The following is a 71889-nucleotide window of genomic DNA, read 5'->3' as shown; positions in this document are numbered from 1 at the left end:
TGCAAATGAGATCGGGGCTAGAGGATCAGGCCGCAACAGTTGCTATTGTCGAGGGATCAAAGGAGACTATCGCCATGCATGTTGTGTAGGCTACGAATTCTACGGCATGGATCATGCCACCGCGCGAGGGAAGGTCCCGCTGCCGCCGACGTTGGTCATGCATTGCCCACCGATGCTTTCCGGCTGCGTCAAGAGGTGGTGCGCGAGAACTTGGCGATGCGGCGGCGAGGTCTCGATCCGGGCCCCGACGAGAGCGACGTGGGGTCAGTTTTCCTGCAGTGTATGTGCTCTGAAAGTTCTTAAAAGTGCATCCCCTAAAAAAGGTTCATAGAAGTTCAACCCATGCATAGTTTCTAGATATTTTTTTTTTGCAAATCATACGTGGCTACAGTTAGGTTTCTTCCTCTAAGATCCATGAGCCACTTTGGTACGTGAAAGACCTGGGTATTATTTTGTTCGTAGCCAAGCTAAGAACAACTTCACAACTAAGGACAGGTGCCCGCTCCAGACAATTACGGGTAGGCACTAGACGAAAGTGGGTGGGTGTTCCAACTACGAAATGAAACATTTGGAAAATCAAGTGCTCGCTAGCTTGCTGACGCCTGTCGATTGCATGCCAGGTGTTCCATATAATCTCCCGTACAAAAGCCACGCCTCCTTTTCTCATGAATGAGTGAGTTCATCATGGGCCTCAATCATTGACGTGGCGAGTGGTTCATGAATGGGAAAGGATTACAAAAATGTGTCCCGTTTATGTCGTCTCCTCTGAGTCATGATCGTCTTCCTGGACGGGGGGCCAGGTGTCCTGCTTCTCCAGATCGCTCGTGCCCCTGTCTGACTTGAATATAAGAGCCGTGCGGTGCGTGGATCAGGTCAGGTGGACCGATCCCATTGAAACGCGAAGCCCCATTGACAGCATGGAGTTACGAGTATTATGGAGCATCTGCTACATGGGGCCGAAATGTCTAAGCTCGCCAAAACAATATTCTGAAACTCGAAGCAACATTTAATTTGTAGCTCAAAATGATCATTTCTCTCTCTCTCTCTCTCTCTCTCTCTCTCTCTCTCTCTCTCTCTCTCTCTCTCTCTCTCTCTCTCTCTCTCTCTCTCTCTCTCTCTCTCTCTCTCTCTCTGCAGCAGCAATGCGCATCTGAGATGAATTTATTTTATTTTTTAAAATTAGAGTTGAAGATTTTTAGCATCCATGGAAGGAAGGAAGAAAGAAAGAACGAGAGTTAAAAAAAAAACTGCTTCCTGTTACTGCTGTGCTGGACAAGCTGGGGCCCAAGCAAAGCACAGCCGACCCCCTCGTCGGGTCTGCAATAAAGCTGCCAGCAAACGGAAGATGCTGCCGTCCGTCTCGTTAAATCTGCCTACGCATCAGATCTCGTCTGCCTCCCTCGCGGCACGGTGGAGAGATGTAAAAATAAGGGCAGTGTTGCACGTGACGGTGGACGCAGCTACGTACGTCAAAGTGTAAATTTCTTACGTGCACCCTGACAGACAGAATGAAGGGGGCAAATGAATTCTTCTTCCGCACTCGGAATTTGAGTCCACAGTGATAAGTTGTGTTCGGCAGGTAGGGAAGTATATAGTTGGAAATGACGGGGAGAGGGGGTGTTTGCGGAGCTAGGGGTGTTGGATGGTGTAGTAGTGCGTTGTGAGAAAGGAAAAATGTGCTCAGCAAACGTGACATGACGAGAGACATGAACGTGTCCAGTGTGAAGGTCGAGACAGCGATAGCCTTTGTGCTCGTCAGAGAAGCCGAGAAAAGCACATGGGATAGAGCGTGGTGACAATTATTTGCAGAAGTGGCGTAGGCATTGGGAAAACAGAGACAGCCGAAAACACGAACCGCGGAGTAGTCGGGGTGGGAAAGAAAGAGGGAATAATAGGGAGTAGTGTTGGGTTTAGTTTTAGAAGGTCGAATATTTAGAAGGAAGGTGGCCATGTGTAGGGCTTCAGCCCAAAACTTGGGAGGCATAGATGATTGAATGAGGAGAGTGCGAACTATATCATTGAGGGTGCGAAGAGAGCGTTCTGCTTTACCATTTTGAGGGGATGTGTAGGGACATGAGAACCTAAGCAGGATGCCATGTTGTAAGAAGAAAGTACGATTTTTAATGTTATCAAACTCGCGACCATTGTCACATTGGGTAAAGCGAATTGGGAGGAAGAAGTGAACAGACACATAGCGTTGAAAATTAAGGAAAAGAGAATGGACCTCGGATTTGTTGCGTAGAGGAAAAGTCCAGACAAAGTGGGTGAAATCATCTAGGATAACAAGGTAGTATTTAAAACCCGAAACACTTGCAATGGGAGAGGTCCATAAATCACAATGTATTAATTCAAAGGGATAAGTGCTACAAGAATTAGAGGAACTAAAGGGAAGACGCACATGTTTGCCTAATTGACAAGACTCGCAAAACACAGAATTATGAGAGTCCCTATTACATGGTATGGTAAATTCACTAAGCATAGAAGCTAAGACGGCGGGGTTGGGATGGCCCAAGCGACGATGCCAGAGATCGACGGAGGCCAGCATGGATGTTGGAGGGGTGGCGGCAGGAACTCCATTAAGAGAATAAAGATCACCGGAGCTATTGAAGCGAGCGATCTCGGCCTTGGTCAGGTAATCCTTCACAGATAAACCAAAAGGGTCAAATTCAGCCGAAACTAGATTGTCGCAAGTAAATTGGCGAACAGAGATAAGATTTTTAATGAGGGCGGGTGCAACTAGAACATCGCGAAGTAAAAGAGGTTTGGTGGAAGAGGGAAGTTGAGCCTGACCAACACAATATATAGAAATAGAGGATCCATCTCCAAGGATAATGGAAGGGAAAGGAGATTTAGTGCAAGAAGATAACCAATTACTAGATGCAGACATATGACTAGAGGCCCCTGAATCAAAGATCCAATCCGTACCTGAGTTTCCTTGTGCAGCAAAGTTATTCATGGCCTGGAGAAAGGCAGCTTGATCCCAGCTCGGCGTCGCAGGTGAGGGTGGCGTCGGAAGCAGTGCCGGCGGATACGATTGTGAAGGCAGTAGGGCCGGCTGGGGAGTGTAGTAGGCATTGGCCGGCTGTGGTGGGGGTGGCGTCGGGAGCAGGGCCGGCTGAGGTGTGTAGTAGGCGCCGCCGTCGCTGGTGTAATGACCATAAGGAGCATACGTCGGGGCGGCGTGATAGGCATTGGCCGGCTGTCGGGGGTTGAGAACCCCGGGAGCACCAGTAGGCGGCCGAAGGCCGGGTTGCCAGGCATCTGAGTATGCCGGCGGAGCACCGAGGGTGGACGGAGCGGACCAGGGCATGGGCCATGCTTGAACAAGCCCCGTCCAAGGATCATGAGGAGGCCGCCATGCAACCGCAGATGGAGTACTGGTGGGTGGTGCAGGACTCGGTGCTGGTGATGTCGTAGGCGGAACCGAACGAGTCGACGGCGGCCTGTAGATAGGGTTTTTGCCGCGGTAGTTCGGACTAGGACGCCAGCCTGGGGGCGGTTGAACAGATGACGATGCGGACGGCCCGGCGGCAGGAGCCGGCCTGGAAGGCGGCGCTGGTGTAGACGACAGAGGAGGACGAGCCGCAGCATGAAAGACCTTGGGGCGAGAGTCCTTGCGAGCTTGTGTTTCCGCCGCGAGTTGTAGCAAGGAACGAACTTCAGCGAAGGTAGGAGGGGGCCGTATCATCGGTATGAACGAGGCTTGCTTGTCAAAGTCTTCGCTGAGGCCGACGACGACGATATTGATTAGTTGTGAGTCGCTAACTGTATCGCCGAGTTCGTGGAGCTCATCACCAATGGTCTTAACGCGCTGGCAGAACAGGTTCACCGGGGCGTCTCCTTGCACCATATTGCGAAGCTCGGTGTGGAGAGCGTTTTTCCGAGCGTCGGTGTTGCTTTGGAAGAGCTGACGGAGGGCGTGCCAGATGTTGGCAGCGGTGGCGCCGTCGTGATCGAGCATGTTGAAGATCTCGGTGGTGGTGGGGGTGTAGAACCACTGGACGATCGCGAGATCGTCTTTCAACCATTGCGGATCGTTGGGGCGGGGAAGACAGTTGGCGGCGACATGCGAGCGCAGGTTGCAGCGGCCGAGGTGGAGATCGAAGAGATGTCTCCAATGGTAGTAGTTGTGGGCGGCGAGATCAAGAACTATGGGGATGTAGGGGCTGACGTCGGAGATTGTGTCAGCAAGAGATATTGGTGCGGCGAGGATGGGTGTAGGGTAGTTTTGTGGAGCTATGGTGAGGGCCGAGAGAGAAGCGGCCGCGGCGTTGGCAGCCTTGGCGATGAGTGCGGCCCGGCGCTCAAAGTAGCCGGGCGGCGGCGGTGGCGGTGGCGTTGGCGGAGCCATACCCTAAACCCTGGGACCGGTATCTGATACCATGAAAGCTGAATAAAACTGTTGCTTATTGATGATTTGGTGCGGCATACAAGAGTATATAAGAGGGTACAAACCGACTTGGGGTAGGGGTACAAAACTGACTTGGACTAGAAGTCGTATACCATAATGACTACTCTAACAATCGCCACGCTGCCGGGTTTCGGACCGGATGGCCGGAGATTCACCGGCGGGTTGGTGCCGCGGCTTGCTGTCCCGGTGGCCTATGGCGCCGAGCTGCTTCTTCCACCAACCAATGTTGCGTGCACTGTGTCTTACTGGACATGGCCGCGTTGCTAGCCGGTTATTGGGTTGGGATGGAGCGGAAGGTGGGAATCCGGATTGGGATAATTTCCAGGTCGTCTCATGCCGGCCGTGACGGCGACGACACCCGAGGGTGCCGTTTTTCTTCTTGGAGATGTTGTTCGGATCCACCCTACCTTTTCCCACCTCACAGTCGCTCGGGTGAAAACCCTAAGGCAATGACGGCGCTCTTGGCATCGTGTCCTTCTTGAAGGCATCGTCGCGAGAGCTACGTGGCGGTGGGCACCGCTTGGGTACGTCGGCAGTTGCAGATGGCGTGCCCCTCTTCCTCCAGGTGGTAGTTGTTACGGGGGAAACCCTAGGTCTGAGTCTCCCAGATCGGATGATGACGGAGACTTTGATTCCGCTCATCCTCCTGGGGGCATCGCCTTAGAGCAGTGATTCACTAGAGAGGCCAACAGGTGGAGCGGTGTTACATCGATCACATTGAAGACGGTGGGTCTCGGCGGCGTGGAGCAGTGGAGTCTCAGAGTTGGATCGACGCGCGCAGGCTGGTGACGTTGTTTGGTGTCGTGGTGACGTCGACGGCAGAAGAGACTGGCAAGATCTATGCAGTGATTCCTCCTGAAGACGGGATGGCGGAAGATGGCGGTGGCGTATCCTTCAGCGTGTGCATGCGGTGCATGTTATAGGACGCCTAGACCGGGTGGTATTAAGACATCTGGATTAGATTGTGTCTGTTATGCGGATAAGGCACATTTGTATTGGTGTAGGTGTAGTTGTTGGGTAACGTAGCAATAATTCAAAATTTTCCTACGTGTCACCAAGATCAATCTAGGAGATGCTAGCAACGAGAGAGAGGGAGTGCATCTTCATACCCTTGAAGATCGCTAAGCGGAAGCGTTACAAGAACGCGGTTGATGGAGTCGTACTCGCGGCGATTCAAATCGCGGAAGATCCGATCTAGCGCCGAACGGACGGCGCCTCCGCGTTCAACACACGTACAGCCCGGGGACGTCTCCTCCTTCTTGATCCAGCAAGGGGAGAGGAGAAGTTGAGGGAGAACTCCAGCAGCACGACGGCGTGGTGGCAATGGAGCTCGTGGTTCTCCGGCAGGGCTTCGCCAAGCACTACGGAGGAGGAGTTGGAGGAGGAGAGGGCTGCGCCTTGGGAAAGGTATGGCTGCCCTCCCACCCCTCCACTATATATAGGGGCAAGGGAGAGGGGGGCCGGCCCCCTCAGATCCCATCTGGTGGGAGGGGCGGCGGCCAGGGAGGGTGGCTTGCCCCCCAAGTCAAGGGGGGCGCCCCCTCCAGGGTTTCCCCCAACCCTAGGCGCATGGGCCCTAGGGGGAGGTTGGTGCCCAGCCCACTTAGGGGCTGGTTCCCTTCCACCTACAGCCCATAAGGCCCTCTGGGGCAGGTGGACCCACCCGGTGGACCCCCGGAACCCCTTCGGTGGCCCCGGTACAATACCGGCATACCCCCGAACACTTCCGGTGACCGTATGATGACTTCCCATATATAAATCTTTACCTCCGGACCATTCCGGAACTCCTCGTGACGTCCGGGATCTCATCCAGGACTCCGAATAACCTTCGGTAACCACATACTAATTCCCATAACAACTCTAGCGTCACTGAACCTTAAGTGTGTAGACCCTACGGGTTCGAGAACCATGCAGACATGACCGAGACGTTCTCCGGCCAATAACCAACAGCGGGATCTGGATACCCATGTTGGCTCCCACATGTTCCACGATGATCTCATCGGATGAACCACGATGTCGGGGATTCAATCAATCCCGTATACAATTCCCTTTGTCAATCGGTATGTTACTTGCCCGAGATTCGATCATCGGTATCCCAATACCTCGTTCAATCTCGTTACCGGCAAGTCACTTTACTCGTTCCGTAACGCATGATCCCGTGGCTAACTCATTAGTCACATTGAGCTCATTATGATGATGCATCACCGAGTGGGCCCAGAGATACCTCCGTCATACGGAGTGACAAATCCCAGTCTCGATTCGTGCCAACCCAACAGACACTTTCGGAGATACCTGTAGTGCACCTTTATAGCCACCCAGTTACGTTGTGACGTTTGGTACACCCAAAGCATTCCTACGGTATCCGGGAGTTGCACAATCTCATGGTCTAAGGAAACGATACTTGACATTAGAAAAGCTCTTAGCAAACGAACTACACGATCTTGTGCTATGCTTAGGATTGGGTCTTGTCCATCACATCATTCTCCTAATGATGTGATCCCGTTATCAATGACATCCAATGTCCATGGTCAGGAAACCATAACCATCTATTGATCAACGAGCTAGTCAACTAGAGGCTTACTAGGGACATGTTGTGGTCTATGTATTCACACATGTATTACGGTTTCCAGTTAATACAATTATAGCATGAACAATAGACAATTATCATGAACAAGGAAATACAATAATAACCATTTTATTATTGCCTCTAGGGCATATTTCCAACAGTCTCCCACTTGCACTAGAGTCAATAATCTAGTTCACATCACTATGTGATAATGAATCCAACACCCATGGGGTTTGTTCATATCTCGCTTGTGAGAGAGGTTATTAGTCAACGGGTCTGAACCTTTCAGATCCGTGTGTGCTTTACAAATCTCTATGTCATCTTGTAGATGCAGCTACCACGCGCTACTTGGAGCTATTCCAAATAACTACTTTACTATACGAATCCGGTTTACTACTCAGAGTCATCCGGATTAGTGTCAAAGTTTGCATCGACGTAACCCTTTACGACGAACTCTTTTACCACCTCCATAATCGAGAAAATTCCTTAGTCCACTAGATACTAAGGATAAGTTCGACCGCTGTCATGTGATCCATTCCTGGATCACTCTTGTACCCCTTGACTAATTCATGGCAAGCCACACTTCAGGTGCGGTACACAGCATAGCATATTGTAGAGCCTACGTCTAAAGCATAGGGGACAACCTTCGTCCTTTCTCTCTCTTCTGCCGTGGTCAGGTCTTGAGTCTTACTCAATACTCACACCTTGTAACACAACCAAGAACTCCTTCTTTGCTGATCTATTTTGAACTCCTTCAAAATCTTGTCACGGTATGTATTCATTTGAAAGTACTATTAAGCGCTTTTGATCTATCCTTACAGATCTTGATGCTCAATGTTCAAGTAGCTTAATCTAGGTTTTTTCCATTGAAAAACACTTTTCAAATAACCCTATATGCTTTCCAGAAATTCTACATCATTTCTGATCAACAATATGTTAACAACATATACTCATCAAAAATTCTATAGTGCTCCCACTCACTTCTTTGGAAATACAAGTTTCTCATAAACTTTGTATAAACCCAAAATCTTTGATCATCTCATCAAAGCGTACATTCCAACTCCGAGATGCTTACTCCAGTCCTTAGAAGGATAGCTGGAGCTTTGCATACTTGTTAGCATCTTTCAGGATTGACAAAACCTTCTGGTTGTATCACATACAACCTTTCCTCAAGAAAATCGTCGAGGAAACAATGTTTTGACATCCTATCTGCAAGATTTCATAAATAATGCAGTAACCGCTAATATAATTCCAACAGACTCTTAGCATCGCTACGAGTGAGAAAATCTCATCGCAATCAACTCCTTGAACTTGTCGGAAAACATCTTAACGACAAGTCGAGCTTTCTTAATGGTGACACTTACCATCATTGTCTGTCTTCCCTTTTAAAATCCATCTGCACCCAACAGCCTTACGACCATCAAGTAGTTCTTCCAAAGTCTATACTTTGTTTTCATACATGGATCCTCTCGGATTTTATGGCCTCGAGCCATTCGTCGGAATCCGGGCCCACCATCGCTTCTCCATAGCTCGTAGGTTCATTGTTGTCTAGCAACATGACTTCCAAGACAGGATTACGTACCACTCTGAAGTAGTACGCATCCTTGTCGTCCTACGAGGTTTGGTAGTGACTTGATCCGAAGTTTCATGATCACTATCATAAGCTTCCACTTCAATTGGTGTAGGTGCCACAGGAACAACTTCTTGTGCCCTGCTACACACTAGTTGAAGTGACGGTTCAATAACCTCATCAAGTCTCCACCATCCTCCCACTCAATTCTTTCGAGAGAAACTTTTCCTCGAGAAAGGACCCGTTTCTAGAAACAATCACTTTGCTTCCGGATCTGAAATAGGAGGTATACCCAACTGTTTTGGGTATTCTATGAAGATGCATTTATCCGCTTTGGGTTCGAGCTTATCAGCCTGAAACTTTTTCACATAAGCGTCGCAGCCCCAAACTTTTAAGAAACGACAGCTTAGGTTTCTCTAAACCATAGTTCATACGGTGTCGTCTCAACGGAATTATGTGGTGCCCTCTTTAAAGTGAATGCGGTTGTCTCTAATGCCTAACCCATAAACGATAGTGGTAATTCGATAAGAGACATCATGGTATGCACCATATCCAATAGGGTGCAGTTATGATGTTCGGACACACCATCACACTATGGTGTTCCAGGCGGTATTAGTTGTGAAACAATTTCCACAATGTCTTAATTGTGTGCCAAACTCGTAACTCAGATATTCATCTCTATGATCATATCATAGACATTTTATCCTCTTGTCACGACGATCTTCAACTTCACTCTGAAATTACTTGAACCTTTCAATAATTCAGACTTGTGTTTCATCAAGTAAATATTCTTAGCATCTACTCAAATCATCTATGAAGTAAGAACATAACGATATCCACTGCGTGCCTCAGCACTCATTGGACTGCACACATCAAAATGTATTACTTCCAACAAGTTGCTTTCTTGTTCCATCTTACTGAAAACGAGGCCTTTCAGTCATCTTGCCCATGTGGTATGATTTGCATGTCTCAAGTGATTCAAAATCAAGTGAGTCCAAACGATCCATCTGTATGGACTTTTTTCATGCATATATACTAATAGACATGGTTCGCATGTCTCAATCTTTTCAAAAACGAGTGAGTCCAAAGATCCATCAACATGGAGCTTCTTCATGCGTTTTATACCAATATGACTCAAGTGGCAGTGCCACAAGTATGTGGTACTATCTTATATCTTTTGGCATGAACATGTGTATCACTACGATCGAGATTCAATGAACCATTCATTTTAGGTGCAAGACCATTGAAGGTATTATTCAAATAGACAGAGTAACCATTATTCTCCTTAAATGAATAACCGTATTGCGATAAACATAATCCAATCATGTCTATGCTCAACGCAAACACCAAATAACAATTATTTAGGTTTAACACCAATCTCGATGGTAGAGGGAGCATGTGATGCTTGATCACATCAACCTTGGAAACACTTCCAACACATATCGTCATCTCACCTTTAGCTAGTCTCCGTTTATTCCGTAGCCTTTTATTTCGAGTTACCAACACTTAGCAACCGAACCGGTATCTAATACCCTGGCGCTACTAGGAGTACTAGTAAAGTACACATTAATATAATGAATATCCAATATACTTCTGTCGACCTTGCCAGCCTTCTCATCTACCAAGTATCTAGGGTAGTTCTGCTTCAGTGACCGTTCCCCTCATTACAGAAGCACTTAGTCTCGGGTTTGGGTTCAACCTTGGGTTTCTTCACTAGAGCAGCAACTGATTTTTCGTTTCATGAAGTATCCCTTCTTTCCCTTGCCCTTCTTGAAACTAGTGGTTTTACTAACCATCAACAATTGATGCTCCTACTTGATTTCTACTTTCACGGTGTCAAACATCGTGAGTTGCTCAAGGATTATCATGTCTATCCCTGATATGTTATAGTTCATCACGAAGCTCTAATAGCTTGGTGGCAGTGACTATGAAGAACCATCACTATCTCATCTGGAAGATTAACTCCCACTCGATTCAAGCGATTGTAGTACTCAGACAATCTGAGCACATGCTCAACGATTGAGCTTTTCTCCCTTAGTTTGCAGGCTTAAGAAACTTGTTAGAGGTCTCATACCTCTTGACGTGGGCACTAGTCTGAAATCCCAATTTCAGTCTTTGGAACATCTCATATGTTCTGCGACGTTTCAAAAACGTCTTTGGAGCCTCAATTCTAAACCGTTAGCATTACGCACTGAACTATCACGTAGTCATCAAAACGTGTATGTCAGATGTTCGCAACATCCACAAACCACACTCGAGGTTCAGCACACCGAGCGGTGCATTAAGGACATAAGCCTTCTGTGTAGCAATGAGGACAATCCTCAGTTTACAGACCCATCCGCATAATGGCTACTATCAACTTTCAACTAAATTTTCTCTAGGAACATATCTTAGTATAACTAAAGCGTAAGCTACGACATAATTTGCAAAGACCTTTTGACTATGTTCATGATAATTAAGTTCATCTGATTATTTAATGAACTCCCACTCAGATAGACATCCCTCTAGTCATCTAAGTGATTCATGATCTGAGTCAACTAGGCCGTGTCCGATCATCACGTGAGACGAACTAGTCATCATCGGTGAACATCTCCATGTTGATCGCATCTACTATACGACTCATGTTCGACCTTTCGGTCTCTTGTGTTCCGAGGCCATGTCTGTACATGCTAGGCTCGTCAAGTCAACCTAAGTGTTTCGCATGTGTAAATCTGGCTTACACCCGTTGTATGCGAACGTTAGAATCTATCACACCCGATCATCACGTGGTGCTTCGAAACAACGAACCTTCGCAACGGTGCACAGTTAGGGGGAACACATCTCTTGAAATTTTAGTGAGGGATCATCTTATTTATGCTACCGTCGTTCTAAGCAAATAAGATGTAAACATGACAAACATCACATGCAAATCATAAAGTGACATGATATGGCCAATATCATCTTGCGCCTTTGATCTCCATCTTCGAGGCGCGGCATGATCACCTTCGTCACCTGCATGACACCATGATCTCCATCATCATGATCTCCATCATCGTGTCTTCATGAAGTTGTCTTGCCAACTATTACTTCTACTACTATGGCTAATGGTTAGCAATAAAGTAAAGTAATTACATGGCGTTATTCATTGACACGCAGGTCATACAATAAATTAAGACAACTCCTATGGCTCCTGCCGGTTGTCATACTCATCGACATCAAGTCGTGATTCCTATTACAAGCACATGATCAATCTCATACATCACATATATATAATTCATCACATCCTTTTGGCCATATCACATCACATAGCATACCCTGCAAAAACAAGTTAGACGTCCTCTAATTGTTGTTGCATGTTTTACGTGGCTGCTATGGGTTTCTAGCAAGAACGTTTCTTACCTACGCAAAAGCCACAACGGTGATATGCCAATTGCTATTTACCCTTCATAAGGACCCTCTTCATCGAATCCGATCCGACTAAAGTGGGAGAGACAGACACCCGCTAGCCACCTTATGCATCAAGTGCATGTCAGTCGGTGGAACCTGTCTCACGTAAGAGTACGTGTAAGGTCGGTCCGGGCTGCTTCATCCCACAATGCCGCCGAATCAAGATAATACTAGTAACGGCAAGCAAATTGAACAAATCATCGCCCACAACTACTTTGTGTTCTACTCGTGCATAGAATCTATGCATAGACCTAGCTCATGATGCCACTGTTGGGTAACGTAGCAATAATTCAAAATTTTCCTACGTGTCACCAAGATCAATCTAGGAGATGCTAGCAACGAGAGAGAGGGAGTGCATCTTCATACCCTTGAAGATCGCTAAGCGGAAGCGTTACAAGAACGCGGTTGATGGAGTCGTACTCGCGGCGATTCAAATCGCGGAAGATCCGATCTAGCGCCGAACGGACGGTGCCTCCGCGTTCAACACACGTACAGCCCGGGGACGTCTCCTCCTTCTTGATCCAGCAAGGGGAGAGGAGAAGTTGAGGGAGAACTCCAGCAGCACGACGGCGTGGTGGCAATGGAGCTCGTGGTTCTCCGGCAGGGCTTCGCCAAGCACTACGGAGGAGGAGGAGTAGTTGGAGGAGTAGAGGGCTGCGCCTTGGGAAAGGTATGGCTGCCGTCCCATCCCTCCACTATATATGGGGGCAAGGGAGAGGGGGGCCGGCCCCCTCAGATCCCATCTGGTGGGAGGGGCGGCGGCCAGGGAGGGTGGCTTGCCCCCCAAGTCAAGGGGGGCGCCCCCTCCAGGGTTTCCCCCAACCCTAGGCGCATGGGCCCTAGGGGGAGGTTGGTGCCCAGCCCACTTAGGGGCTGGTTCCCTTCCACCTACAGCCCATAAGGCCCTCCAGGGCAGGTGGACCCTCCCGGTGGACCCTCGGAACCCCTTCGGTGGCCCCGGTACAATACCGGCATACCCCCGAACACTTCCGGTGACCGTATGATGACTTCCCATATATAAATCTTTACCTCCGGACCATTTCGGAACTCCTCGTGACGTCCGGGATCTCATCCGGGACTCCGAACAACCTTCGGTAACCACATACTAATTCCCATAACAACTCTAGCGTCACTGAACCTTAAGTGTGTAGACCCTACGGGTTCGGGAACCATGCAGACATGACCGAGACGTTCTCCGGCCAATAACCAACAGAGGGATCTGGATACCCATGTTGGCTCCCACATGTTCCACGATGATCTCATCGGATGAACCACGATGTCGGGGATTCAATCAATCCCATATACAATTCCCTTTGTCAATCGGTATGTTACTTGCCCGAGATTCGATCGTCGGTATCCCAATACCTCGTTCAATCTCGTTACCGGCAAGTCACTTTACTCGTTCCGTAACGCATGATCCCGTGGCTAACTCATTAGTCACATTGAGCTCATTGTGATGATGCATTACCGAGTGGGCCCAGAGATACCTCTCCGTCATACGGAGTGACAAATCCCAGTCTCGATTCGTGCCAACCCAACAGAAACTTTCGGAGATACCTGTAGTGCACCTTTATAGCCACCCAGTTACGTTGTGACGTTTGGTACACCCAAAGCATTCCTACGGTATCCGGGAGTTGCACAATCTCATGGTCTAAGGAAACGATACTTGACATTAGAAAAGCTCTTAGCAAACGAACTACACGATCTTGTGCTATGCTTAGGATTGGGTCTTGTCCATCACATCATTCTCCTAATGATGTGATCCCGTTATCAATGACATCCAATGTCCATGGTCAGGAAACCGTAACCATCTATTGATCAACGAGCTAGTCAACTAGAGGCTTACTAGGGACATGTTGTGGTCTATGTATTCACACATGTATTACGGTTTCCAGTTAATACAATTATAGCATGAACAATAGACAATTATCATGAACAAGGAAATACAATAATAACCATTTTATTATTGCCTCTAGGGCATATTTCCAATAGTAGCGACTTTGTTCGCCTAGAAGAAGGCCTCGGGTTGATCCTTGTATTAGTTTTGTCAGACTCTGGTGAATATTTAATAAAGATGGTTGTGTGCATCATGGTGATGCAGAGGCGGGGGGTAATCCTCCTTTTCGAAAAAAGGAGCGTCTCAATAAATAGAGTGAAGACTGTTTTGAATCCTAGGAGGGGATCAGCGGACATGGCACCATGGGATGGTAGGATTGCTAACTTGAAATGCTGCATCGGTTGGGCCACATATTTTCAAACGCGAGATGGGAACCAAATTAAGGTTCACGCGAGGGGAAGAGAGCGACAATTGGCAGGCACTTGGCAGCGAAAGCAACATTGTCGTCGGTGTTGTTTGTTTCATCCGTGTTTCCACGGCGGAGGGATTCGTCGGAGATGCGAAGCAGCAAGGTCGTCGGTGCCCTATCGGGAGAAGCCAGCAATTTACTGCCCCCGCTGTGGGAAGAAGACATTGCGTTGGATTTCCTGGAGTCCGACGAACCCTCGAAGGAGGTACTATGCATGCGTTGAAGCTCAGGTATGCTCTGATTTTTTCTTACGCTCTGCCTTGTTCCTCTGATGTGCTTTGTTTCTTGTTATTCCGTTTGAGAAAAATTGCATGAATTGAACGGCATGGCTTCATTGACTAGCATGATGGGCCTACAACTCCATTTGTGCGTGGATTGTTGGGAGATCTTTGAGATAGACTGTGGAAGCTGGAGGCAGATGTTGTTGCATTTTTAAGTGAAGGAGCTTCTGGTGTTGCAGCTTTCGGTGATGTAGTGATGATGAAAGTAAATGAAGAAATTGCATCGGTTAGTGAGAGACGTGTTAGAAAAAAATGTTTTTATGGCATTGTGATATTTTAATATTTATGTCTGGTATAGTTGCGGGGATGATGTTAGGCTAGTGAATCTGTTAGTAATGAATTTCAGGCAATCGTATGTAGCAATGTAATGTATTTGAATGCAATTCAGTTTCAAAATCTTGACATGAGGTATGTAGTGCCACTTGTGTGATTTGTGTATTTGGAAATATGGTTGTGTGCAATGTCATTTTTTACACATCTTCACAGCTTGATGTCAAAAAACGTTCATATCTTGCCGTGAAGATCAGTGTTGTCTACTTCACATTAGTCGTATAGATCATTTTGACATCTTGTTGTCAAAATCATGTTCATAGGTTGCTGCCAAAATCAGTGCTAACTACTTGACAGCAGTCATATAGATCATCTTCATAAGACAACAAAATAACAAGAAATTTATAGAGACTAAGAGCATCTCAAACATTGACCCGTAAATTTTCTCCCGCATCTGTCCGCGAACAGGGCGGCAGTCCGCGGACATGAAGCGAGAGCCGGCCATCCAACGATGCCCGCATACATTTCAAGCCGGGTTTCAACTAACCGGACGAAATTCGTGCAAACATGATGGTTCATATAAACCGGACAAAATTCATCACATTTGAAACATTTTTCATTATATTGCAAGCGGCAGGTTGAGCACGCGCAGCCTTGTAGAGCGTCAGCTGCTCCGCAACAAAGTTTAGGTTTGTTGTGGCCATGGCCTCCTCGCTTGCACGCTTGTGTAGATTTGGCCCTCGACCAGCTGGTGTTACTCGAGGATGAGCATGTTGTACCTCTTCTCCTCCTGCGCCTGCCGGAACACCAACATAGGAGCTGGCGCAGGCTGCTCCTCATCCACCATTGCGGCATTGTAGTGCACCTGCCCCTGCTTCATGGTCAAGTCGGCATGCACCGACACTGTCTCTGGCACAGTGTCGTCGTGAGACCTCGTCTCCATTGTCGAGTCATCGTTGGGGAGCTCGGGGGAGTTGGTCGGCATGCCGGCCTCGATCCTCCTGGCACAATGGCTCTGCCTGGTGGCTACAAGGGCGGCGATCTCGTTCTTCATCTCCATTGACAGGCTCTCCCATAGAGTGTTCCCATTCGCGGTCATGGTGGATGTGGTGCAAGGGAGGAGGATGTGGAGTGGATATGTTGTGGTGTGGAGTTTAGTCGGGTGTGACCACCCTTAAATACCGAATTCCGGTGAGGCCAAGCGTCCGGGTGCGTCAATGCATGGCGCCAGAGTTGGTTCCTCTGTCAGTGAGCCTGCTTAATGGCAGCATACGGACAAACGGGCATTGAAGGGTCCCGTACAGTAAACGTTTCATGGGCGGCGCTCTCGACCGACGCGCTGCTTCAGTGCTGGCGCCAGTGAGAGGTCGCATCCGCTCTAGGCCTGCGTCAATGCGGAGCGACTGCTCTGCTGTATGCGGGCGTCTGGCGTAGGTTGGGAACTCACTCGAGTGAAGGAGGAGGGTTTTTGGTGGGCCAGGGTAGTTAGGAGCGAGCGTTGCTGCGGTCTTGATGCCCCCCTATTTTCTCTCTGGTTTGTGGGAAAAAGTGTGTCCGGACCGCCGAGTGGACCGATGCAGGAACACCTCGGATGGCTTCCGGGGTCCGGACCACGCGGTCCAGACGCGGGCTGTTTGAGGGTCAACATTGGAGATTTCCTAAGATCACACATAAAGACCAATTAATTAACACTACATTACACATAACCAACTGGTTCACATCCAACATAACCACAAGTTCGGGGACAAGCGACAGTCAAAATAACTAGTAGCTTCACATCCAATATGACCACAAATTCACATGATTTGATCCACATAACCAAAATAACATTCAAAGGAACAACTTCAGTAGTTTTCACTTGTTGTGAAGTAGGACATGTACCCTCGTGTGCCTCTCTTTGCTCCTCTGCCCAGCCAATAGATGTTCCTCCTCCAGGTTCATCATTTGTACCTCCTCTCCCTCTGTTTGCTACTCAGCCCCTGCCAGTAGATGTGCTTCCTCCAGGTGCAACATTTGTAGTTGTTGCAGAACTTTTGGTACCTCTAGGAGGTCTAAAGCTTGTGGTTGTAGGTTGAGAGCTTGAGGCTAATGCATGTTGAGAACTTTGAGTAGCTTTTGTCCTTGTTACAAGTTGAATGTTTGTTGCGGGCACAGTGTTTGTTGCGGTCCTTCTTTTCAATGCTTCAGTATGTGCTTCATGCATTACGGTTAGAATAGAGCAAAGAAAAGAGAAAAGAAAGATCAATTGCTTATTGCAGAAACAGAGCATACAGTTCTATTGTTCATAGTAAATTGGCCAATAAATTAATCTGCTTCCCGAAGTTTTTTTCTTTTCTTGACAAGAAATGCCTTTGCTTTTTTGTTCCTATTTGGATTATGATGACAAGAACCTTTGTTGTGTCCCTCGGACTTACAAAATCCACAAGTGACCTCAATGCCATGCTCGCTCAACTTCTTCCCATTGGGTGCTTCTCCCTCTTCTCTCCTCCTGTCATTTCCTGCCAATTTCTTCCTTGCTCTTGGCATGGCAATATACCTAGGTGTCACTGTCCTAGGATTTTGAGAAACTGGCTAGTTTTCTTCATCCTCTATTGGTTGAAGGTAGTTCTCATATATCTTCTTGAATGTTTTAATGTAGTAGCACTTGTGAATGAAATCATCTATATTTTCTCCACTCTTTTAGATAACACTGTTGTCATGAGAGCATGGAAGGCCTTCTAGCTGAAAATATCCACATGAACATGTCCATTTGTCCAGGTTGACTACGTGTCTCTTGGCTCTTCCTTGCATATGCTTGACCTCAAATCCATCCTTTCCATTCCAAAGCAACTCAAGATATCTTGTCCTTGCAATACTGACCTTTAGTTTCTTAAATATGTTAGAGAAAATTATTCCTTTCCAGTTAGCACTTTTGGTTCTCTACTCTTGAACTCTGATAAGCAATTTCTTTGTTATCTTATCTTGCTATGAAATGATTGGGAAGTACCTTCCTTCTGTAATGGCATTATTGGAAGACTCACATAGGTTGTTGTCAACTGACTCACAATTTGAACCAAGTGAAAAAAAGCCCTAGCCTAATGCTTTGGCTCTGTCCTCATGATGTCATGTGCACCTTCAAGGGTATTCTTGTTGGGGAACGTAGCAATAATTCAAAATTTTCCTACGTGTCACCAAGATCAATCTAGGAGATGCTAGCAACGAGAGAGAAGGAGTGCATCTTCATACCCTTGAAGATCGCTAAGCGGAAGCGTTACAAGAACGCAGTTGATGGAGTCGTACTCGTGGCGATTCAAATCACAGAAGATCCGATCTAGCGCCGAACGGACGGCGCCTCCGCGTTCAACACACGTACAGCCCGGGGACGTCTCCTCCTTCTTGATCCAGCAAGGGGAGAGGAGAAGTTGAGGGAGAACTCCAGCAGCACGACGGCATGGTGCCAATGGAGCTCGTGGTTCTCCGGCAGGGCTTCGCCAAGCACTACGGAGGAGGAGGAGATGTATGAGGAGGAAGGGGGCTGCGCCAAGGGAAGGGTATGGCTGCCCTCCCACCCCCTCACTATATATAGGGGGAAGGGGAGAGGGGGCCGGCCCCTCTAGATGGATCTAGAGGAGGAGGCGGCGGCCAGGGGAAACCCTAGATGGGTTTGGGCGCCCCCACCCCCTAGGAAACTTGCCCCCAAGCCGGGAGGGGCGGCTGCCCTAGGGGTGGCGCCCCCACCTCTCCTGGTTATGTGAGAGGGGTTGGGAGGGGCGCACGGCCCCTTAGTGGGCTGGTTTGCCCCTTCCCCTTGGCCCATAAGGCCCCCCAACGCTTGCCGGGGCCTCCGAAACCCCTTTCGGACATGCTGGCCATAGCCTGGTACCCCCGGAACAATTCCGGACTCCAATACCCTTTGTCCAATATACCGATCTTCACCTCCGGACCATTCCGGAGCTCCTCGTCATGTCCGGGATCTCATCCGGGACTCCGAACAACCTTCGGTAACCACATACTATTTCCCATAACAACTCTAGCGTCACCGAACCTTAAGTGTGTAGACCCTACGGGTTCGGGAACCATGCACACATGACCGAGACACCTCTCCGGCGAATAACCAATAGCGGGATCTGGATACCCATAATGGCTCCCACATGTTCCACGATGATCTCATCGAATGAACCACGATGTCGGGGATTCAATCAATCCCGTATACAATTCCCTTTGTCTATCGGTATGTTACTTGCCTGAGATTCCATCGTCAGTATCCCAATACCTCGTTCAATCTCGTTACCGGCAAGTCTCTTTACTCGTTCTGTAACGCATGATCCCGTGGCTAACTCATTAGTCACATTGAGCTCATTATGATGATGCATTACCGAGTGGGCCCAGAGATACCTCTCCGTCATACGGAGTGAAAAATCCCAGTCTCGATTCGTGCCAACCCAACAGACACTTTCGTAGATACCTGTAGTGCACCTTTATAGCCACCCAGTTACGTTGTGATGTTTGGTACACCCAAAGCATTCCTACGGTATCCAGGAGTTGCACAATCTCATGGTCTAAGGAAATGATACTTGACATTAGAAAAGCTCTAGCAAACGAACTACACGATCTTGTGCTATGCTTAGGATTGGGTCTTGTCCATCACATCATTCTCCTAATGATGTGATCCCGTTATCAATGACGTCCAATGTCCATGGTCAGGAAACCATAACCATCTATTGATCAACGAGCTAGTCAACTAGAGGCTTACTAGGTACATGTTGTGGTCTATGTATTCACACATCTATTACGGTTTCCAGTTAATACAATTATAGCATGAACAATAGACAATTATCATGAACAAGGAAATACAATAATAACCATTTTATTATTGCCTCTAGGGCATATTTCCAACAGTCTCCCACTTGCACTAGAGTCAATAATCTAGTTCACATCACTATGTGATTGTAATGAATCCAACACCCTTGGGGTTTGTTCATATCTCGCTTGTGAGAGAGGTTATTAGTCAAGAACCTTTCAGATCCATGTGTGCTTTACAAATCTCTATGTCATCTTGTAGATGCAGCTACCACGCGCTACTTGGAGCTATTCCAAATAACCGCTCTACTATACGAATCCAGTTTACTACTCAGAGTCATCCGGATTAGTGTCAAAGTTTGCATCGACGTAACCCTTTATGATGAACTCTTTTACCAGCTCCATAATCGAGAAAATTCCTTAGTCCACTAGTTACTAAGGATAAGTTCGACCGTTGTCATGTGATCCATTCCTGGATCACTATTGTACCCCTTGACTAACTCATGGCAAGGCACACTTCAGGTGCGGTACACAGCATAGCATACTGTAGAGCCTACGTCTAAAGCATAGGGGATGACCTTTGTCCTTTCTCTCTCTCTTCTGCCGTGGTCACGTCTTGAGTCTTACTCAATACTCACACCTTGTAACACAACCAAGAACTCTTTCTTTGCTGATCTATTTTGAACTCCTTCAAAATCTTTTCACGGTGTGTATTCATTTGAAAGTACTATTAAGCGTTTTTGATCTATCCTTATAGATCTTGATGCTCAACGTTCAAGTAGCTTAATCCAGGTTTTCCATTGAAAAACACTTTTCAAATAACCCTGTATGCTTTCCAGAAATTCTACATCATTTCTGATCAACAATATGTTAACAACATATACTCATCAAAAATCTATAGTGCTCCCACTCATTTTTTTTGGAAATACAAGTTTCTCATAAACTTTGTATAAACCCAAAATCTTTGATCATCTCATCAAAGCGTACATTCCATCTCCGAGATGCTTACTCCAGTCCTTAGAAGGATAGCTGGAGCTTTGCATACTTATTAGCATATTTCAGGATTGCAAAACCTTTTGGTTGTATCACATACAACCTTTCCTCAAGAAAATCGTTGAGGAAACAATGTTTTGACATCCTATCTGCAAGATTTCATAAATAATGCAGTAACTGCTAATATAATTCCAACAGACTCTTAGCATCGCTACGAGTGAGAAAGTCTCATCGTAGACAACTCCTTGAACTTGTCGGAAAACATCTTAACGACAAGTCGAGCTTTCTTAATGGTGACACTTACCATCATTGTCCGTCTTCCTTTTAAAATCCAACTGCACCCAACAGCCTTACGACCATCAAGTAGTTCTTCCAAAGTCTATACTTTGTTTTTATACATGGATCCTTTCTCGGATTTTATGGCCTCGAGCCATTCGTCGGAATCTGGGCCCACCATCGCTTCTCCATAGCTCGTAGGTTCATTGTTGTCTAGCAACATGACTTCCAAGACAGGATTACGTACCACTCTGAAGTAGTACGCATCCTTGTCGACCTACGAGGTTTGGTAGTGACTTGGTCCGAAGTTTCATGATCACTATCATAAGCTTCCACTTCAATTGGTGTAGGTGCCATAGGAACAACTTCATGTGCCCTACTACACACTAGTTGAAGTCATGGTTCAATAACCTCATCAAGTCTCCACCATCCTCCCACTCAATTCTTTCGAGAGAAACTTTTCCTCGAGAAAGGACCCATTTCTAGAAACAATCACTTTTGCTTCCTGATCTGAAATAGGAGGTATACCCAATTGTTTTGGGTATTCTATGAAGATGCATTTATCCGCTTTGGGTTTGAGCTTATCAGCCTGAAACTTTTTCACATAAGCGTCGCAGCCCCAAACTTTTAAGAAACGACAGCTTAGGTTTCTCTAAACCATAGTTCATACGGTGTCGTCTCAATGGAATTGCTTGGTGGCCTATTTAAAGTGAATGCGGTTGTCTCTAATGCCTAGCCCATAAACGATAGCGGTAATTCGATAAGAGACATCATGGTATGCACCATATCCAATAGGGTGCAGTTATGATGTTCGGACACGCCATCACACTATGGTGTTCCAGGCAGTATTAGTTGTGAAACAATTTCCACAATGTCTTAATTGTGTGCCAAACTCGTAACTCAGATATTCATCTCTATGATCATATCACAGACATTTTATCCTCTTGTCACGACGATCTTCAACTTCACTCTGAAATTACTTGAACCTTTCAATAATTCAGACTTGTGTTTCATCAAGTAAATATACACAGCATGTACTCAAATCATCTATGAAGTAAGAACATAACGATATCCACTGCGTGCCTCAGCACTCATTGGACTACGCACATCAAAATGTATTACTTCCAACAAGTTGCTTTCTTGTTCCATCTTACTGAAAACGAGGCCTTTCAGTCATCTTGCCCATGTGTTATGATTTGCATGTCTCAAGTGATTCAAAATCAAGTGAGACCAAATGATCCATCTGTATGGAGTTTCTTCATGCATATCTACCAATAGACATGGTTCACATGTCTCAATCTTTTCAAAAACGAGTGAGTCCAAAGATCCATCAACATGGAGCTTCTTCATGCGTTTTATACCAATATGACTCAAATGGCAGTGCCACAAGTATGTGGTACTATCATTACTATTTTATATCTTTTGGCATGAACATGTGTATCACTACGATCGAGATTCAATAAACCATTCATTTTAGGTGCAAGACCATTGAAGGTATTATTCAAATAAATAGAGTAACCATTATTCTCCTTAAATGAATAACCGTATTGCGATAAACATAATCCAATCATGTCTATGCTCAACGCAAACACCAAATAACAATTATTTAGATTTAATACCAATCCCGATGATAGAGGGAGCGTACGATGTTTGATTACATCAACCTTGGAAACACTTCCAACACATATCATCATCTCACCTTTAGCTAGTCTCCATTTATTCCGTAGCCTTTTATTTCGAGTTACCAACACTTAGCAACCGAACCGGTATCTAATACCCTAGTGCTACTAGGAGTACCAGTAAAGTACACATTAATATAATGTATATCCAATATACTTCTGTCGATCTTGCCTGCCTTCTCATCTACCAAGTATCTAGGGTAGTTCTGCTTCAGTGACCATTCCCCTCATTACAGAAGCACTTAGTCTCAGGTTTGGGTTCAACCTTGGGTTTCTTCACTAGAGCAGCAACTGATTTGCCGTTTCATGACGTATCCCTTCTTTCCCTTGCCCTTCTTGAAACTAGTGGTTTTACTAACCATCAACAATTGATGCTCCTACTTGATTTCTACTTTCGCGGTGTCAAACATCGCGAGTTGCTCAAGGATCATCATGTCTGTCCCTGATATGTTATAGTTCATCACGAAGCTCTAATAGCTTGGTGGCAGTGACTATGGAGAACCATCACTATCTCATCTGGAAGATTAACTCCCACTCGATTCAAGCGATTGTAGTACTCAGACAATCTGAGCACATGCTCAATGATTGAGCTTTTCTCCCTTTGCAGGCTTAAGAAACTTGTCAGAGGTCTCATACCTCTTGACGTGGGCACTAGTCTGAAATCCCAATTTCAGTCTTTGGAACATCTCATATGTTCTGCGACGTCTCAAAACTGTCTTTGGCGCCTCAATTCTAAACCGTTAGCATTACGCACTGAACTATCACGTAGTCATCAAAACGTGTATGTCAGATGTTCGCAACATCCACAGACGACGCTCGAGGTTTAGCACACCGAGCGGTGCATTAAGGACATAAGCCTTCTGCGCAGCAATGAGGATAATCCTCAGTTTACGGACCCAGTCCGCATAATTTCTACTATCAACTTTCAAGTAAATTTTCACTAGGAACATATCTTAAACAGTAGAACCAAAGCGTAAGCTATGACATAATTTGCAATGACCTTTTGACTATGTTCATGATAATTAAGTTCATCTAATTATTTAATGAACTCCCACTTAGATAGACATCCCTCTATTCATCTAAGTGATACATGATCCGAGTCAACTAGGCCGTGTCTGATCATCACGTGAGACGGACTAGTCATCATCGGTGAACATCTTCATGTTGATCGTATCTACTATACGACTCATGTTCGACCTTTTGGTCTCTTGTGTTCCGAGGCCATGTCTGTACATGCTAGGCTCATCAAGTCAAGCTAAGTGTTTTGCATGTGTAAATCTGGCTTACACCCGTTGTATGCGAACGTTAGAATCTAGCACACCCGATCATCACGTGGTGCTTTGAAACAACGAACCTTCGCAACGGTGCACAGTTAGGGGGAACACATCTCTTGAAATTTTAGTGAGGGATCATCTTATTTATGCTACCGTCGTTCTAAGCAAATAAGATGTAAACATGAAAAACATCACATGCAAATCATAAAGTGACATGATATGGCCAGTATCATCTTGCGCCTTTTGATCTCCATCTTTGAGGCGCGGCATGATCACCTTCGTCACCGGCATGACACCATGATCTCCATCATCGTGTCTTCATGAAGTTGTCTCGCCAACTATTACTTCTACTACTATGGCTAACGGTTAGCAATAAAGTAAAGTAATTACATGGCGTTTTTCATTGACACGCAGGTCATATAATAAATTAAGACAACTCCTATGGCTCCTGCTGGTTGTCATACTCATAGACATGCAAGTCGTGATTCATATTACAAGAACATGATCAATCTCATACATCACATATATATAATTCATCACATCCTTTTGGCCATATCACATCACATAGCATACCCTGCAAAAACAAGTTAGACGTCCTCTAATTGTTGTTGCATGTTTTACGTGGCTGCTATGGGTTTCTAGCAAGAACGTTTCTTACCTACGCAAAAGCCACAACGGTGATATGCCAATTTCTATTTACCCTTCATAAGGACCCTCTTCATCGAATCCGATCCGACTAAAGTGGGAGAGACAGACACCCGCTAGCCACCTTATGCATCAAGTGCATGTCAGTCGGTGGAACCTGTCTCACGTAAGAGTACGTGTAAGGTCGGTCCGGGCCGCTTCATCCCACAATGCCGCCGAATCAAGATAAGACTAGTAACGGTAAGCAAAATGAACAAATCATCGCCCACAACTACTTTGTGTTCTACTCGTGCATAGAATCTACGCATAGACCTAGCTCATGATGCCACTGTTGGGGAACGTAGCAATAATTGAAAATTTTCCTACGTGTCACCAAGATCAATCTAGGAGATGCTAGCAACGAGAGAGAGGGAGTGCATCTTCATACCCTTGAAGATCGCTAAGCGGAAGCGTTACAAGAACGCGGTTGATGGAGTCGTACTCGCGGCGATTCAAATCGCAGAAGATCTGATCTAGCGCCGAACGGACGGTGCCTCCGCGTTCAACACACGTACAGCCCGGGGACGTCTCCTCCTTCTTGATCCAGCAAGGGGAGAGGAGAAGTTGAGGGAGAAATCCAGCAGCACGATGGCATGGTGGCAATGGAGCTCGTGGTTCTCCGGCAGGGCTTCGCCAAGCACTACGGAGGAGGAGGAGATGTATGAGGAGGAAGGGGGCTGCACCAAGGGAAGGGTATGGCTGCCCTCCCACCCCCTCACTATATATAGGGGGAAGGGGAGAGGGGGCCGGCCCCTCTAGATGGATCTAGAGGAGGAGGCGGCGGCCAGGGGAAACCCTAGATGGGTTTGGGCGCCCCCACCCCCTAGGAAACTTGCCCCCCAAGCCGGGAGGGCGGCTGCCCTAGGGGTGGCGCCCCCACCTCTCCTGGTTACGTGAGAGGGGTTGGGAGGGGCGCACAACCCCTTAGTGGGATGGTTTGCCCCTTCCCCTTGGCCCATAAGGCCCCCCCAACGCTTGCCGGGGCCTCCGAAACCCCTTTCGGACATGCTGGCCATAGCATGGTACCCTTGGAACAATTGCGGACTCAAATACCCTTCGTCCAATATACCGATCTTCACCTCCGGACCATTCTGGAGCTCCTCGTCATGTCTGGGATCTCATCCGGGACTCCGAACAACCTTCGGTAACCACATACTATTTCCCATAACAACTCTAGCGTCACCGAACCTTAAGTGTGTAGACCCTACGGGTTCGGGAACCATGCAGACATGACCGAGACACCTCTCTGGCCAATAACCAATACCGGGATCTGGAAACCCATATTGGCTCCCACATGTTCCACGATGATCTCATCGGATGAACTACGATGTCGGGGATTCAATCAATCCCGTATACAATTCCCTTTGTCTATCGGTATGTTACTTGCCCGAGATTCGATCGTCGGTATCCCAATACCTCGTTCAATCTCGTTACCGGCAAGTCTCTTTACTCGTTCTGTAACGCATGATCCCGTGGCTAACTCATTAGTCACATTGAGCTCATTATGATGATGCATTACCGAGTGGGCCCAGATATACCTCTCTGTCATACGGAGTGACAAATCCCAGTCTCGATTCGTGCCAACCCAACAGACACTTTCGGAGATACCTGTAGTGCACCTTTATAGCCACCCAATTACGTTGTGATGTTTGGTACACCCAAAGCATTCCTACGGTATCCAGGAGTTGCACAATCTCATGGTCTAAGGAAATGATACTTGACATTAGAAAAGCTCTAGCAAACGAACTACACGATCTTGTGCTATGCTTAGGATTGGGTCTTGTCCATCACATCATTCTCCTAATGATGTGATCCTGTTATCAATGACATCCAATGTCCATGGTCAGGAAACCATAACCATCTATTGATCAACGAGCTAGTCAACTAGAGGCTTACTAGGGACATGTTGTGGTCTATGTATTCACACATGTATTACGGTTTCCAGTTAATACAATTATAGCATGAACAATAGACAATTATCATGAACAAGGAAATACAATAATAACCATTTTATTATTGCCTCTAGGGCATATTTCCAACAATTCTATGCTAGATTGGCCTTGTTGTAGTTGAAATTCTTCCTGTTACTAGCCTTGGCATTGCTTAGAATCTTTTTTGCGACTCATAGCCCTATGCTTCTTTCTCCAATTGGCATATATATGCCTAGAATACATCCTATGTTGCGCCCTAGGTAAGTAATCTCTCATTATTTTAATTAATCCCTACAAAAGAGAAAAAAATGTTAGCACTAAATAGAAAGAATTATATATGACAAAAGCATATGTGACAAAATCATATATATGACAAAAGCATATATGACAAAATCATACATAACCTTACCCTAAGTCTGGTTCCACTAAGAAGACTAAACCTTCTCGACACCTACCTAACCCTACCCAACTTTACCCTAAGTCTCGCTTCATTGAGACGATTGAACCTTCTCGACACCTACCTAACCCTACCTAACCTTACCCTAAATCTCGCTTCATCAAGACGATTGAACCTTCTCGTCACCTACCTAACCTTACCCTAAGTCTCCACTTCGTCAAGACGACCGAAACTTCTCGGCACCTACCTAATCTTACCTACCCTACTGTCGGCGTCCTGAGAACGGGGGTCCCCAGACTTGCCTGCCTGCGGCCACGGCGTGGCTCCACCAACGGCCCCGTACATCCTATCTTCATCAGCCAACGCTCAAGACCCTGGCGAGGGGCGAAGCCTCGCGAGGCGGACGACGTAAGACCTCCTCAGGGGCAGCCTCACCAGGCTGGCTCGCGAGGGGCGGAGAGATCAAGGCGAGGGGCACCTCGCGAGGTTTTTGTGACGCAAGCCATGACGACCAAGGCCAGGCGGGCACCAGCGCGCACAGTGTCCTCGTTTCCTCTTTGGTGCTAAAGAGGCAAGCGTAGGCGAGGAGTCCCGAGGCATCAAGCAAAGTTTTCCATAACGGTGCAACAAGACCAAGACCAGCAGGATGGCAGGACGGAGATCACCGTGGAGCCCAAGACGGCGTCACCACCAGAGCCTTTGGCAGGCGAAGACCACCTTTAGTCAGGATAACTTGTGCTGGTTGTCCCCCTTTGAATTTGGCCGTTGTTGGATCCCTTCCCGCCTAACATTTGGGGAGAGGACCAGGGCTCTATAAATAGGACTAGCCACCACAGTAGGAGAGAGAGACCATTCAGATCATCCTCATCTGCACAAGCTCACCAAGCACAAGAGCACCTCTCCTCAGGAGGTTGTTCTTCCCTTGTAACTGTTCATCCTCAGCCCAAGAGGCAATCCACCACACCACACTAGAGTAGGGTATTACACCACATCAGTGGCCCGAACCAGTATAAACCTTGTGTCTCTTGTTCTGTGAGTTCGTCGTGCTGAGCCTTGAGATCGCGGTGAGGGCGTGAGCTAGAAGGAGGAGAGATCTTTGTGCGCACCCCAGAGTTCGAACCTCAAGGGTTTTGCCGGAACCCGAAATCCGACATTTGGCGCGCCAGGTAGGGGTGCGCTAAAGCTTTCCTTCCGCCGATCCACGTTCTATCGCTCCACCACATCCATGGCGGACGCGCGTCGAGCCCGCGCCGAGCGCCGGGCCGCCCTCGCAACCTGTGTCGCTCAGACAGCTCCTGTCGGCGGGCCTCCCCGACGTTCCCCGTCACCCGCCGCCAACCTCGCCACCGGCCCGGCGGGAAACGAGCAGCAAGCGTCCTCGCTGCACCCCTCTGTGCGGCAGGACGGCTGCACTGCCACTCCGTCGCTAACCCCAGCCGGCTCATCGTCTCACGCTCGTCGCGCTCCCATGGACACGCAGGCCACACTGCTGATGGCACGTGAGCTCCTGCGCTACCGCCCGGTCGACGACCTCTACGAGGATTGGTTGGACCGCCTTGCCGAGCTCGTCGGTGCTGTTGGGGGCTCTCCCGCACCGTCCCTCTTGCTGCCTCGCCCTCCACCAGCTGCGGGCGACGTAGCTCACGGAGCACCTCCACCACCTCTGCACCAATACGGCGCTCTAGCGCCAAGGCGCGCGGCCCCCGGCGTGACCCATTGTGTCGGGCGCCCGCGCGAGAAGAAGGAAGCTGCCAAGAAGTTCCCCGGCCGCAAGAAAACGCTCCTGCGCTTCCGGCGCCACTGCGACAAGACCGCGTGCCGCCCGCAGCGGCGGTGCGCGGACACCAAGGGCAGGCCCCGCCTCCCCAACGGGCCCCGGTGGCCACAGCAGGCTGCCGCGCTTTCACCCCAGAGCTGCATAGCTTCGTCTGACCGGGCAAGTTCAAGCCAGACCTCCCTCCTTGCTACGACGGCACCCCCGACCCTGCGGAGTTCTTGCAGCTCTACGAGCTAAGCATCGAGGCAGCCAGCGGCGACGAGAAAGTCATGGTGAACTGGTTCCCCATGGCTCTCAAAGACAGTGCTCGCTCGTGGCTCCTGAACCTGCCCCGGGGTCGATGTCCTCCTGGGGTGAGATGCGTGACTGCTTCGTGGCCAACTTCCAGGGCACTCGCGACCGCCCTCCGGCCGCGGGTGACCTGCGCCGCATCAAGCAACAGCCAGGAGAGACCTTGCAGAAGTACATCCAGCGCGTCAATAGCGTTCGTCTCAAGATCCCCAAGGTGACGGATGAGGCCATCATTTTGGCGTTTTCTGATGGCGTCCGCGACGTCAAGATGAAGGAGAAGCTCACCATCCACGAGGAGTTATGCACGGCTCTGGAGCTGTTCAACATGGCGACCAAGTGCGCAAGAGCTGAGGAAGGGCGCCTTTCCCTCCTCGAGCTCCCTGCTATCGATCCAGAGGAGAAGAAAGCCAAGGCCAAGGACGTGAAGCGCAAGGGGGTGGCCGTGCTCGTGGCAAAGCCAGACACGAAGCGCGGCTGGGACCACCCCGAGTCGTCCAAGAGCAGTCGTGCGTTTTGCGCCTTCCACAACGTACACAGTCACAACACCAATGACTGTCAAGAGCTCAGGGCCATTCGAGATGGACGCTTCGGCCGACTCCCCGAGCGCAACGACCGGGGCTATGGCCGAGGAGGAGGAGGAGGCAGAGGACGCTGGGACGATCGCGGCCCCCGCCAGGAGTGGCGCGACCGGCCTCGCGAGGACCGCTGGCAGGACCAGCCTCGTGAGGGCGCATGGAGGGATCAGCCTTGCGAGGACCGCCCTCAGGGCAATGCTGGTCTCCCTCCACTGCCGCCACCGCCAAGAAGGAACGATGACCATCATCAGGACGAGGGGGCTGGGGGCTTCCAGGAATCACGTGCTATCGCCTGCATCTTGGGCGAAGCTCAGGCCCCAGCATCTCAGCGTATCTTCAAGCAGTTTGCTCGCGAGGTGAACGCAACCCTTCCCAGGCTCGAGGCCACATGCCCGCTCAGGTGGTCCAAGTGCGCCATCACCTTCAGCTCGGCGGACCAGCTCAAATGCGCGGCCACTGCAGGCGCCCTCCCGATGCTCTGCTCGCCCGTCATCAGCAACGTACAAGTCACCAAGACCCTCATCGACGGCGGCGCAGGGCTTAACATCCTATCCGTCGAGACATTCGACAGCCTCCAAGTACCATACGATCACCTACAGCCCACCAAGCCCTTCTCAGGAGTGACCGACGGCTCCACCACCCCGATAGGGCAAGTCTGCCTCCCTGTCACCTTCGGCCAGCGCGACAACTACCGCACCGAGCTCATCGACTTCGACGTCGCCCACATCTGTATGCCGTACAATGCCATCCTCGGGTATCCAGCCCTGGCCAAGTTCATGGCAGTGACCCACCACGGCTACAACGTCCTCAAGATGCCAGGAAGCGGCGGGATCATCACAGTCCCCTGCGAAGAAAGAGATGCGGTGTGCTCCCTCGAGCGCGCCTTCCAAGCCGCAGCAATCAAAGACCCCGACAACGATGGCGTGCAGTACCCTCCTGAGGCCGTCCCCAAGAAGAAGCAACTACTCCGCACAGGGCCTCAGGGGAGCGGCGTCTCTGGCGGCGCCACATCAGGGTCAGCGCCCGCACCTGGGGCACCTCCCTCCCTCGCATAGGAAGGCGCGCCCGGCGCCCTCCTCAGGCTGGGCTAGGGGGCTCTCTCCTGGAGGGTCCCAGACCTAGCCAATGTCATGAGGGAGGCGCTCGGGCACCATGTGGAGGCGTGCTTTGCCGCGTGTTTCCCCCAGGGGAGCGCAGGGCAAGGAGCGCCTGGTGCTCAGGAGTTCATCACCAAGACCACTCAGGAGCTACAGAATGCAAGAGCCATGCGCGGCGACCGCCGCCCACCACCAGACGCAGCTCCCCATCCTGGCGAGGACGGAGGGCTACGCGTCTGCGTCGATATTCCGGGACTCAACCGGGCCGCATCTCAGGAGCGCTTTTGGCCTTCGCGAGTTTGGGCGTTGCGAGGGCCCACCTCACAGCTATGTTCGCATGCCATTCGGCCTGCCGAGCGTGGCAGCCGCCTTCCAACGCAACCTACAAAGCATCCTGGCGACTCAGGAGGCCAGGCACCACGCAGTCTTGGCGGAGATGACGACGGTCCTCAAGGAATCACCTGAGCCCCCAGAGCCTCCCGAGGCTCAGGGCCCAGGCGACTCATGAGGAGCGGCCCCTTCACCACGCGCATTCGGCTACTTCAACAATCCTTCGACAACGGAACCAGGTGATGTTTTCCAAGTTTGTTTAACTGGGAGCGCCCCTCGGGCTGCACTATTCCCAGGTCACACGGGCTTGCCCCTGCGCCATGTGTCCTTCTACGTCTTTAGCTTACTCTGTTGGGGGCGCCCCTTGGGCTGCATCATCCCCAAGTCGCTCGGGTCCGTCCCAGGGGCATGTATCGTTCTCGCATTTATCTAGGCTAGACTGTCTTCTTGCATAAGGAATTATGGTTATCACCTGCTTGATTGTCACCCATCGCGGCCGCTCGCGTCGCCGATCGGCCCCTTGCTCATCCCGCAACGGGGGTTACTCATGCTGGCACAGCGCTTGTGCTTGGGTCCGTCCCTGCAACGCTAGCAAATCTGAGCGGTCGAGCTCTGGCTTGCGGCACGCCCCGCGCACGTCACCTCACTAGGCCCTCAGTGCCTTCATCTTCTCGTGGAACGACCAGTGGCAGACCGGCAAGCGCTGTGGCAATTTGTGTCCCTCCTCGCGCTAACCTGCAGGAACCTCCTGAGGACAACAGCAGGCGGTACCGCGGGCTCCCTCTTCTCCCATGCAATTCGGTTGCGCGTTAAAAGGGGGGCTCCTGAGCATCGCGACTCAGGAGCTCTTACTGGCTCTCCAGCCCTCACCCCTGGCCTTGACCACGGCATCGCGACCTGGCATACCAGCGGTGGCTGAGCTCGCTCGAGGGCCGGGACCTGAGGACGTAGAGCACATAGAAGAGCGTGGAGAAGAGGGGGAGGCTCGCACGGGCCTAACCTAGCTACACTACGGCAGTCGACGCACGAGTCTGGCACAGCACAAGGAATCGACTCTGGACTGCCAAGATAAGTTTCACGCCCGGGTCGACCAAGCGCTATGGCATAGGATTCTCACTTGTTGCAGCCTTGTTACGGCAACGCCGCCTCCCTTTCCTACCTCTCGGTGGCTGCTTGCGCGCTAAAGGGGACCTCTTGAGCATCGTGCCTCAGGAGCTCTTACTGGACCTCGGGCCGCTCACCTCCTGGCCTTGACCACGGCATCGCGACCTGGCATACCAGCGACGGCTGCAGCCTTCCTGGGGACCGGGACCTGTCGGCGTAGAGCACCAAGTCACTGCGAAGTTGGAAAGGGGAGACCGAGCCGAAGCAGGACATGCGTTTGCAAATTTTCGTAGTAAGGATAATATCAACAAAAGGCATTACAGACCCTTCACACACCCCCACGGGGTCCGTCTCGATTCCTCGCAGGGAACAAAAGAAGGAAGTTTCTAGAAGCCCTATCTACACGCGCCAGCGCCGCCGACGCCATCATCAACAATGGGCCACGGGAGGTCGGCGCCAACCCCATCCAGATCAGCGACGGCGGCGGCCGGACGCCGCGGCCTTGCTCCGGGCACGGCGAGAGCTCGGGGGCACGTAGCTGTCGTCGCTCGTCTCCGGGGTCTCGTAGGGCTCAGGAGAGTCGCTGGACTCCCAAGCACCGCCGCTACTGCTGGAGGAGCTGCTGGCGAGGCCAGCGGCAGGCCCGGCGTTGGCCGCCGCGCCGTCCCGACGACCCCCTCCGGGGCAGCACTCCAGGCGGCGGCCTTCCTCGTCAAAGACTTTGAAGAACATCGTGGAGGCGCCATCGTACTCAAAATGGATGGCGAGGGTGCCTTCCGTACGGCAGACTCGAGCAACCTCGCCCCAGCCACGGGTCATGAAGATCTTGCCTGGGGAGACAACTTCAACCTCCGCTCCAATCGTCGGGGCGTCGCAGTCGGCGTGCTGCAGCCAAAGCTCGAGGGGACCCCTCGGCGGCATCTCGGCGGAGAAGAACTGCGGAAAGCGAATCCAAGTGCGCGGAGGCATCACCGCCCACATCACGAGTTCGCGCGAGGAGTCCGCGGCGTGGGCTCCTGGGGCGACGGCATGCGTCACCACGGCGCGGCGACCATGGCCACGGCATGGGCAGCGCTGCTCGCCGCCTCTCCCTCCGGAGCCCTCGGCTTGGCCGTACAAAGGCAGCGGATACCCGGGAGGAGGCCGCTCGCACCAAGGCCTCGACACCCCCGGCCTCACGACTACGTCGCGGTGGTGGGCCAGCCTCTTCTTCGGCGGAAGCGGCCCCGGCTCGTCGCGGGGGGTTTTTCCCTTCTCTGCGGCCGGGAACCTCCGTATCGGCGCCATGAGTGTCGCTGCTAGCAATGAAGCAAGGGAGCAGAAGCAAGCGGAGCAGGAAGAGATGAGCAACGGGGGCTCCGCCCCCCCCCTCCTCATTTATAGCAGGAGAAGGCCAACCGGCGGCCCCCACGATCACAGGTAATGATGGTTTTCCCTGCATGTATCAGGGACTCGTCAAGTCGGGCAGTTGCCGAGGCAGTGTGGGGAAGCGGAGACGCCCACGTCCCGTCAATCGCCACGCGTCAACCGAGGCCGCAGGCTGTTGGGGCCCGCGGCGCTCCGCACTTGCCCCTTGGCTTCGCCTCGAAGCCAAGTCCGAGCGCGCCTTGGGCCTGGGGGCTACTGTGGGCGTCCTAAGAACGGGGGTCCCCAGACTTGCCTGCCTGCGGCCCACGGCGTGGCTCCACCAGCGGCCCCGTACGGCCCATCTTCATCAGCCAATGCTCAAGACCCTCGTGAGGGGCTAAGCCTCGCGAGGCGGATGACGCAAGACCTCCTCGGGGGCGGCCTCACCAGGCTGGCTCACGAGGGGCGGAGAGATCAAGGCGAGGGGCACCTCGCGAGGTTTCTGTGATGTAAGCCATGACGACCAAGGCTAGGCGGGCGCCAGCGCGCACAGTGTCCTCATTTCCTCTTTGGTGCTAAAGAGGCAAGCACAGGCGAGGAGTCCCGAGGCATCAAGCAAAGGTTTCCATATCGGTGCAACAAGACCAAGACCAGCAGGACGGAGGTCACCGTGGAGCCCAAGACAGCGTCACCACCAGAGCCTTTGGCAGGCGAAGACCGCCTTTAGTCAGGATAACTTGTACTGGTTGTTCCCCTTTGAATTTGGTCGTTGTTGGATCCCTTCCCTCCTAGCATTTGGGGAGAGGACCAGGGCCTCTATAAATAGGACTAGCCACCACAGTAGGAGAGAGAGACCATTCAGATCATCCTCATCTGCACAAGCTCACCAAGCACAAGAGCACCTCTCCTCAGGAGGTTGTTCTTCCCTTGTAACTGTTCATCCTCAGCCCAAGAGGCAATCCACCACACCACACTGGAGTAGGGTATTACACCACATCGGTGGCCCGAACCAGTATAAACCTTGTGTCTCTTGTTCTATGAGTTCGTCGTGCTGAGCCTTGAGATCGCGGTGAGGGCGTGAGCTAGGGGGAGGAGAGATCTTCGTGCGCACCCCAGAGTTCGAACCTCAAGGGTTTTGCCGGAACCCGAAATCCGACACCTACCTACCAAAATTTACAAAAGCATACACCAGAGCATATGAATCCAAACCATAGAACAAAGCATACCTTTTGCTGATCAGAAATGAAAACCTTCTCCTTGCTCATTGACATCCAAGTCTTTTATTAGAAGGCCAATGAACCACTTCTAGTTCTCAGTTGTCTCTTTCTCCACTACTGCCCAAGCAATAGGATACATCTAGTTGTTAGCATCCCTTGCAATTGCAACCAACAGTTCTCCTTGGCATGCTCCTTTGAAAAAATATCCATGAAGCCTAGTTACTCTACTACAACTAGTTGTAAACCCTTGCTTCATTGCATTGAAACATACATAAAACTATTGAACCACATTGTTTTTTCCATGCCTGTTGGATCCAAGCAAACAACAACTGTGATGCCAGGGTTGCTCCTAAGCAACTCGAATTGATAGTCAAATACTTTATTGTACTCGTTTCTCGTACCACTCAACAACTTGTCCATTCCAATTCTTTTACTTGACTTGCACTTTGAAGTTGACACATCAGCAAACATGTCTTGTAGGACAATAGCTTTTATGCTATCAATTTTCCACATTAGATTGGCCAATATGAAATGCTCATACCTCTCGGCTATGACCTTTGCAGTAACCAATATGTCCTATCTATTTTGTGCACACTGGTGGTCATCATCATAGGTTATAATCTGAAACCTTGAGCATCTGCTAATCTTTGTTTCATAAACAATCCAGGGACAACCAGGCCATCCACATTTAACTCTCACCCTGTTCTCCTCTGACTTCTTGAATCTCATGCTTCTTTGGGTTGCAAGACCATATCTTTTAATAACCTTGACAAACTGATTTTGGCTTGTAAAAACCATCCCTAAACTGAAACATGGAATATTAGTTTCTCGGTCAAATCTTGGGTATTTTCTCTTCCTTTTCTTCATGTTCCCATCACTATCTTCATCATAACTGTAGTCCTCATCACATGACTCAAAATCCATTTCCTCTACCACCACCTCAGCATTTGCAATGAAATAAAATGGAACGGTCCTTATTGCATATGACTCAACCCATTTCCTAAAGCCTTTCATTTTCTTTCTAAATTTCCTTACATGCTTTCTCATCTCAACAACCTCTAACTTCCCTCCATTGTCATCAAGGTGTGGCACATATTAAATATCCTCTAAATCTAACTATTCTTTTTCTTTCGTTGCCCCTAGCCCCCCTCCTTAATTTGTTGCATTTCCAGTTCCTTGCTCTCCTTGCTGTCTTGCAAGCTCTGCCCATGTTGTCTTGCATGCTCTACTTTATGCTGCGCACCTTTCTTTGTTGGTTGCTCTGTTGCTTTACTAGGCTCACACTAAGAATGGTTCATCACTTGAGAACTCTGAGATGGTTGTGAAAAAACAACAGTTGCATTTGTTCTCTTCAATGGGCTCCTAATTATTGCAGTGATAACACCACTATCATTAGGAACAAGCACCTGCTCAAGTAATTGTTCTTATGTACTTGCATTGACATTGTGATCATCTTCTGTAGTCATGAGAATAGGATCTTCCTTTTTACTTTCATTGCCCCATCTCATACTGCATTTCATCTTCAGAATTAGAACCACTACCCTCTTCTTGTTCTGAATTGTGCTACCCATTGTATTCCACATAGATACCATCAACTCCACCAATAGTCATGTGGTCTGACATCTTGATGCAGCCCTCATCATCATACAATAAAACTAGGCCATTTACCAACTCTCTACCAGGCAAAAGGAAGTAATATTTCATACTTTCCTTCACAACGATATGATCCCTGAGACAGCCTTTGAACTCCTGTAAGGACAACTCGTCCCTCTCAATTTTTGAATAGACCACATCCCCACCAACATAGTCCAGACAAGGGCCAATTCGAACAAACTCTCCCCCTATGTGAAATCCGACGTTTAAAATCTATGTTGGATCCATTGATTCAACAAAAAGCAAATACATTCCAGCGATCGACGGATTAGAACACTTCCGAACATAAATCGACAGCAAATCAAACAATTAGGACCCCTAATTTTGCCCTGCTCAACCCTCCTAAAACCCTAAACCTAACTAAGAAGACAAAGAGCTTCGTTCGATGACTAAATAGAGGAGAAGGCCAGTGCATACCTTTCACAAAGGCAAATCTTGGGGGTAAAAAATGAAATAAAATGTGGCACCAAAGGGCGTCAATAAAAGTATGATTGCGATTTTTTTTTCAATGGGTAATGTCCGTCACAAAGGCGGATCTTGGGGGTAACAATGGAATTTACTAAAAAAGGAGTCATTAAGAACCCTATGTAGAGTTACAGCCGTTCCTTTTATCTGTCTCATATTGGAGAGAAATTCCAAACGGGTCGTCTAGAGTTTGCTTTTTGTGTGTTCAAAGTTAGCTTGTGGTGTGACCTCACCAGGTCGTTATATAATTAGTCACTCTCTTGATGTTCCTTTTTCATACGAATCATGAGAAATATTATATGTCTATGTAAATGCATTCCTCTTGAGGAAATAAACAGTTAAATTTATTAGCTTTGATTGCATATGTCCACAAAAGTTTAATCTATCATAAAAAGTATTCCCATGGTGTTAAATTAACTTTACTAACTTTAACAACTATTGTTAAAGTTTTTCATTTTGAAGTTTGGATAAGTTTATACAAAAAAAATATCAATATTTATGATGCAAAACAAAGAGGAGTTGATTAGAAAGTATGTTTCAAGGTGTATCTACTGATGTTGAACTACCATCATAGATGTTGATATTGTTTTTCATGAACGTTGTTAATCTTTTAAGGTGCGTGCTATGCGTCGGCCGGCGGATCTTTCTAAAATACCTGTCGCCTCGACAGCCGTTAGATCTAGCGAGCGTCCAACACAGTTCTCACCCAGGCTAGCGTTGAACAAGGCTAGTGTTGCAGAAACCATTTTCAACATATGTGATGTTGCAGAACTTTTTTTCATCTTCACTTTTTTGCAACACGAGAGAAACCATTTTCAACATATGTGATGTTGCAGAACTTTTTTTCATCTTTACTTTTTTACAACACGGGTGTTGTTGTCGAAGGAATTTTTGCAACTTAGATGATATTGCAGAAAATAATTTAATAAAAAAAATTCGTCATCACATTTTTTGCAACAATGGGTGTTGTTGCGGAAGAAATTTTTACAACATAGATGATTTTGCTGAAAATAATTTAATATTATTTTTTTCCTTATTTTTTTGCAATATGGGTGTTGTTGAGGAAGAATTTTTACAGCACAGATGATGGTCCAGAAAACAAATGCTGAATTTTTTTTCCGCCTTCACTGTTTGCAACACGGACGTTGTTGCCAAAGAAACTTTTGCAATACCAATGATGTTGCAGATTTTTTTCCTTTCTTTTTTTGCAGAAACGGGCAGGCAAAGAGAAGCGTGAGGCAGCGGACGATCGCGTGCAATCCGCCAATTGAAACGAAGTGTTTTCGATATTTTAAATAGTAATGTATGGAAGAAAATAAATTAAACTATACATATTAGCACGACCCAAATGCTATGTTTACCCAAAATTTAGTGGTAAGTTCGTGGCGAAATTGTCCTCAAATATCAAATGCTATGTTTCCGATTTAATAGTTGGGGGAGAGATAGCAAAAGTGTGCCCACTTGCACGAGATATATAAAGCACGTAGTACACCGAAGGAAGCCTATCAAAAGGGGAAAGGGAGGGACAAAGTACACACGCTGGTGTAGACCTAAGGAAAACGCCCCCATTTGGGCTCGACCAGTCGCAACTCTTCTTCTCTCCCCCGCCCATCACCTCCCCCCTCGCCCATGGAGGCTGCAGAAATCGGCGGCGCTCTCCTGTTCGCCCTCGCCGCCGCCGCGGCCCTCTTCGCCGCCGTCTCCACCGGCGCCGTCGACTTCAGCCACCCGCCTGCCGGTACATTACTCTCTCCCTCTCGCTTCTTTCTCCCTCGCGGGCCGCGCCGGGGCGCACGTGACGTGATCTGATTTCTCGGGCCATCATTGCTCTTTTTCTCTCTCCTCTCGCAGTGGGCGGGCGGGTGGACTTCCAGGAGGCCATCTCGTGGTTCATCGGCGTCTTCGATGGCTCCTCCTCCTCCTCGTCGGCGGCGGGGGGCGTGTCGCTGGCGGAGGTGTACGAGCTGTGGGTGCGGGTGCGGGGCCGGGTGATCGCGCCGGCGCTGCAGGTGGCCGTCTGGGCGTGCATGGTGATGTCGGTGATGCTGGTGGTGGAGGCCCTGTACAACTGCGTGGTCAGCCTCGGCGTCAAGGCCGTCGGCTGGCGCCCCGAGTGGCGGTTCAAGTGGGAGCCCCTCGCCGGCGACGACGAGGAGAAGGGGGGCGCCCACTACCCCATGGTCCTCGTGCAGATACCCATGTACAATGAGCTGGAGGTGATCAGAATCTTTACTCATTCTCTTTTTTTTTTGGGTGATATCCAGAACGCGAAAACAAATTCTTTTTAGCTGATTGTGCTGGATCTATTATCGATCTCTTTGTTCTTTTGCGAGGTTATAATATTTGGGCGTCTTGCTAATTTATTTCGTGTGGTCGAGCTGTGTGCGTAGGTGTACAAGCTGTCGATAGGCGCGGCATGTGAGCTCCAGTGGCCAAAGGACAGGATAATCGTCCAAGTGCTGGACGACTCCACCGATCCGTTTATCAAGGTAGACTTTAACTCCTCCTGTGTTGCATGGCTGGATTTCATTCTGCTGAACGATACTATTTATTTTAGCACAACTGCCCCCATACTGCATTAGTACATTACCACCATGTCTGTTGCAACTTGCCTATTTTATTTTAGGAGAAGTGGCGAACCTGAACACTCACCTATCTTAGTATAGTCCTCCTCAAATAAGTGAGACTTCAACCTGCTGCTCCTGCTGCTAAGAGAGGAACATATGAATTTGGACCTCATGTGTGATACTACAGCAAAAGATGTCAAAATCTTTTGACACGAGACAAGACTAACTGTCACAGGAGCATGCACCTTATTCTTAGTTAGGTGGGTGTAGAGATTTTCTTTTCTTTCAGTTTAATCGTAGGCTTCTATACACGGGGTTATTTGGATGAAAACTACTTCAACGGTGTCACTAGGTTTTCTTTCACTATCAGAACTTCGCAAGTTGTCACTGGAGTAGGGCGAAAATGATAATTATTCTCTTCATCTGGATTCTGGGCCCTGCAATCACATGGGTAAAGTATGTGGGCCCCAACTGTCTGGGTGCTGGGGACCTATGTCGGCCAGTATAAGTAATGATAATGATGCAAGTGAGAAGTTGTAGCAGCTCTTTTCCCGGTGGAAACAGTTTCAGTCCAATTGCCAGAAAATAGTGTCCATTTATGTTTCAGTTGCTCCACACTGACCTGGACATCCAACCAGAACCACACATATTTATGCCACGGGCCAACCGGTCATCACACAAAGTGCAGCCAGTGCAACAATTTCTGAATCTAACCACACCAGAAACCATGGAGTATATAACCATTGGACACTACTCCAGTCAGTCAGCAACATGGTCCAACTAGGGCCGTTTGGAAGAATGGTACTACTTTGCTTGGTAAAGTGTTGGTATGTAAATCTGAACTAAACATCAAAACTTTACCAAAAGTTACTCCTCTTCAGTTAAAAAAAAAGAGCTACTGCTCTTCTGCACAGGCCCGAAGTTTAACCCTGATACTGATTACCGGCGAGATGGGTGGGTGTTATACAGTATACATCCACATGAGCTCATTTACTTGGCCCTGATATTTCCCTACACCAGGAGGCCCCTGCCCCTGACCCCCTCCTGCTGGCCGCCCACTTGTCCAATCTTTATTCGGACCTATGGATCTTAAGAGCTGGTTCAATAATTGGTGGGCATATTCTTCTCAAAGAGAGGGATCTTCCCAGCTGCCAAAAATTATGACTTCTATTTTGGATCGAAGGCATTTACCTGACACTCTCCGTGGTATTCCTTGCAAATTGCTCTTCTTTTGAACACTCAGATTGTTGCATACCATCCAATTGACTAAGATAAATCGTTTGATATTCCACAATGATCCATTTCGGACGAAAAAAAGTGAAGCCTTCTCGTCTGTTTTAAGTGGCAGACTGACCGAATTGGAGCTTATATTCCAATCGACAGGTCAGTTTAGTGGGATGTGGTAGAAAGACTAATTGGCGTGCACATGTACCTTTAGATAAAGCGGGGGTGGCCTCCCAAACAAATGTCTGTTAGTGTAGTAAGCAGGTAGACCTCACGTTAACAGTGACATTCTGATCTGTATTATCCCATTGGATTTGTATAATGCCATCCAATGACAATAAAGACCATTTGTGATGGCATAGCAACAAAACTAAACCTTGCCTGAGAAGGAAGTTATCCAATTGCAAGCGCAGACATTCACAGGGTACATGCTAACAAGTGGTTGAAAAGTTAGTTCATCCTTTCCTTTTTCCCACTTACAAGACTTCTGAGTTGCCAAGCTCAAGTTCCTCTGTGATCAGACTTCACAGGGCAATAACAAAATGACATGCTAAGATATGCTGCTAGAACAGGATATCGACAGTCTTATATGCAATCTAGAGCATCTATGCTGATTGGTTACTTGTTTCTGCAGAACTTGGTGGAGCTTGAATGTGAAAGCTGGGCGGTCAAGGGTCTGAACATCAAGTATGCCACGAGAAGCAGCCGGAAGGGGTTTAAAGCAGGAGCCCTGAAGAAAGGAATGGAATGTGACTATGCCAAGCAGTGCGAATATGTTGCCATATTTGATGCTGATTTCCAGCCTGAACCAGACTTCCTTCTCAGAACAGTGCCGTTCTTCGTGCACAATCCAGAAGTTGCTCTTGTTCAAGCTCGGTGGTCGTTCGGTAAGTACTCCATTTACTATCAGCTCTGGAGCATTCCTCTTTCCAGCTACAGGTCTATCACAAGACAGTTTTCAATAGATCATGAAATGAAAACTGAACTATGATTTTTCTTCTGTCCTATATGTTTGCACTTGTCATATATGCTTTAAATATTTTATCACATCACCAGTTCACCACATAGGAATGTACTCCCTCCGTTCCATATTACTTGTCGCTGATTTAGTACAAAGTTGTACTAAATCAGTGACGAGTAATATGGAACGGAGGGAGTATGTCCATTCCCTGACCTCATTCGTAAATGCATGGAAGCACTTTCTAGAAAACTAAGGCGAGAAAGTCAGGATAAAAAAATTCGCTTCTCTGGTTGCACAAAAGAACCGTCTCTTTGCATTTCATGAACATCTAAATCATGTTCAGCTTATCCTGTCTTATCGTTCATGTGGTGCCAGAAACAAAGTACCAAAACAGTTCCCAGAAATTTGGCATGCAAAATAGTGCTAATGTACCACTCCACAAACATGATAGCGTTTTATTTGCTCCGATTGAATTGATCGGTTCTTAATTGACAGAATTTTGCAGTGAATGACACCGCGAGCCTGTTGACAAGGGTACAAAAGATGTTCTTTGATTACCATTTCAAAGTTGAGCAAGAAGCAGGATCAGCAACCTTTTCCTTCTTCAGCTTCAATGGTACACACCTTTACAACTTATGGATTCTAAGCCACAAAATAAAAGAAAAAAACTCTAGAACATAGATCAGAAAATAAATGGTTGTCTTAAGGAATTTCTGTTGTAAACCAAGGAACCGCTGGAGTGTGGCGTACAGCAGCCATCAAAGAGGCAGGAGGTTGGAAGGACCGCACTACAGTTGAAGACATGGACTTGGCAGTCCGAGCAACCCTAAAGGGTTGGAAATTTGTATATGTCGGGGATATCAGAGTGAGTGGATTTTGTACCACAACAATGTTGTTGAAAGTATTATAGTTTGATGCAATCAATTGACTATGCAAGCACAATGCAGGTTAAGAGTGAATTGCCATCTACTTACAAGGCCTACTGTCGACAGCAATTTCGGTGGTCCTGTGGTGGTGCACATTTATTCCGAAAAGTAGCAAAAGATATTTTGACTGCTAAGGTAGGGTTTTCTTCCCTCGTTGGCTCAAACAAAATATTTAAAGAAAACTGAAATTCATCCCATTGTTGTTTCATTAGGATGTATCTCTCATCAAGAAGTTCCATATGCTCTATAGCTTCTTCTTGGTTCGGAGAGTCATGGCCCCTACTGTCGCGTGTATTCTCTACAATATCATACTTCCGATCTCAGTTATGATCCCAGAACTATTCCTACCAGTCTGGGGCATCGCATATATTCCCACAGTACTTTTAGTGGTCACAGCCATTAGACATCCAAAGTAAGTTTCTCAAAAAGTGCTTTCAGTTACAATTTGATTACTGTCTCCACTTCTCCACATACCAAAAACTTAATGACCTTAAAACCATCTCTGCAGAAATTTGCACATTCTGCCATTTTGGATTTTGTTCGAGAGTGTGATGACAATGCATCGCATGAGAGCTGCCCTCTCTGGTCTATTCGAATTATCAGAGTTTAACGAGTGGGTCGTGACAAAGAAAACAGGGAACAATTTTGAAGATAATGAAGTTCCCTTGTTACAGAAAACAAGGAAAAGATTAAGAGACAGGTAAACCAACATCTTAGTCAAGGTTATGAGCATTCAGACCATAAGATATACTATATGCTAGACTGTAACTGACATCATCATTTTTTCTTGCAGGGTTAATTTTCGCGAGATTGTATTTTCGGCGTTTCTTTTCTTCTGTGCATCGTACAACCTTGTATTCCCTGGCAAGACTAGCTACTATTTTAATCTCTATCTCCAAGGACTAGCATTTGTATGTCTAGGGCTAAACTTCACTGGCACTTGCAGTTGCTGTCAATGACAACAACTAAACTGTACCAAGTGCTGTTATACAGTTTGTTTATGGGTGTAAGAGTTTCAAACATTTCAGATGATAGCCTTAGATGCATAAACTTGATTGTTCAACTAACAACAGTTTCCATATCATACTCTGGTCTCTGGGTGATGCTTTCTCATACAATGTGGTGGGAGCAATAGGGTTTGTATGCCTTGTAATTCAACACCATTTGTCATGTACTCTACAGGAAATGTAATGTGTTTGAATTTGTCTGTGTGTCTGTGGAGCGCTAACAAGCAAAAGAAGAAGTATTTGTTGGGTCAAATTCTTTCTTCTACCAAATTTTACCACAACGGGCTCCAGGGAACGGGAGAAAAGATGTGTACAATGAAGACACAAATGCCTGGAAATCGCTGTAGCATGGGGAACATGCATGGTTATTTTTAGGAGAAAAGATGTGATGAGGTTGGGAAATTCAATTTGGCTCCCGGTAGCACGTGCTCTTGGGGCCAATTTTTTCTTTTCAAATGTCAAAAAAGTTGAGACATTTTTTTTTGTAATCTTTGTCACATACAAATGCTACCTGTAAATTTTGAGGCAAAAAGGTCAAGCATTTTGGGCATGCGCAAAAAAAACAAATCAAAGACAAAAATGTCACCCCAAAATGACTAAATTTGGTTTTTCACCAAAGAAACACTGCTGCTCCGTTCCACATGAAAATTGTCAAGTATGCTTGCGACACCAACACAATCATCTATAAATTTGTTCAGAATTTTTTTTAAACATTTACTTTTTTCGGGGTACTGTTCACCCAGGAGCATATGCTCCCGGGAGCAAAAACGCCACTCCAAAAAAAGAGAGATGTACTTTGCACATATACAGACGCTACTACACTCTTGTTTTTAGTATGCTAATAACTTGAGGTAAGAATTGCCCTATGCAGTCATTTTACTTTCCCCAGCAAATAGCAGGAGAACAATTGCGTAAACTTGGTAACAAAACACTTAGGAAAGAACAATCACAAGCCGTTTTCTCTGCGATAGCAGACATGTATAACATCACTGTTTGTGTACAAAATAATATCACCACTGGGAAACTGACTTTAAGTACAAATACAAAATGGTGTTGACGCAAAACAGAAATATATGGAGTAACGGGCAGTCATAAATGATGATGCCATGCATTCCTCATTGCACTAAAATGAGCATTTCATTGAAATGCAACCTTCGAACCCTTTTGAAAAACCATCCTCAATAACACGAGGTGAGTTCTGAAGGCAGCCTCTTGAGTTCTGTAAATTCATGTCCTCGCGACAATCTGGTGTGCTGTTAAAGAAAGGGGTACTTGCGTCTCGCTCCCAAACACCATATCTAGTAGGCGCAGAACTTTCCTTAAGTCGCTTCGACGGGGTAAGTTGGACAGAGTGTCTAAGAGCTTCTGAGAGCTCTACGCTCTCTTCACTGGAGTTAAACTGAGTAGGGCATTTCCTCTTTGATCCAGGTAATAGATTTAGACCTGTCACAGAACATTAGACATAATCAACTAATAAACATAGCTGACTAAATAACCTTGACAAACAGTAATGCCCCGGAAGAGTACCTCTAAATGTATTGGAAATGCTGCATTGTGATTCCATTGCACTGGAGCAGTCACTAGGGCGGTAGATTCTATAATTCACAAGGAAACTCATGAGAAACATACAAGTAGAATCTTCTAAATAACGTAGTATTCAGAAAGAAGTAAGAACTAAGCATAGAAGCAAAAGACTTCGGCGAGCCTATTATCATGCAGGATATACTCATCAGCATGCATATATACTTGCTTGTTTGGAACTGGTATTCCACATGCACATGCTGGACAGGCTATTCTCTTTCTTAACCAGCTTTCAACCTCTTAGGCACTAGTAAATGTGTACATACAATGCACGTTGATATTAGGTAGCATATTAATTATACACTGACATTAGGTAGGATACTAAGTGCACGTTCAGTACGTGGTTAGCATGGTGTTAATATTTGGTATGATACTAATTACATGCTAAACATGTCGAACTCTCACCCTTGGAGCAATCTAGGTCGTTGGACTGACATGGTATGATGGTCGAGATCAGTTGGAACTGCCCCTTTGGGTCTTTTCATATTGGTATATGTCAGACATTATGGCTTCTGAGAACATTGTAAATTATAAACCGACCAGACAAAAAAACTACTCCCGCTATGTCACAATACAAGTCCTTTTGACCATCAATTTCTTTGAAAGTATGTTTACCTGAAATAAAAATAACTGTACACTATTTCGCCTATGTTGGTAGTTTTCTATATTAATAGTCAAAGCTAAAAATGTTTGACCGACTAGGTTTTAAAATGGTCTACACTGTGGCACCGAGGAAACGTATTTTATTGTTAATAGTACAGTACAGAGCTACTAGTGACCCTAGGCAAAGCAGTACTTGGTCCTGAATCCCAAGAAGTTTCTTGAAAATGTTGACACAAACTCCCATTATAGCTCGTACCGAATCAAAGTATCCTTGGGCTACTCCTATAAACCCTCCACCAAGCAAAACAATTACAAGATTTGTGGAATGAAAATATACACAAGTTTTTAAGAAACATTTCAGGAAGGGAATTATTTGTGCATTCTTCTGCCAAAGGTAATTAGCGACCATAGTCTTAAATATTAACGGACCATATAAGCAGCAGCAACAGAACAATCAGAGGAAGCCAGAATCTGCTAAGGTACTTGTGCATTTAGACAAACTATCACAGTGCCCGTGCATTGATATGAAACCACCAAAAATAGCGAGGAGTTGAGTCACCAGCATGGGAGATTGTAGGAAGAATGTTTGTGTCCTGTGCCCGCTGCGCAGTTCCAACGAGAGAAGAGAGTGAAAAGTCGAGGAAACATGGAGGCTCGATGCACTGGAGCAACTGAAATGGCCGCAGGAAAGCCATGGCAAGATTTGAAGCGACGCGGCATTTAGAATTTTGATGAAATGTGTGTGTGTGTGGGGAGGGGGGGGGGGGGGGCATTAAAGAGGAAATACGACACGAGGACGGATCTGGAAAGAAAAACAGTTGAGGACAATGTCTTTCACTGTGTTAGAATAAGCAAAACTGTTCATTCATGTATGCTATGATACAGGCCTTGGGTGGGTTGGGGGGGGGGGGAGTGATTGAATGAGGACGCTAAATCCTAGGAGGGTAGAACAATATTTTGAGTTAAGTCTCATCCCACATTTGTTTACTCGTGCCTTCTGCAAGAGTGTTGGTCTCACATGAGAGTAGCATTTAGTTATTTGTGTTTTTGCAAGAGTGCCGGTCCCACATGTAAAGAGTGCATTTGTATATTGGTGCCATTTGCAAGCATGTTAGCCCCACATGTGAGCATGAGTCTATTTGTTTACTTGTGCCCTTTCCAAGGTTGTTGGTCCCACATGTGAGTAACGTATGAATGGAGAGGAGTGAACTCGCCAACTACAAACTTTATTAGGAAAGAATTTGACAAGTCCACAGCAGGAAACTGAATGGCCATGGTTTAGGTTCAGCCATGGAATAAAGGCAATCAACTAAACTGCAAGTGTTCCAAAAGCGTATATAGGCAAGGAAGACAAACCTGTGCATGTGCTCCACAAAATCATCAATTATGACAGGCCAAGCACCTGAGAAATATACACAAACAAACAGTAATCAGTATCAAGGTAAATCCATTAAGGAAGTTGTGGACAGGATCAAAAATCCAGAAGGAGCCATATATAAGAAATGTAATTGTACCTTTTGGATCATAACCTTCCAGATCCTCGTTTACACACCTGCTGAAAGCTAGTAGCTGCTGCCAGGCGTCCTCAGAAATGTTGTGACGTTGGTACTTCTGAGGAAGGCAAAGATACAGATAAGCTAATATTACATGATAATGCTAGTATCTGGAGTGCCCCTTTTATGGAGTTAAGGATTTTATAATAGATAAATTTATTGAGTTATAGTCGAAAGCAAACATTCTAGTCTCAAAAGTAAAATGAAGAGCCCCAAAACTAGAACATGTCATAAAGTTCATATTGACACGTCATGGAAACAGGGAGATAGCAGATTATGCCAATTGCATTCTCTTCATGATATGAAATACAAGTTGAGATTTTCTAAGAAAGTATTGGGTGTTACTAGAAAACAAGACACTTGGCATGTTCAATGAGATGTTGATAGATCTATTTACCATCATGTACCAAACCATCAACTCTAGACTCAACACCACTGCAATGTAAGGGTGCAAGCAGCGGGAGTTGCAGCTACCCGCCCTACACCAGAAGTGTCCACCAATGATTAGAGTGGACAATGTGTTTGTCCACTACAGATTGCTAGGATTGATCTGGGCCACTGCGACAGATGCGGCAACCCCCGCATAGGCCTGCTAGATTGGTGCACACAGAAAATCTCAGTATAACTAAGCTAGCATTGTTCGACAATACCAACGGGATCAAAGGGAGAGCGTTCTCTTGCGGGATATGCAGTAAGTTGCCAGACAATTGCAGGCATTGTTGCTGCACGGCCTAGCGGGTTTAGCGGGTTGCCCGTGTCTGTTTGCACCCTTACTGCAATGGAACTCAATGTAGTTGACTGGACTAATGTCAAGTGGACATCCCTTCATGATCACATATTCTTCTTAAAGAGCTTGTTTGTTGATCCAATGGGAAGATAGCTGAAATTTTTATATTTTCTGGGGAATAATAAAAGTATACAACGCATAATTCAGCCCACACTTTTACTGCTCTCACTAAAACCAGATAAAGAACGAAAGCACTAGCAATACTGCAGAAGCAGTCATCATAAATGAAATTATAGACATTTGCATATAATTGTTAACCAGTAATTTGCGTACCTCAACAAAGTTACACCACCGGTCAAGCAATCGGAACCTTCCAACAAGAACTATCCTCCATGCTGCAAGAGCCTTCTGAACAGCTAAATCATGAATAGCAACACCCGGTTAGTCTTATTGGGATGTAAAAAATGACACAGCAGCATGCATGGGCGCGATCAAGGAAACAGGGCTTACTAATATTCTTTTGGCCATTTTCACGAGAAATGAAGAAGACAAAATCATAGAAGGAATTGAATTGGCTCACATCATCCTAATAAAAGGGGTCATAGATTAGCATAACGTATTGAGAAGCATTTGAAAAATGCATAATCTGCTTGGGAAGTGCCTCTTACGAACTCAAGAACTGACATGAGCTTGTGAATATCACCAAATATTCCATCCCTACATAAGTAATAGTGTATGTAGTCAGCCAAAGGGTAGAAAGAATATAAGAAAACAGAATATGACACATAAAAATTAAAATAAAGAAAACAGAATTTTCTTATGCATGGAATTATGTGAGTGTATTTGCCGTGGGTAGGTTATGGATGTGAGTAACAGAAAGCGTGGCATTGCTATTTCTAATAATTACAATAGAAGCGGTCAAACAATCACGTGTTATACACGTTAACACATGAACATGAGCTCAAGCTCTAAATTTACAGTAACAACAGACAGGTACAGAACAACTACGTATAAGTATGCAACATATATTACCCAATCTTAGTCGGGTCATCCTCGACAATGTTTCGACTCTTTATGTAATTAGGCAAGACGCTTTTGAGGAAGTCTTTTTCAGTGAGTAGCATAAAGACACAATACAAGTATGAACTACATTGTGATTAATTTGTTTTAACAAATGTCACTTTTGTAGTAAACAAACATCAAATTTTCAGTGAGTAGCATAAAAGACACAATACAAGTATGAACCACATTGTAACTAATTTGGTTTAACAAATGTCACTTTTGTAGTAAACAAACATCAAATTTTCAGTGAGTAGCATAAAAGACACAATACAAGTATGAACTACACTGCGATTAATTTGTTTTAATAAATGTCTCTTTTGTAGTAAACAAACATCAAATACTACAATAGGCCAAAACAGCTTTTACCTCATTCCTTCCATATTATCTATAGTTCGTGAAAGATCCGCCAACCCTTCCCTTGGGTTCGCATTTGTGCATCCAGATACAATACCTAGCAAGCAACGAACAGAACAACAATGGACTTGAGACAGCATATAAAGAAACATATGCAAGTAACCACATGCATAAAAAGAATTACAATATCATGTAGGATATGCTGAGCATATATACGAAGATTTGCTAACTTGATTCTGACAAATGATTGTGCGTTCGGTTATTAAGGAAATACAACCTAATTGAATTGTTCCAGGATATATCTAAAAAATAGCAGAATTGTGATTTCAGCCTCGAGCATTTGCCTAATACACGTTTAGCTCTTTTTTTTTGCGAATTTATACCCTAGAAGCGAGAAGCCAGCAACCTCTAAAGATGCTCACAAGAAACCAGACAATTGGCCAAAGGATAAACCCAAAGGCCACTTCTTTTCTCCTATCAGAATTTCTTAAAGATCACGCAAATGCAGAAAAGATGAGTCCGTCACCAAAAGACTCCTAAAATTCGTAATATTTGATCTCTGAAGTCTAAACCACCAAGTCGGCACGGATACGAGCAATTCTAACCCTGAAACCTCCGAAGCTCCGGCCCGAGACAAACCCACCAACGGAACGACGAAGCGAATTCGAAAGCGGGGGAGCTCACCGCAGTACTTGGAGTAGGCCTGGGCGGCGGCGGGGCACACGGCTAGGGCAGCCTCGAAGCCGCTGGATCCCATGGGCCGAGCCATGGATCCAGGCCCCTAAACCCTAACCCCGGTGCTCGCCGCCGAGGGGTCGGCCACCGACGAGTCGATCTCAATTGCAGCACGACGCGAGCAAGCAGAGCTGCAAAAGGCCGGGGGGGGGGGGGGGGGGGGGGGAAGAGACGTCAGAGGCGTAAGATTCGGGTTGGGTGCGGAAATGGCATGTCATCGTAATATTATCATATAGCCGGTGGATTCATCTGAGCCGTCCATGGATGGGAGATCCAGATCTATGTGACCCGAGGCCCACCTGTCACTCTCCAAGCTGAGTGAAAAGGAGGGACTCCATGTATCCTTGTACAATAAGAAAGAAAAGGACATCAATTCATCAAGGAAGAGACCTAAATATGAATCTATGAAGAATATTGAAATCCTGCAACATGAAGAAACACAACAGTGTACTGCTTTTGTGCTATCTATGGCCTAACCGACGTCGATCATCGATCCAACGGATTTTGATTTGGGCGCTCGGTTTGAAAGTAATACAGTTTTGTAATTTTAGAATTAGGTTTGCATGGCGCTGACGTCTTGTATTTTACGTGTACGTAGGTGTTTATTGCTTTTATAGAGTACGTTACTTGGTGAAACGGTGCACATGTGTCTCTTGTCATTGCGAGCGCCATCAGAAGTAAAAGCGCACACACGCTCTCTACCAATTGGGAATATTTTACCCCTCTTATCTTCTAGCTTTCCTAAGGTTCTCGGTAAAACACATGTTTGATTGTTCGCACGGTGGCATGAAAAAAGTTGTTCACTTTTTTAACAACGGGAAGGACCCGAAGGTTCGAGATGCTAACATTAAATCATTAAAATTGATACACCCACATAGAAGGACTTCAAAAAGGATAAACATTACAGCCATCTACTTCCTTCTATGTAAACAAGGCCCCAAAAGTGAAACAAAGATTGCAATCCAGCCCTACTACATGTAGCTGTAGGAGATATGCCCTGGAGGCAATAATAAATGTTATTATTTATCTCCAAGTTTATGATTATGTTTATGTTCCATGCTATAACTGTTGTGGTTCCCGAGCCCGTATATCCATAAAGGCTCTGGGGAAAACCCATGTGCATGTGTGGAATAATAAACGATAAAATGTATTCCTAGTCATGCCTATAAGACTAGCTAAAATTGCATGATGATTATGTTTTCCCAATCATGGGCATGTCTATGCCAGCAACTTTGAGGGCACAATGTTAGAAGAACATTTGTGTTGAATCGACCCGAATTGAAGTTATGCTATGAGATACATTCGTCACAAGTTTATGGTTAATAACACAGAGATGGTTAATATTTGCATAATTCCTTAGACCATGAGAGTATTGAGTTTCTTCATACTTGCTTCATGAACTTTGGGGTTTGTTAAATGTCATCCGTAAATGGGTGGCTATTACGGCGGCTTACGAGTTCATGGAAAAGTGTGTTAAGTAACTTGATAGCTCAAGGTTGGGATTTGCTCCTCCGATAATGGAGAGATATTCTCAGGCCCTCTCGGTGTTATGGTATCCATCATCGTCTGGCCAGACACAGCGTGATTTGATCACAGGAATGCCGGAACACAGAAACGAGAAAAGAGAACAAAACCGGTAACGAGGTAACTAGCATAGTGGACAAGTTGTTGATCCACGGGGATGCAAGTAAATCTCACCTCGGGTATTTGTAACATATCATGAAACAACAGGAATAGCACACGGCAACTGGAGGTTCACTCGAATATTCATTCGTGTGGGTATAGGGGTCAATATGGGTGTCCACGGCTCCGATGTTGATCATTGATCGGAAAGGGTTCCGGTCATGTCTATACTTCACCGAACCTATAGGGTCACACGCTTAAGGGTCATCTATCTGTTGAATACTAGACAGGGAGTCTGAGAGAAATTTGCCGAAAAAGTTTCGGAGACAATGGAAAAGTTCCGGAGAGAGAATAGTGAAATAGTTTCGTAAAACCGAAAAGTTGTTTCGGGATATACCATTAAGTCAAATTGGTTTCGGGACATGCCTGATAATTCTTGGAGGGTGCCAGAATTATTCTGGAAAATTCTGGGAATTTTTCGGGATAAAAACCGAAAATGTTCCGGAGCTGCCGGTACCGGTTTGGTTGCTTTTCGCAGATGAAATTCACTTATCTAAAATTGTTTTGGAACGAATCCAAAATCATTTTAGTGGGTACTGGAATTATTCTAAGACCCATAGAAATATTTTCGGATTTAATGGACGCGAAAAATTGTCTTCATGAATAGTGAAAACACATTCTTGTTTGCTTTACGCAGATGAAAATCACTAAACCGAAATTGTTTCGGAACGCGTTGAAAATTATTTTAGTGGGTACTGGAAATGTTCTGAGCCCACATAAATATTTTCAGTTCGAACGGACGCTGAAAAATGTCGTCATGAATAGTGAAAGTGCTTTTTGCTTGGCTTCTTGGAGAAGCCACCTTGAGGGCCTTTTGGTATTATCCCCTTGGCTTCTTGGAGAAGCCACCCTTAGGCTTGGCCTATAAATAGGGGGTGGAGGGGCTGCCTAAAGACACACTCTTTCTCACATACAAGTGACATGCAATGATCTGGCTTCTCACTCCCTCCCCGCGAAATAGTTTTGTAGAGCCGAAAGGCTGTCTGGGTTCCGACAGGAACTAGTTCTGGATGGCGAAGCCCTGCCGGATAGATGACATCGTATGTGTGCAACCCCGTAGAGAGGTCGTAGTTTCGATCTTTGTGCCCGAGGGGCTGTTTTGAGAGTGCCTCCCGAAGGGCTGTCCAAGTGACGGTCCGAGTTCTGTGAGTCCTCCCGAAGGGCTGTCCGAGTGACCGTCCGAGTTTTGAGAGTACCTCCCGAAGGGCTGTCCGCGACACCGTCCGAGGGACTGTCCGGCCGCTTCTCAGAGGGCTATCCGTGGGGCAGATGAGGGAGTACATCCTCACGGTTGGGAGGTTGTAAATCCTAGCTGCGGGGATCTGCACCGCCGATCTTCATCGACTTTACTTCCGCTGCGCTACGAGTCGGTAACGAAATGATCAAACCTTGTATGCAGTCTCCATAGTGGTCCTGAGCTGGTGTGTAGGTCGGAATTTTTTTATTTTCTGCTGCGTTACCCTACAGTGGCATCATGAGCCGTGGTATGCGTAGATGCAGGTTGCGATCTAGAATACATAGAGATGTATGGGTGTTGCACAATATAATTAGGTAATAGATGAGGTCTATTACTAAAAATTATTTGTGCGGGTAGCAGATGAAATCTGTTACCTGATGTTCCTGTTGCTTCCCTTGAATTTGCATAATCCTGATCTTGACGGCATGGTGGAATCTCACAAAGTTCTGGCAATCCGCGACCCTTTCATGCTGCTCCTGAGTATGCTGATTGACAGATCAACGAAGTGCTAAAAGTTCTTTGGGTTCCACCATAGTTAAAGAAAGATGGATGTTTCGCAAACAAAAGGGCAATGCAGATATGATCTGCATGGGGGTCATGCGTATGACGAAGTTCAGTATGGGGCTCGAGATTTTATTATCTCGTGTTTCATACACCCCGCAAAGTTAATCTAGCGACTTGAATTATCATACTTGATGATGGACGTTGGTAGCTTCGGTTTGTTTCGAAGCCTTAGAAGCCACGAAAAACAAGTTTTTGCATGAACCGATTAGAGGCGTCTAACTTGGTTTTGCAGGAGGGTTTGAATGTGCATGTGATGTGGTATAGCAATGCTCATAATAGTTTGATTATGTATGATATGACTATATGATGTAAATTGATTAACATGACCTGCGTGTCATGATTCGGCATGATGGATGGAGCCATATGATTGTCACTTTAATGACCTACGTGTCAACCTTAAGTAATGCACTTATTTTATTAGCTATAAAGATAGCAATATTATCTGGTGCATCGACAAGGTGGTGGCAATCTTCGCGAAGGTGAACACCGACGCAAATGCTGAAGACGAAGAAATGAAAGACTTCTCCGTCAGAAAGGGCTGTACCATATCATGCTATTATGAATTACCTGAGATGTTTATCCCATACGGTGCACCCTTCTTGATTGCGCGGTAGTCGCTTTTTATTAGTGTGATCTCTCACTTAAAAATATCAAAGTAGTTAGTGTTCACCCAAGTGTAGCACCGTCTAAAATTCGTATCTTTTCGGGGTGTGCCATGTCCACATGGGTACGAACGAATTAAGAGGCATGAGGCGGGTGAGGTCAGACCTCGCAGCAAGATCACTTGGTTGTCTTTGACGTTCAGGCAGGATAGTCCTGAGCTCGGAACACACCCATAGAAAGATGAACAAAAGTCACATAGAGATGTGATTGGCAAGTTTGCCTACCGATTGAAATTCTCGTCATTAGTGATGTCCACATCAATGGCATTGAATTAAAATATGGATTTTGAATCACTCATAATCAATTTTGAGAGATGTTGATTTAAGTGGGAGCGCACTGTAGAATTAACTTGTTTAATTCTCGGTGCAATTAATTATGAATGTTGTCTAAGTGAAAATTGCATAATAGTTGTAGAATAATGGCTCGTGTTTCCACCTTCCCTGTTAAAATTGAATAGCTGTTAAATATCTGGTTAAAACATTACGGTTGGTAACGTAATGTGAGGATTGTCCTCAAGAGTGCCGAGAAGGACCTTGTCCTATCGCATGCTTTACTCCCGCTAAATGCTATGGATGATCAGACTCTCGTCCTTCGATCCAAAAGCTAGAATTCCACTACGATCAAGTGCAATATGTTTGCTTCCATGAAACCCGAACTTCGAAAGTTTTGGGATAGTTATGTGATATTCATGGAACTGGAAATTAATTTTCAGATACAAACAAAGGCTGAAAGATATGAAATATCCAAAGCGATGTTTGTTTGCAAACTATTAGTAAAGGTCTTTACTATGCATTAGACTGATAAGAGAGGGATCTAGAAGAACACCTGTCATACGATGAAAGGTGAATAAAACAACAACTTAAAGAGAAAGGAAGTGTCTGAAGGGTGTTAGTGAAACTTTCACGCCTAGGAAGTCCGGGGCTAACACCACTCTTAAGTTGGGTGCTTCTTCTGAGAGTAGGAGAAATACTAAAAGTTAAACTATTAGAAGTATAAAGGCAGAAAGAAAGGAGACTAGAATATCCAGCTCTTGTATGAATTTTATACAAGTTTTTGATGTATAGGAGGCTGGTCAAAGATATAGTTCTTGGGAATTATGGTTAAACATGTTAATCACTAATTCTTGGGTATTGTGAGTTAATCACAAAGATACCCGCTCGATTGCATTCTGTTGCAACTCGATGTAAGAACTACCATGGCCTGAAAGACTGGCCATGAATGAGGTTTAGATACACACATGGAACATAGTAAATGTTACTATATCTTCCATCGGTGTATTACCATATGTATTTATTTTCATAAAACATTTTAGAGTTTTACACAGTCTAGTCCATTGCATAAAGTATCTTGCAAGAAGGTTGTTCATAAGAGAACTTTTGATGTTCGATGTTATGAATAACAGAAGAGCCATACTTTCATTGTTAATGAGATGTATGTTATGAATAATGATAATAATATATTTCCTCTGTGTTACTTTCATAATTCATTTTTAGAGTTTCATACACTCTAGCCCATTGCACAACGTTGTTGCAAAAGGGTTGTTCATAAAAAGAACAATTGTTGTTCAGAATTATGAATAACATAAGGGCCATGCTTCCATCATGGGATGAGATGTATGCTATGATTATTGATGGTAATATGATACATCCATAACACTGACGCTAAATGTCGCAAGACTAAAACAATACCACACATGTGTGGCACTGCATTTGGTCACATTGGAGAAACCCGCATGGAAAAATTCCATTATGATGGATTTTGAAGTCGTTTGATTTTGAATCATGTGACACTTGCAACTTTCCTCCGAAAAGTGAAGTGACTGAAATACCGTTCAAAGGCCATAAGGAATGAGCAACAAACTTATTGGTGATCATACATTTTTGATGTGTGTAGTTCAATAAATGTTGTTGCAAGTAGTGGATTTATCTATCTTCAGAAATGACTCAAGTAGATATATGGATATTTGCTTGATGAGACGTAAGTCTGGATCTTTTGAAATCATTCGAAAGGGTTTTCAAAAATGAAGTAGAAGTTATTGTAACAAGAAAATTATGTTTCTGAAATTTGATTGTAGAAAGGAATATTTGAGTTACAAGTTTAGCGAATGTCTGATGAGTTGTGAAAAGAGTTTCATAACTTACACCTCCCGGAACACCACTATGAGTGGAAAGTCCGTGAAGATGTAATCGAACCATTTATGACATGGTAAGATCAAAGATGACATAAATAAATTTGCCATTATCATTTTTAAAGAGTAATGCTTTAGAGACTACGACTTTTACACTGAAAAGAGCTCCATCGGGTCTGTTGAAATGACGGCATGGTATGGTATGCCCAACCATATTATATCTTTTCTTAACAATTGTAATATGGGGCTTGTGTAAAAGGTTACAAACCTATTCCAAATCAGACAAGTGCTACTTTGTAAGTTATCCCAAGTCATTGGATTTTCCCCCACCACTATACCGAGGCAAAGGATTTTGCCACAAAATGGTATGCTTTTATAGAGAATAGTTCTTGCAAAAGGTGAGTGGGAGGACAGTGCAACTCGACGAGATAACAAGTATCTTCGTCATCAGGTCAAAGGAAAGGAACCTTAGAAGTAATTCAAGAGTTTCCTACTGCGACTGATGCGGAAGCCTCTACATGAGATGTATGGACTTCATTCGAACTTGCAGCTGAACATCGTAGGCATATATAGCTCATGCAAACCTCTCAGGTGCGCAAACGAGATATTGTTGTTAGACAACAATATACCTACGATACACAAGGAAGCGTTGATGGGCGCTGACTCCGGAATTAGCTAAATGCCAATATAATCCGAGATAGTTTCCATAAATGATTCAAGATTTAAATCTTGATAAACCCTCCGAAAGACTTAGAGTCTAACGGGTTGTAATGGGACTATAAACTGATATGGATAAAAATAATTTATCCATTAAGCTCGACTTGTTGCAGTAACAAGTTGAAGGAGTTGACTACAATGAGATTGTCCACCGTAGCAATGCTTAAAGTCGGTTCGGGTTAAACTAGCAATTAGTACATATTTCAAACATGAGATATGAAACATGGATGGCAAAAGAATTTCCATGAAATGGAAATACAACCTAGGACTTGTATGTGATACAATCCAAAGTATTTTGTCGGTCCAGAGGATGCTAGTAAGTATGCAAACTTCAGAGTTCCAGCAATGGACAGAAGAGAGCAAAGTGGAGTTAGAATCTTCGTTTTGATGAAATGGTCAAAAGAGTTTGACTTCATCAATGGGTAACGAAGATGCTTGTGGTTTCAAGAAAGTAAGTGGGAGCATAATAATATTTCTGAAAACCTTGTGTGCTTGACACATTGTTAATTGGAAATAAATTTCTTGACACGAATTAGGACATCATTTGAAAATAGTTTTTCGATGAAGTGCTTGGGCTAAATAGCCTTGATATTAGGCATAATGATCTATGGAGATAGATTTACCTAATAGGGCTGAGCAAAAATACATATTAACAAGTTGCTAAACCATTTAGCACTAAGAACGACAAGGAGTGATTCTTGTCGAAGTCACATGGAAAGAGTTTTTGCAAGAATCAGTGTCCCAAAACACTGATGAGCAAAATACATGATGGAGATTCCACACACTCTTGTGTTTGGATTAATCATGTATTCCATGGTATGTAAAACAACAAGATATGTTCGATACTCCCAAGATGTTGCGAGTATAGATACCAAAGTGATCAAAAGTACTGATCATGGGACAACAGCGAAAAAAGGTCATTGAGTACTAAAGTAGCACTAATGACATGTTTTCTCGCAAGTGGAGATCATGAAGAGTTCGTTGTAAAAGGTTACATCGATACAGTCTTCATCTTTTCTCCATGCGATTTTCGATTTAAATTGAGGGTTTTGTGTAACACACCATATGGTGGCGCAGTTAGTTGGAAATTGTTCCAAACAAGTTACTGTGGTGAATTCTATAACAGAGGCGAAGTATGTTGCCGCTTTCGTAGCGACAAAGACAAATATGTTGAATCATATAGTTCATTCACGATCTTAGTATGGTTCCAAGAAGGCTTTGGTCAATGGACACTATTGCAGATAGTTGCTCCATAGCTTAGTCTGAGGAATCAGGTTTCGACCAATGATTCACATATATACAAAGCCAAGACCGCACAAAATATGAATTTTGTGAAAGCATGAAAATGCGAGGATATGTAGAGATACACACGGAGCTAAAATTTTCAGATATGTTGGACATCAGGCTATACCACATGCGAAGCATATTTTACACCGGTAATGCCATAGGTGTAAAGCTCATTAGCATTAACTAGATTATTGACTATAGTGCAAGTGGGAGTCTGTAGGAGATATGCCCTAGAGGCAATAATAAATGTTATTATTTATCTCCAAGTTCATGATTATGTTTATGTTCCATGCTATAACTGTTGTGGTTCCCGAGCCCGTATATCCATAAAGGCTCTGGGGAAAACCCATGTGCACGTGTGGAATAATAAACGATAAAATGTATTCCTAGTCATGCCTATAATACTAGCTCAAGTATTGCTTGATGATTATGTTTTCCCAATCATGGGCATGTCTATGCCAGCAACTTTGAGGGCACAATGTTAGAAGAACATTTGTGTTGAATCGACCCGAATTGATGTTATGCTATGAGATACATTCGTCATAAGTTTATGGTTAATAACACAGAGATGGTTAATATTTGCATAATTCCTTAGACCATGAGAGTATTGAGTTTCTTCATACTTGCTTCATGAACTTTGGGGCTTGTTAAACGTCATCCTAAAATGGGTGGCTATTACGGCGGCTTACGGGTTCATGGAAAAGTGTGTCAAGTAACTTGATAGCTCAAGATTGGGATTTGCTCCTCCGACGATGGAGAGATATTCTTGGGCCCTCTCGGTGTTATGGTATCCATCATCGTCTGGCCAGACACAGCTAGATTTGATCACAAGGATGCCGGAAGACGAAAACGAGAAAAGAGAACAAAACCGGTAACGAGGTAACTAGCATAGTGGACAAGTTGTTGATCCATGGGGATGCAAGTAAATCTCACCTCAGGTATTTGTAACATATCACGAAGCAACAGGAATAGCACACGACAACTGGAGGTTCTCTCGAATATTCATTCGTGTGGGTATAGGGGTCAATATGGGTGTCCACGGCTCCGATGTTGATCATTGATCGGAAAGGGTTCCGGTCATGTCTATACTTCACCGAACCTATAGGGTCACACGCTTAAGGGTCATCTATCTGTTGAATACTAGACAGGGAGTCTGAGAGAAATTTGCCGAAAACGTTTCGGAGACAATGGAAAAGTTCCGGAGAGAGAATAGCGAAATAGTTTCGTAAAACCGAAAAGTTGTTTCGAGATATACCATTAAGTCAAATTGGTTTCGGGACATGCCTGATAATTCTTGGAGGGTGCCAGAATTATTCTGGAAACTTCTGGGAATTTTTCGGGATAAAAACCGAAGCTATAGGGTCACTGTCGGTGTCAAAACCGGCGGATCTCGGGTAGGGGGTCCCGAACTGTGCGTCTAAGGTCGATGGTAATAGGAGACGGGGGACACAATGTTTACCCAGGTTCGGGCTTTCTCTATGGAGGTAATACCCTACTTCCTGCTTGTTTGATCTTGATGAATATGAGTATTACAAGAGTTGATCTACCACGAGATCGTAATGGCTAAAACCCTAGAAGTCTAGCCTGTATGACTGCATCTCTTTTCGGACTAAGCCCTCCGGTTTATATAGACATCGGAGGGGGCTAGGGTTGTACAAAGTCGGTTACAGAGAAAAGGAATCTTCATATTTGATCGCCAAGCTTGCCTTCCACGCCAAGGAGAGTCCCATCCGGACACAGGTGAGAGTCTTCGGTCTTCGTATCTTCACAACCCATCAGTCCGGCCCATGGCTAACAGGCCGGACACCCGAGGACCCCTTTGTCCAGGACTCCCTCAGTAGCCCCTGAACCAGGCTTCAATGATGAGGTGTCCGGCGCGCAGATTGTCTTCGGCATTGCAAGGCGGGTTCCCCTTTCGGATTACTCCAGGATAGTCTTCGGACGCAACGAACGTGTCCGGATCTGCAACACAAGTACCACACATACAACCGTAGAGAGTATAATATATCACGAGTCCCATCTGCTGACAACTTTTCGTAACATGACATCACGCTTGCCCGATCATTATTTCGAACCATTTCATGTCTTGCCATTCCACGTTTCGAGGCGCGGCTTTTATTGGCATGTCTTGTCGAAGCAGAGATCGTGTCCCCTTATTGCGGGATTCTCATCAATATGAGCATGGGTAACCCAACCGTTCCACTGGGAAGATTCCTTAGGAATAGGCTGGTTTTCAGGCTTAGGAGGAAGCGTTCGATACCCGATGCCTTTATAAAGGAGCCAAGGGCCGTCTCTGTTTACGCCAAACCTCTCCTCAGCCTTCCCAACCTCAAGTTCTAGCACCCAAGGTTCTACTTCATTGCTTCAAGCTTCCCAATCATGTCCGGACCCAGCCCACAGGGCCGATGGGTGGCTTCCTCTGTTACAGAGGAGGACATTGCGAAGCTTCGGGCGGCCAGATACCTGACCACGGAGATCCCCCACAGGCTTCCTGCTCAAGGATAGGTTATTCCGACTCCCAGATCCAGCGAGAGGGTCGTATTCATCTCTCACTTCCTCCGAGGGCTCATGTTTTATTACAGGCTTTTCACGATCTAGCCCCAGATTCTTTCCTCCACGTCTCAGCGTTCATCATCACATGTGAGGCCTTCCTCCGAATTCCCCCACACTTCGGCTTATGGCTCAAGACCTTTAGTGTGAGGCCGAAGGTGGTTGATGGGAAACAAGCGGAGTGCGGTGGTGCTGTAGTGAGCAAACTTACCAATACTCTCTGGCCCAAAGGCTCTTTCACCAAAACTTCCAACCAATGGCAGCGGGAGTGGTTTTACATCACGGAACCTCGCGGTACCAAGTGGGCGGCTGCGGCTATACCTGCGTTCCGTTCTGGTCCTCCGTTACAGCTTGCATCATGGATTAATAAGGGGCTAGACTGGGGATCAGTTGATGAAGTGCAGACTCTACAGAGCCGCGTCCGAACCCTCCTTGAGAAGGACATCGATCTTGTCAATGTGATTCAAGTAATGCTAGTCCACCGAGCCCTGCCATGCCAGCGTAGGCCTCTCCGCATGTGGGAGTTTAATCCGGAAGGACCACGGACCCTCCAACACTTCTTCGGCACTACGCACAAAGGGATATGGAAGTTGTTTTTCGAGAAACGAAAACAGTGGCCGGACACCACCGAGGACATCGGCCTCGACTGCAACCATCCGGATACCTCGGTAAGCGCTCAACTCCCGAACACTTTGTAGTTAAGTATGCCGTAATATGTTACTGAGCAAACTATCTTCTTCCAGGGCTGGATAAAGAAAGCGGAGCGGATTAGGTGTTCGGCCCCCCTCCCCGAAGACTCAGCGGATCCCGTACTAACAAGGATGCTGGCCCCGGCACCATACAAGATGCCTATGGAGGAGGACAAGGCGGAAAGCGGGAGGGCCAAAGGCGGCCTCCATCCCGAAGGTATATCAGACATTGTGTCCGGGGGAATCAAAATTCCATAGTCCGAAGACAAAAGTGAAGGAGAAGTCGACGTCTCTTCACCCCATGGTAAGAAAAGGGCTGCCTCCAAAGATTGGGAGGAAAAGGCTCCTAAGCAAGGCAAGGTGCCCCAGTCGGGGTGCTCGGGCTTGGAGGATGGCGTCTTCGCACAGTCCCATGATAAGGACAAGCCTCTAGCCGAATCGTAAGTGAACAAGGATGTTTTTAAACATATCCCGTTCCTTCCCTGTTACCAAGGTAACATCTAGAATATATGTTTTTGCAGCTCAGCAAATAGTCTTCTTCACCAATCCTCCTCCTCGGGAGATCTTCTTCCGAAGATGATGGAAAGCGAGACACCGCCACCGGTCTCCTCGCCCAATAAGGCGGACGACTTTGAGGTGTCGTCCCGGAGGGCCTCTCCTGATCAACAAGTGGTGCGAGGGGTGATGAAGACACTCCCGGAAGGTGATACTTCGGTAGCCCAGGATCCGGGAGCCAACAATAAAGGCCCCAGACTGTCCGGTTTACAGCCGGAGACGGCTCTGGGGACAGATAAACGGATCCCTTCGAAGGGAGGCCGTACTCCTACGGCAGCTTCCGGAGGTCCAGAAGCGCTGGATATATTGACGAACATGTTGCGACAGGCGTCCGTCTCGGAGGAACATCGTACCTTGATGGGTACGGTGGTTGAAAAGGTTCTGTCCGTGAAAAGCGGATTGAATGAAGCCTGCGCGAGCCTGTTAAGAGGCTTCGAGGTTTGTACTGAAAAATCTTTGGATGTGTTTTATTCACAAACTGCACCTGTGTATAGGTAGTAGCCCCTGAGACTCTGATTGGCTTCCCAAAGGAGGCGATCAGAGGATCAAAAAGATATGCCCAGGGAATAATCTGATTAATTGAACACGGGCTGTCACTTCCCTGGCGTCCGCCCGGACTACAGAAGTTGCCGATCTGGAGCGGAAGCTTGATGTGGCGGGAGATGACCTTACGCTTATCAACAAGCGTCTTGACGAGTCGCAAGGTATGTTTTTGGGGCAGTCCTTACAAGCGCGTGCTTTGTAATGTAAGCATGACACAAAATATTGTATACTGAGATATGCATGACTGCAGATAGTGCCGCCGCGGTCGAGATCCTTCGGGCTGAGCTGGCCCGGGCCAAGGAGCAGGCCCGGATTGGTAATGCGGCTGCCGAGAAGGCATCTGCCGAGTTAAAGGCTGAACAGGCTGCTCGGCACCAATGCAAGGAGGGAATATCCATGATGGCACATGAGCTAAAGGATGCCACTAGCCGCTATGAATTCCTCGAGAAGGATAATAAAGCCAAAATGGCTGATCTTGACAAGGCCTTACGAGAGGCGAAAGAAGCGCGATCCGAATCTAGAGCGGCCCGGGAGGAGATCCGACAAGCTGGGGAGATCGCCGCTGGTAAGCCCTTTTTATTGCAAACTAAGTTTGGCGATCTGAATTATGCTCTGCTTAATCAAGTGTGGAGTTCTCCAGACGCGTTTTTGGACTTGCCGAAGAGTGCTTCCGATGCGGCGTAGTTTTACTAAGCGCGAGAAGGGTATGCAACGGAGAAGCTTTTCTGGTCACAATTCGGTGCGTCAAAGCGCCCACTGTTGCTGAACAAACAGATGACCCAATGGGCCGAGCTCCACAGACTATCCGGTTCTGCCATGAAGGACGCCGTGATCGGGCTGTGGCCGAATGAGCCAATTCCGGATAGTTATTTTGGTTTGGTGCGGAGACTTGCTGATGCGGTGCCGCGTATCGACGTCGTTAAGCTGTCAGCGTGCATTGAAGGTGCACGGAAGGCCTTTGCCCGTGTCAATACATACTGGGCGAAGATGAAGGCCACTGATGTTGCAGCAAAGGGTCCACCCAAGGGCAAGGACCATCACGCACCAGAGCATTATTTCAAGGATGTCCTGGAGGGTGCCCGCTTGATAGAGGGTCAATGCTCGAAAAACATGATATTCGAGTGAAATGTATGGAAATTTGTAAAATACAATATTATAACAAGGCTATTTTTTGTAGTTTTGCCTAAAACTTTTGTTCCTCCTGTGCAGCCGTTTTTGTATTAATCTGAAAGTTTTCCAGTCGTCGGCTTCAGCCCCCTCGTATAAAGTACGGGGGTGTTTGGAAAAGCATTTGATCACTCTTAACCCAACGTCTTGGTCCATTAAGGAGGTGTCAATGCGGTGAACTAGGCAATCAGACTATAGGGCGTTAACACTTTCACTTAGCCATAGGAGTTTTATGGGGGGACTACGATATAGCCCCTGGTATGTACACGGCTTATTCCAATACGGTGTGTTACATATACGACCTGAAGAAAAAGGTCCTTCGTATAATATGGAGGGAATCGCGAAAGATTCCAATAAGTCATCGAGTGGTTGACCAGCTCTCACCGCATCATGATACTTAGTTTTCAGCTTTCTCTACTGAGGTGCTTGACCAGGTGAACCGGAAGCACAATCGCAGTAGTTCTCCCTTTACTACCCTAGCCGATAGAGCGGAATGTAAGGTAGCAAGCACAGGAGCCGGGCAACACAACTATTGACCCAAGACATGATTCGGAGCTGATGCATATAAGGCCAAAACTCGCGATGCCGAAGTATGCTATAAAGCTGTTCGGACTTGTCGGCAACTCATTTGTTCCCATACCGAGCCCCTGGCAAGTTATGTCGAGGTGTATGTGTGAAACAACCACAGGAGCCGAATTCAGTTCTTTTAGAAAAAAGCGAATGCTGGATGGGATTATGTTTACTGGGACCTGAGTGATATGCCAATCATTATTTTGTAGATAACAAAGCCGCAACCCAGACTATTTGACATGCCCGGGCTCGAAGGCGGAGGAAAAAGGCACTTTACACACTCGAAATAAAGAGTGCGGTCTACAAAAAGTTATTTTGGGCCTCCTGTCGCACGTCTGCACCGCCTGTCCTCGGTGAGGGGGCTCCTTGACGGAAATAGCCCTTAGGTGAGTGTACGAACCCAAACTCCGATGGATCCCTGAGATGACCAGCCTTTGCGTTACCTGTCGTAAAGGATAATGAAAAAGAAAGAGTAGTTAGAAAAGAAACAGAGGTTATGGGAGTACTTGCAGGCTCGTCCGTATTGTGCTTCCGCCGATGCCCAGGGTATCTTGAGTGTATAGTTATGTATGCGCGGTACATGTTTCGCAGGTATATGAGGTGGACGGCGGAAGCCGAACTACTAGTCCCGCTCCGGAATTGGTCGATCCTGTTGCATGGAGATCGGTGGCTTAATGGCCGACAATGTATGCGGTTTAATAAGACCGCTTTGTACTTCGGCTGAGGTTGCCGTAGTATGATCCTCAGTCCGGAGGGAGTGCTTCTCCTACTCCCTTGTAGGGTTGTGTGTCACATATACCATGTTCACTATTTTTTACTTCAGGGGGAAATTGCTTCTGACCACCGGTATTTGGTTGGTGAGTCTCTTCATCGTCGCTATCACCGGGCGGCCTCCTCCCCTTGTGTTCGGCGTTGAGCTTGCCGGCCTGCTTAAAGACCCAATAGCTTCTGTTGGTATGATTAGCTAGTTTATCGGGGTGGCCATGAATCTGGCAGGGCCGATCCAATATCTTGTCTAAATTGGATGGTCCGTCTCTGTTTGCCTTGAATGGTTTTTCCCGTTGACCGGGTTTGGGACCGCTGAATCCGGCGTTGACCGCTGTGTCGTGCGTTCTTTTGTTATCATTGCGACGTTTGTGTTTGCTGCGTCATGGCTTGCCATTGCCGTCTCGGACTTTAGAAGTGCCCGGATCGCTGGCGCTGCTGCTTCTACGAGCGAGCCAGCTGTCTTTTCCCGCGCAAAAGCGGGTCATCAGAGTGGTGAGGGCTGACATGGATTTTATTTTTTCTTGACCGAGGTGGCGGGCAAGCCACTCGTCCCGGACGCTGTGTTTGAAGGCCGCTAGGGCTTCTGCGTCCGGATAATCGATGATTTGGTTCTTTTTAACTAAGAACCTAGTCCAGAGCTTCCTGGCTGACTCTCCGGGCTGCTGGACAATCTGACTTAAGTCATCGACATCTTGTGGCCTGACTTATGTACCTTGGAAGTTGTCGGTGTACAAAAATAGGGGCTCTCCTTTTGACCCCTTTACTTGTGCACGGGCAGTCGAAGCCACGCGCCACGGCCGCGCTTGGCAAGGCAGGGGAGGTGAACCAAGGTGAATTCAAGGCCAGCAAGGCAACGCCAAGACCAAGACCACAAAGAGCAGAGGGACGAAGCAGGTTCCCCGGCAAGAGTCTTGCCGGGGCGGCCTCTGCGGCCCCGGCAAGACTCTTGCCGGGGCAGCTCGCCCCAACACCAACGGAGCGAGCCACCCTTGAGCCTACGGCTTCCAACACCATCGACTATGTTGGGCCAGGGCTCGGGAGGCACCTCCATGGTGGCATGCAGATCTTTGTGAAGACAAAGAACAACACTCTTAATCAGAAGAGTGAGATACAACGAGCCTCTGCAAAATCCTTGCCGAGGGAATCCACAAGACCCCCGGCAAGATCCTTGCCGGGGATGACCGTCCGCCGCGGCAAGACCCTTGCCGGGGGCCCCGGCAAGGCCCTTGCCGAGGACGTCCGCGAGGCCACAGCTAGGACCGCACCCGCCAAGCTTTGCACTGCCAATCCCATGCAGCTGCCAGCCCACCAGCCGGGCAGGCACCTGCGTGTCAACACGGGGCTCCTTCGCCAACTCAGCACGTACCTACGTGGTGGCATGCAAACCTCCCTGAAGGCTCCACCACTGCGCCACCTCAGCTGCTTGCCTGTCTACATGGCGCCACCACCTCGCTGGCCCAGGCGCGTGTCAGGACGAGGCGGAGCGGCGGTAAAGTAAGGAGGACACGTTGGGGGCGCATTTAATGCGTTTTGTCCCGTAATGACTAGCGATAAGCATAGCCACAGTACCCCGATGCCACCTCCTGGTGCCACTGTGGCGATCCCTTTGCCTATAAAAGGAGACCCAAGGCATCCAGGAGAAGGATTCGGACTCTTGGACAAGTTACACTCCCTGTAGCTAGTTCGAGCTCCTCAAGAACACAGATATACACATCCAAGCAGGATTAGGGTATTACGCACCTTGCGGCCCGAACCTAGGTAAACGACCCGCGTGTTTGCTCTGACTGTTGATCCTGCTCTCCTCACCACTTCCAGCGCCCCGCAACCGTAGTAGGGATCCTCGTTGGTCCCATAGGTGTCGTTTTCCACCGACATCTTTGGCGCGACAGGTAGGGGCGCAGTAGTGAGCATCTGGATCTACAGCCAGTAACACGACTCTTCATCGCCATGGTTGCCAAGAAGGAGATGGCCAGAAGAAAAGGACGCCACCTGTGAACGCGTATGACGCCAGCGCGGCAACGAAAGAGCTAAGTCATGCAAAACTTTAGACTTTTCTTCTTAATATAAGATTATCATCCCCGGAGATTTTGCCCTATGTATGGAAGCCTGCACGCAAAGGGGCCCTTCCACGATTGGCAACACTCTTGTTCTGTTTCGAGTCCGCTCAACATTTCAAGCAGCCGCGTCGAAAGTGGCAGGGTAACCTTCCGCAATTGGCAGCGCTCCCGATTCTGACTCGAGTCAAGCTCGACAGGTCGGGCGGCCACGTCAAGGGCGGTAAGGTGGTTCGCCCGGCAGCAAGCGCACCCGGCAGGCCTATGGGGATCCGTCCCCAAAACGCCGCCCTGGGTTTACGCGCCGGCAAGCCTCCCCAGTTAACGTAGGGTGGACATATGCAGGGAAATTGAACGGGAAAATAATATGCATGATATCAAAAGTACTGCAGAGTTATATTACATCAAATCGTTGCTGCGGTTCTAACTAAAGATATGAATTGTCTTGGTCATGAACCCGCAGCGGCAACAGAAAACGGAGCACCTAGTCCCGGCGCTGGCCCTCCACCCTCTGGATTCCGACGACGCGGCGGGTGACGGGCTCGATGCGCTCCTCGATCCCAGAGAGGTCCGCGTCGTCCGGCAAGCTGTCCACCGCGGCGTTGAAGTCAAGATCAGGGTACCGGAAGGCCAGCTTGGTGAGGACCTTGGTCATGGCGCCCAGGCACATTCGCCAGGACTCGTCGGCCAAGGTACTTGCCCGGCTGGACCTGAATTGCTCCAAGGCCCCGAGAACCACCTCAAAGAACAGGGCCAGCTTGGCGTTGGTGGTTCCGCTGCGCTCTGGGGCATACCTCACATTTGGCATCCCCATGGTAGCCAGTCGCATGGTGATCCTACCGGCGACGTCCTCGAGGCGGCCGATCCAGCGGTTCTGACCATCCACGAAATCCTTGTGGGTGGTGGCCTCGTCCTTCCGCAGCTGCTTCTCAGTCTCCAGCTCCTTGGTCAGGGTCCCCTCCCGGGCTTTGGCCTCCGTGAGCATCCTCCCGAGGCTCTCCAGTTTCAACGTGAGGTCTTTGATGGTCTGGGTGGCCTCGGAGAGCTCCCCGGCCCTGCTGATGGCCGCGCCCTGCGCCTCCGTCAAGGCGTCGTTGAGCGTATCCTTCTCCTGGGACAGCTTCAGGACCTGCCCCTTCAGCCCATCCCGCTCCGTCTCCAGCTCCTCGACCTTGCTAGCGTGAACTAGAGCCTGGGCATCGAGTGCCTCTCTGTGCCGCTGCTCCAGCTCTTGGGTCTGCTGTGCGACAAGCTTCTCCACCTCTTCATCCTTGCTGCGAAGCGTGGCAGCGAGCCTCTCCTCGCGCGCGGCAAGGTCCTCTTCCTGGGAGTTCAGTGCGGCCTCGTGCTGAGTCCGAGTGGCTTCGGCGGCGGCCAGGTTCTTCGCCGTCTCTTGGGACTTTTCGACGTCGGCCAGCTTCATGGTGAGCTCCACATCGCGCTTGGCCAGCTCACCCTGGGCGGCCCTCAGCTCCTCGTGAGCTTGGCGGAACCAGTCCTGCGTCTCAGCGACGCGCTTCTGGAGGTCTGCTTCCGCCTTCTCCACTACCGCCACCCTGGACTTGACCTTGTCCAAGCGGGGGCGCTGGAGTGCCTGGAGCTTCCGGTAGCTAGCGCCCATGGCCTGGAGCAGCTCCTCCTCCTGGGGGCCGCCGCCACCGACGCTCGTCTCATCGACGACCTCAAGCCCGACGGCGGCAAGCACTTCGCCGTCAAAAACCTCCCCCTCGACGGGTGCCCTGGTGCTCGACGCGCCTGGGAGGTGGACGAACAAGTCGTCACCCACCCTCAGGTACTTGCCAGAGCCGTGGGTAGCAGAGGAAGAAGGCTGGTTATCAGCCACCTCCTCCTCCTCCTCGGCAGCGGCCGCGCTGGCCTCCCCGACGGGTCCCTTGCCGGTCTCTTCAGCGGCAGCCTCGCTGGCCTCCCCGGCAGGCCCCTTGCCGATCTCCTCGGCGGCGGCCTTATCGGCCTCCCCGGCAGGCCCCCCTGCGGCATCCTCAGCAGCGCCCCTGGCGGCCTCCTCGGCGGCGGTCTTCTCGGCCTCCGCCGCGGCATCCTTGGCCACCTCCTTGATGATGGTGTCCAGGTCCTCTCGATCTGTCAGGAGAGGATCTGGATATCACGAAGGGGGCGGGGGTAAAGCCAAGGTCAAGATTTTCAAAATAAAGAGAAAAGCAGGGACGACGGGCGAGCAGATTACCAGTGCCAGGCTGGGAATAAGAAGTCCCCTCCCCGCCAACATTTGGCGTCGAGGCGAAGCCACTAGCGCCCAAGTTCTCCTCCTCCTCCATATGCGTGGGCTCGGCGCTTGGCGCCCTTGCCGGAGACGCCCCTCGGGGCGGCGTAGTCGAAGGGGGCGGCGTGTTGGGAGTAGCCCTTTGTGGCTCCTCCTGCTGCCGCTCTCCTCCTATGCATCCGGCAAGGTCAGCACCAGATTGTCATATCCCTAACACATGTTGACGAGGGGAGAGTAGTGAACTTACGCTGGGGGCTGTGCCGGGGGCTGCTGTCCGGGCTGCTCAACACCACCAGTGGCACCCCTGAAGTACCAGCCGGGGGCTGGCCGCCCGCCGAGGCTTTGGCCCTCTTTATTCTCTGGGCCAGCGTCTCCACGTCCCTGCAAATACGAAGACAAGTCAAGACAAATGGTACAGATTGGGGGAACGGGGTTGGCAGGAGATCAGGATGCTTACTCATCGTCCACCTCCTCCTTTGCTGCTTTCCTCTTCCTCGGCGGGCTGAGGGATCCGAAGTCGAAGTCGGCCCTCACGCCGGTGCTCGCCGGAGGAGGAGAGGAAGGCGGGGTCGGCACACGCTTGGACGAAGAGGAAGCAGATGCCTTCTTCGTTGCCACCGCGGCCTTTACCACTTTCTTCGCCGCCGCGGCTCTTGCCTCACGCGCGGATTCCATCGGAGATCTGGGCCGCCGCGCGGCCTTCCCGGGGCGGGCCGGATCACCAAAAGTGGCCCGGCGCAAGACGTGCCTCCTCCCTGAGGCCGGAGGGTTGACAGCCCCGGCCTCTTCCTCCCCCGACGACTCATCGGCCGCTTCTTCAACAAAAGGAGCCCCGGTGCCGGCGCTGCTGGCCTCCCCGGCGGCCTCCGCCCACCTGGCAAGCTCCTCCTCCTCCGCGGCCGTCGCATCCTTATCTTCCATGACGCCGGCGCTGCCGGCCTCCTCGGCAAGCTTCGCCTCTTCCGCGGCAAGTTTCGCCTCCGCCACCCTGGCGGCGATATAGGCCAGCTCCGCCGGGGAGGTGTCCTGGATGAGCCGTGGCTCGGCGGTGACATACCCCTCGTGCAAGGTATCGAAGAATTCTTGCACTTGGAGCTCGTCTAGCTCGACCCAGTTCGGGTCGAGGCCGTGCGCGTTGAAGTCCAGCATCATGGCGATGATCTTGGACCGGTGAGAATTGTTGCACAGTGGGACCACCCCCGCCGGCAACTTAAAGACCGGCTCCTTGGCGACCTTGCCAACCTTCGCTGCATCCCTCGCAGCCTTGCCGGACCGCTCGACCTCGCCCTCGTCATTGACCTCGAGCTGGAAGAGCCGCTGGCAGAGATGGGCATGCCTCAGCACCGTCAGGTTGTGATCGAGGCCAGGACGAAGCCTCATGATGTCAGCAGCATTCGTGTAAAGCCAGGCCGGCCTCCCCTTGTCGTGCAGAGGAGCGATTCGGCGGCGGATGAAGTCCGCCCCGATCATCTCAAGGGTGAGCCCGGCCTGGGTAAGCCGAAGAATCCTGGTGGTGGCGACCCTGAGCTTCGCGTCGTCGGCGTCGAGGTCGCTCCAATCATTTCCTCGAACCGGCGGCACGTCGCGGACCCGGCAAAAGACCTGCGGGTTCTCCTCCTTGATCCAGCACCACCGGCCCTGCCATTCTTCCCACCTCTCCTTCGTGGCACCGTCCGGGTACGCCCCCTTGGACCTCGAGATCCAGGCGACACAACCAGCAATGGCGCCGCCCTTTTGGATCCGAGGGGTGAAGTAATGGCGAAAAAGCGCCGTGCTGGGGTGCACCCCGGCGAAACCCTCGCAGAGGTGCGCGAAGAGAGCCATGCACGCCACGGCATTTGGAGTGAAATCCAGAAGGCGGAAACCGTAGGTGTGCATGACGTCTTTGAAGAAATCAAAGAAGGGAGGACAGAGCCCGCAGGAAAAATAGTCGACGAAGAAGGGGTACCGGTTTGGGGCAGGCCCGGCGCTGGCCGAAACGACGCACGTAGCTGGATGCCCCGTCGTTGCTCCTCCCGTCTTCACTCCCCATAGGGCTGTGAAGAACTCCCGGAGCTCAGGCACGCCGACCGTCAAAGGGTGGAAGTAGGCGAACTGCGCCCGTCGCGCCACCAGCTCGCTCTCCGGTTGCTCCGCCGCTCCAGCGTCTTTGGCCGCTCCTTTGCCTCTGGTGGATTTAGGCGCCATACCAGCTACGAGGAATAAGAGGGCGGAAGATGGCGGAGGCGCGGCGGCGATGGACGAAGCTTAGGGGGGAAGGAGAAGGAGGCGGCGGCTCTAAGATTGGAAGAGAACGCGGAGGGGGTAAAGTGAGCAGCGCGCCCGCAGTTATTCCTTTTTACGGGGAAGACGCGGGCCGCCTCCTTTCCCATTAACTACGACGTGACGCGTACGTGCGGGAACTGTCCCACGCATGCCCCCCACGTCACGCGTGCTCCTCCACGACGCACGATTCAACGCGGATCGGGGGGAAGAG

The 71889-nt window shown here is 47.9% G+C and overlaps 2 protein-coding genes across 3 annotated transcripts; one reads left to right on the top strand and one right to left on the bottom strand.

Annotated features, from left to right (window-relative positions):
- Nucleotides 1-38215: 38215 nt before the first annotated feature.
- Nucleotides 38216-43461, top strand: LOC123051990 (probable glucomannan 4-beta-mannosyltransferase 7). Of its 2 annotated transcripts, XM_044475004.1 has the most exons (10): nt 38216-38437; nt 38551-38915; nt 39090-39188; nt 41125-41377; nt 41957-42067; nt 42180-42316; nt 42399-42512; nt 42590-42789; nt 42886-43077; nt 43171-43461. In XM_044475004.1, the coding sequence occupies exons 1-10, from the start codon at nt 38329-38331 to the stop codon at nt 43334-43336; spliced, it is 1746 nt and encodes a 581-aa protein (XP_044330939.1). In that variant the 5' UTR covers nt 38216-38328; the 3' UTR covers nt 43337-43461. The 2 variants fall into 2 exon arrangements, with proteins under 2 accessions (XP_044330939.1, XP_044330940.1); XM_044475005.1 differs by lacking the exon at nt 43171-43461 and having other exon boundaries at nt 42590-42793.
- Nucleotides 43462-44324: 863 nt separating this feature from the next.
- On the bottom strand, nt 44325-50173 carry LOC123051989 (defective in cullin neddylation protein AAR3). Its single transcript, XM_044475003.1, has 9 exons — nt 49949-50173; nt 49277-49361; nt 48517-48565; nt 48359-48434; nt 48182-48264; nt 47083-47179; nt 46925-46970; nt 44912-44979; nt 44325-44827 (listed from the first exon to the last, which is right to left on the bottom strand). Exons 1-9 carry the CDS (start codon nt 50031-50033, stop codon nt 44508-44510), a joined length of 909 nt encoding a protein of 302 aa, XP_044330938.1. The 5' UTR covers nt 50034-50173; the 3' UTR covers nt 44325-44507.
- Between the last annotated feature and the right edge of the window lie 21716 nt (nt 50174-71889).

This window comes from Triticum aestivum, chromosome 2D (genome assembly GCF_018294505.1).
Source record: "Triticum aestivum cultivar Chinese Spring chromosome 2D, IWGSC CS RefSeq v2.1, whole genome shotgun sequence".
NCBI lineage: Eukaryota > Viridiplantae > Streptophyta > Magnoliopsida > Poales > Poaceae > Triticum > Triticum aestivum.
This window is presented reverse-complemented; position numbering and strand designations above follow the sequence as displayed.

Excerpts from the sequence above, each read along its gene's own strand:
- LOC123051989 (XM_044475003.1), bottom strand. The coding sequence starts at position 50,033 with ATGGCTCGGCCCATGGGATCCAGCGGCTTCGAGGCTGCCCTAGCCGTG. Across the intron at positions 48,566-49,276 it reads GATAATATGGAAGGAATGAG|GGATGGAATATTTGGTGATA; the intron begins GTAAAAGCTGTT and ends TTACTTATGTAG. Across the intron at positions 47,180-48,181 it reads GGTGGTGTAACTTTGTTGAG|AAGTACCAACGTCACAACAT; the intron begins GTACGCAAATTA and ends TGCCTTCCTCAG.
- LOC123051990 (XM_044475004.1), top strand. The coding sequence starts at position 38,329 with ATGGAGGCTGCAGAAATCGGCGGCGCTCTCCTGTTCGCCCTCGCCGCC. Across the intron at positions 38,916-39,089 it reads CCATGTACAATGAGCTGGAG|GTGTACAAGCTGTCGATAGG; the intron begins GTGATCAGAATC and ends CTGTGTGCGTAG. Across the intron at positions 43,078-43,170 it reads AGGAAAAGATTAAGAGACAG|GGTTAATTTTCGCGAGATTG; the intron begins GTAAACCAACAT and ends TTTTTCTTGCAG.